Source organism: Lepisosteus oculatus, chromosome 11 (assembly GCF_040954835.1).
Source record: "Lepisosteus oculatus isolate fLepOcu1 chromosome 11, fLepOcu1.hap2, whole genome shotgun sequence".
NCBI classification, from domain to species: Eukaryota; Metazoa; Chordata; class Actinopteri; order Semionotiformes; family Lepisosteidae; genus Lepisosteus; species Lepisosteus oculatus.
This window is the reverse complement of record NC_090706.1, coordinates 26,472,403-26,533,350: the sequence shown is the minus strand read 5'-3', so window position 1 is coordinate 26,533,350 and position 60,948 is coordinate 26,472,403. Positions and strand designations below refer to the sequence as shown.

Genomic DNA, 60,948 nt, shown 5'->3' with positions numbered 1-60,948 from the left:
GGGGCTAATTAAGGAGCCTGGACACCAGGGTTTAGTCCCATCTACTGCTTCAGGAGCACAAAAGCCTTATAATGCCATTTATTTTTGTTAACTGCTGTAAATGTGACACTTTAGGGTAACCCCACTACAATGGCTCTCACTTAAAAATTAAAACTATTTCACACTGTCAACTTATAGTTATTTGATAACCTAGCATGATTTTTATGTTGGCATTTTAAGGTTTTAAGAAAAGCAAAAGAAATCCCTCAGATTATTCAGTTACCAAGTTTTATTCGTTTTCCATTCAACTCTGTACATGATGTACAGTCCTCCACTCAAGTGAAAGAAATAGAGTTTGATAAACAGTGCTGTAAGAAGTCAGATGAGCTCTTCAGCTCACCAATGCACCAGTGGCCCAGCAGTTCAAGAGAGTGAGCCGTCCTCAATTGCAGTTTAGCTTCTCTTTATTCTCATCTCACTTTGAGTAGCTGCAGTCCAGATAGTGGATCTACATAACTCACAAATAGATTCACTCTGGAGCTGGGCAGTTTGCATTATCAGTGAACTCCACTTCTCCATTACAGGGCTTAAACAATGATGAAATTCATGGAAACGCATGTTTAAAAAGCATAATGCCCTGAGGGTATCGTGAAATGCATAGAGAGCCACTCTCTGACATGTGCACTTACAAAACATCATGGCGATTGAAATATACCACCTTCGACAGACTACAGTCCACAAACAGCTTTAATAAATTGGAAAACATGCTGGAAGGCAAGCAGAATAAATCTGAAGTGGAAGCTTACTCCCTTCAGTACTTTAGTGTAATATCACTTATACCTGTAGAGGCTATGGAAAAACATTAGTTGTGAAATGGGACCACACCACAGCCTTCAAACCAGTTAAACTACAGTATTTGAATAACTTAAGATCCTTGGAAACAGTAAACAGAAGTCAAGACTACTTCGAGATTTGCTAGATGAGAGAGACTGAAAAAATCAAGATGACAAGATGATTAATAACAATATATAATCAAGTTATCATTAATGGTTTTTAAGACCAAAATGCATTTTATGTATTGAAATGAGCAATTTTTGGCTTTTGTTGGCCATCCTAATATGGTATACATAGTTGCACAGTGCTGCACAGTTTATTTATTGAGCAATTGTTTTTGTACTTGAATCGTTTTGAACGTTTCTTGCCTTTAGTAAAGAATGATGATATTACGTGAGGTCTGGCACCTTGTCTCTCCTTTATGGCTTAATTCACAGCAGATTAAAGGACCATTGAAAGCTGTTTGACATGAAATTATTACTTGGCTCGCTAACACCTTAAATTTGCTTCAACATCATTGTCTACCAAACGCAGCTCAAAGTCTGTAGTATTGATCATCTGTCTCACAAATCAGATTAAGAGAAGACTGGCATATGTCTATCCTGGTTCCAAAGCATATAAATGAATAATGATTTAAAATGGACAAGGTTGACTTGCATGCATGGAGGACGGCAAGACTGAACCCCACAAACTGCTATTGATCTACTGTATATGAAACATGTTAATGACATGCATAATTAAAGCTGACAGCTCAGTTACTACGCCAAACTTAATACCATACCAAAATCAATGCACAAGAACAAAATAACCTTTGCAATCCACATTTTTAAAATGTTTTTACAGATGTACGTCCACAAATCCAGATTAGAACGTTTATTTATATTATAGTAGTTAAGCTTGTGACCTTTCTGCAAACTTAATGAAATCTCTATAGCTTCATATTATTTAATAGAGAAAGGTTATTAAATTTGATTCTTTGCTGGCCCCATTCACTTTATTTACAAAAACAAGTAAAGATGTAAAGTACATTTTCAGTGCTTTTAAAAACTCAATTACCAACAAAAATCACATTACTAAATTATCAAAAGGCTTCAGTAAAGGGGCATTGAAATAAATATTGGAAAAATATTTAGTACTTTTTAACTGGTTAAAAGTATTTTTATGTCTTTACATTGCTCCCTTACAAATATTACAAATTGTCTCAGAAAATTATATAATGTTTCCTCTCCCTTTCCTCAACCTACAGCTCAAAAAAGAATTGTGAGTTGAACATAAAAGGGTACTATCTATTGAGAAGTAACTAGTAAAATAGGGAGCACTGGGGGAAAAAGAGGTATTTTCAGTATTTGCCTAGTAAAAAGATTAAAGCCTACGAAAAAACAATTTGCACAATCTAAATTATATATCTTTTGGACACTGAAGAAAATTTAAAATAAGCATTTATTTAACAAAAATGTCTAATATCTTACTGTCTTAGTGGTGTATATAATTACATACAACAGCAGCTCATTGTCTTGTATAGTATGCATTAACAGACTGTAAAGTACAAGTGTAGTGTATACATAACATCCTCTAACTATTATTATTTTATTAACAATCTTTATGGAAGGTAGATAAAAAGGACTTTCTGAAGTTCAAGTTGTCATTTCTGGTCCTAATTCTACAAAATGCACCATGTGATGTTCTGCAGAGTAAACCGACTACACCTTGATACCACTTCAAGACAATTATTAGTCTGAAAGCCCAGGCACGTAGTTTGTAGATATTAGTGCTGTGGAGAAATGATACGCTTTCAGCATGTTGCTACAGTACGTGTGATAAACAGATTTTTCTTTCCTGAAGAGTTGCCCGGTTTCACTAAGAAAAAATCAGAACATGTGTTAGTGTATATTTATAGCTTGACATCATCTGTGGATAAACACACTTTATAAAAACGGCTGGTGAAAATATTTAGATTTTATGCAATACTCTGCAAAGGTCTTAGAGCAAAAAGATTAGAACAATGCAAAGTATCTGTGTTTAACTCTTTATGGTGATTTTCAATGACATTTATGCGTAAAGTTAATTTTGATAGACCTGCATTGTGTAGTACATTAAATAGTCTTTTACCTTTATGGATAAATAGAAAGAAACAACTTCTGTTAAAACAAGGGACATCTGACAGTGAGTCAATAAGATTTGATTAGAAAGTTTAATATTTTACTTCAATACTTCATATTTGCTGTTCATGTTTTAACCTTGAGTTACTGTGATCAAGTTTTTGAGAATCATGATCAATGTAAATGAAAGATGATTAAATGGCAATCTTGTTTTCTTCTCTCCCAGTCTAAGCCGTTTCAATAATGAAGTTATTATAAAATATATGCATAGCTTAAAACACTGGTGGACGTGATGTTCTATCATACGTCCTGGTATTGTCTACATTTCTAAGACTTTTGCATAGCAGTGCATATTGATCTGTTGTAGCATGACACTGAAAAAATTATACAATTCTATGCAGTTTATAGGTTTTTAAAAAATTGAAACAATTTCTTTTTATTTGATTAAATTTGATTAAACTGCAAATAAATTAAATTAGTATGTCCCAAATGAGATGAAAAAACAAAATGATAGTTCTTTGAACCCCCCAAAAAAAGACAAAACAAAAAAACCTTTCCCAAAAAGTAATTTAACTTAAGGGGGGAATTACTCTCTTGTAAACTGTACACAAAGGGATATCTCCAGTACGTGCTCCCATAAACATTAAGATCACTACCACAAAACAATAAAAAAACATCATCCTCATTTCTAAAGTGCCTTAATAATATACTGTGCCATGTATTACAAAGTTTCAAAGTAGCACAATTCATCATGCAAGACAAAAATATATCTTTAAAGTACAGTATTTGTTCACTTAATAAAACTGTAACCAACAACTAAGAACAATGTTGGAAAAATACTGTAAGTCTTCAATTTTTGGTGATACATATAATTATAATTTTAAATAAAAACACATTATACCATTAGACTACTTTTCTCTCATTAAGTGGGGAATAACATAATACAAGTATATCAATTATACTGTAATTACTTTAGTTATATATTTATAAGTATAAACATATAAATGTATAACTACAAACTCTTACACAGGTTTTATAACATAATCCCAGGACTTGAAAAACAATATTAAATGATTACTGTTAATGAAAGTGCCATTTCACAGAATATGAACTACAGTACATACAAATGAGGTAAATGTGTATTGCATTTTGAAACAAATCAATTTGGCAGATAAGAAAAAATATAACCAAACATTTAACATGGTTCTGACTAGAGAAGTATGTTAAAACATTTGAATGGAGAATACTCAGGTAACGTAACTTTACGAGTTCTGCTGGTAATTGGACTAGATATTTTCTAGAGATAGCTATGTACAGTATGTCAAAACTGTGAATGCCAGAAATAAACCTTATTTTGGTTTAACTATGTCTTCATTTCAGCAATATTTTAATGAGATTTCTTCCTGGCTTTGTATGCATGAGACAAACAAATATTTCTTCACTCAAGCACTCAAAAAAAGAAGCAAAGTGTGATACAAAATGTAAACATTCACCTCATTCTCTTACTAATAACGTTGGTTAATGCACTAATAAATATTGTACTTTCAGTTGAGTTTTAAAAACATCAATAAATGAACATAATACTCATTATTTTTGAGACTCCCAATATGGGATTAAAAAGAAAGAAAGTAACAGACTTTGTGTAGATTGTGACTATTAAATGGCAAAATAAATGGCAATCCCTAAATCCCTGTTTCCCTTTCCTCCTGTGTTCTCACTAAATTGTCATGGTGCTGATGGATCGCTGGTGACCTGGGTTGAAAGGGTCAGGGCTGTCATTCCTGCATGCGCTGCTGTTTTCAGTATCATTCCGTGGATCAGAGACGAACGTGGGAAAGTTTGAGGTTCTGTGCTGCAGAACTTGCTGGTTGCCAGAAACAACCTCTGTCCCACTTGACATCCCCTTCCCTGGATTCCTCTGACTAAGTGTGGCCCCAGAGTGAGATTCTGCAGTGTAAAAAGAAGCCTCAGCGCAGCCTTCTCTTGGCAGCTCGCCACCATTATAAACTGGGGAGGATGGAGAAGGCAGATCAGTTTGTGAGGCAATGCACTGTCTTGTACTGCTGCTATCCCTCCATTCCTTAATCAAAATTTCCCTTGTAGTTTTGTCCAGCTGGTCAAGCTGTCGTGCCCGATGAAGAGGTGAGAAGGCAAAGCTACCTTGCAAAATGCGAATCAGGTATCTGGAAAAGATGACAAACAGTGAGCTCCTTGTGATCTCTTAGAATGTCCCCCGTTTTCCTTTACTATATCCTGCAAACTTTCAGAACACTGAAAATAAACTTTTGCATGCCTCAAGATGCTATGGGAATGTCTTTCCATTGTTTCAATATTCATCACGTATTGACATTTCTATGGCTTGTTCAGTGGCAGGGCTATGCTTTTCATTTCTTCAGCTATCAATTTTCAACAAGCCAAATTAATGTCGCAAACTAATTACTTCTAGGATGTGTGCAGCACAAATCGAAGGCCAAGCAGTTAAGATGGATTACCTTGGTAACAGCGCAATTATAGGAGTTATGATGCAAACCAGGTAGAAACGTGGATCTGCCATTTGCCCCTCCATGATCCAGAAGGGATTAGAGGGTGGGTTGCAGGTAATGCAGCAAGCACTGAAGGCAAGAGCCACAATGAAATATAATAGGACACTACCTATCATTGTAGCCCAGTGAACCACTGTCTGGAAAAAAATGACAAAGCATGCAATCACAATGATGGAAGACAGTGTGCAGTTTCCAGATGGCTTTTCTGGAATACATGAATGTCCAGTGGTCTATAAAGGATTTGCTTGCATAGCAGGGGGTAGAAAAAATGCTTTTGTTGTCTATTCGACTTGGAGTACTTTCCGAAACTTTAAAAAACGATGAAAAACGGCATCAGAGAATTTATACGTTTTTTTTTACATTTACTTTTTCTGCTTTTGCAACACCTTGGAGGTGCAGATCACTTGTCACTTGTCCTCTAGAGTATGACAAGGAAACACCAGAACAAAAGAAACCACTCCATCTTTCCGAGGCTTAAATATATGTTTTCAGACATCTTAATCCCAGAAAAGGAAAAACACTTCCTGTCTTTGTTCTTCAGAATAATATTCTCATCAAAAAGGCCTTGTTCTTCAGGATAATAATCTCCTCAAAAAGGCCCTTTTTCCTTAAATACTTTTTTTTGCCGATTTTCATTGCAACTACCCGGTCGGTCTCAAATGACATAATTCTCACTCCAACCTGCCATACTATTAAGTACATTAGAAGATCTCTTTCTATTACAAACACAAAATGGGGAAATGTTACAGGGGTTAGAGACTATGCAATATCCTAGGCCCATATGAGGGCGGAGCGGTTGCACTGTGGCTCAGGATCTGCGTCTGTGGCTGGAAGGTTGCCGGTGACCGGCTGAGGAATCTTACTCCATTGGACCCCTGAGCAAGGCCCTTAACCCCAGCTGCTCCAGGGGCACCAAATATAAAGGGCTGACCCTGCACTCTGACCCCATATAAAAACCCCCATAGAACTTTACCCCCTCTTCTGTCAAACACTGCAGCTCAACATGTAGGTCAACATTTTATAACATGAGTCAAATATGGTTTTCTTATTTTCTATGAGCAGTACAAGGTAGAAATAGAGACACTGTCCTTTGCAATAGCTTGTAGTCACATTCCTACTCTGCAAATTGGAGAAATGCTGTAAAGACACAAATAAAGATGAACAATTTTTCATCAACTACAGTGCAAACTAAAAAAACAGAGTGCTTACCCAGTTTTTTATCTCTATGGCCAGGTGTAAAAGAATAATAAATAATGCCACAGTGTTCATGGGAGTTCCAAAGGAATATATGTCAATATCAGAACCCTCATATGTCTACCAAAGAAAAACAAGAAAAAATACATGAAATGACCAAAAGTACAAAAAATATTGATCCAAAATATAACTGAAGTATTATACTTACGAGGTAAGGGACAAAAAAACAGATAAGACTTTGGTAAAAGGCATCCAACATTGCAATCCAAAAAGTATGCCACTTATATCCCTGAAATCAAAAGCAGTATATAAATATTTATGAAAGTAATTGAAAGAATATTGAATACACAATGACTGCAATGTATCAATATTCATGGCTTGTTTTTAACAAAAAACTTAATCTTTCATAACAATGTTGATTTAGTGGCTACTGAAACAATTCCCTCAAAACAAACAGAAGTTAAACTTCTGGCATAGAAGAATGCAATCTTTATGAGCTTTATGTTGTCAATTAAGAAAATTAAGAAATGTGCTATGTTTACTTACATATTTGGAACTTGGTTTTTACAATATTACATAAATATATTGTGTACAAAGCATCCTGTACAAACATCTCTATAAAATACGTGATTATTTTATATATGAACTTCCAGACATACAATTAAAATACTTTTACTTAACCATGCTACAATAACATCCTGCAACCCAGGATAAACAGCATCCATTAAAATGTAAGACTCAAGTGAATTATTATTCATATAACAGGCTAATGGCTTCTGTGAGAATTCCTATTGAACTAGATCTGTCGTACTCTACTACTAATAAATTACCAATCTCCACAAAATGACTAATTTATCTCTGTGTTGTGCCTCAAGACAGTATAAATTTTCACTTACAAGAGTAAATACTCTGCATCGCAAATACATACAGCACTTGTAATGGCATGCAGAATTTTTAGCACTGTTGCAACAGTCCTTGAGGCAGATGTTGTTAATAAGGCCTTTATTAATTGAAGTCACAAGTAAGTCTCAAGGAAGCAATAACACTCAGAGGTTCCTGGTTTATTGTTCTGCTATATATCATATAATACTTTAGAAATTCAGAGGAAGCTATTACTGGTGCTGAATATGTCCATTATATGCATTCAGCCACCCTTGAAATGCCTCACCAGAGATGTCTTTACTGACAATCAGGACTTATTCTCCAGGGTTCTTTTGTTTCATAGGTCAACACAATGAGAAAAGGAGCCTTTTCTGGTTTTACAGACCATTTGTGGCCAAGATTACAACAATACTAACCTCAGATTTTTGGCCACTCTTGTATAGCTCTGGTAAACCTAGAAGTGTTTCAGCAGAGATGTCTTTTTCCATAATGCCAAAAATGATGGGGGGTAGTGAAGTGAAAAGCAGGTTGAAAAATATCATCAGCCAGTAATCAATCATCGCAGCTCCCGAAAATCCACAGTAAAATTGGTACCAGAACAAGAGGTTCACATATGTCTGGTTTCAAATAAAAAAAACTTCAGTTATTTCATGTGTAAATTGAGAAATTAGTCTTCAATGCTGTTAAATATATTTTTGGAAAAAATAAATAAACCTTATTATATGTTAATTCATTATGGGATAATGAATAGTTAAAATCTTTCATTAAAATCGCTAACTGCCAAAAGTTAAGTAAGTAGTAATTCACTTTCTTAAAGGATGAACAGCTCAGTTTTGACAAGACCTAATAACATAAATGAAGGCAAACAAGTAGAAAAATCCTTTGATAGAACATTCCATTCTAGCATGACCCAGTGGATACTTACCACATTCTTGTAGAAAAAGTAGATAATCATGTTTGCCAGTCTGCTGTAGCACCAATGGCCATGAACTAGCAACAGCTTTTTAAGGTACTTAAAACGGGATATGGCAAAATCACTGGCCATCACTGCCTACAAAATGAATGCATTGACATGTTCATTAGAAGAGTGATCCTTGTACAAATTTAGAAGTACAATGAGGTTAAAATGATTTGCATAAATTAGAAAGTCCTTAAGAGAAATAATAAAATAAAAAGTGCATAATATGCCTTATTATGCTTACGACTGCTATGCGACTGAAATCAGAAGTGTTTCTCGGGGAATGATTGTTTTGCATTTGTATGAGAATGAAGTCCTAAACCCAATTTAAGAGCAAGCAGTGAAAGAACATTTTTTTAGAGCAATCTGTCCATGTATGTAAAACACTATATCAACATAAAACTAGTAACTAAACAATGAAACCTGACCTTACGTTTTACTTAGAAAGTAAGATGTTTCAGAGTTAATGTGGTAATGGAAACACACTAAAATTAATTTTGCTTCATACACCAAAGAGAATATTGGTGTTTCAGATCCAATCTTATTTTCTTTCAAATTGTTTGAAAACATGACCAAATCCTATTACATAAAAATTTGGAAAGGCAGGAAATAAAATTGACTTTTTGCATGGAACCTCTTCCTGAAGATCTCAATTCTGTCTCTTACGTTTTAGCATTTATCTCTTAAGATATGCTTTTCTTTTGAAATTTTAGTTAAGCTTCCTTTTTTATTTTAACATTTTTTTGTATATCCCTTAGCAAGTGAACTGCTAAATCGCAACTTGCTAATTTTGGTTTTTGAAAAAAGAAACCTAAACATCAGGTATATGTTTCACACACCTGCATTCCTTCCTGTCCAGAAATTCCAATTCCAATGTCTGCTGCCTGAATCATGTTTACATCATTAGCACCATCCCCTAAAATTACAGAAGGAAATAAAAATAATAGATCAGTCATCAGTGGCAATTCCTGCCTTACAATTTCACTGTGACAACAAATGCTTATACATGGTAATGGGACATACAATGACAGAAAAATGGCTAATTTAACATGAAATCTTTCAGCATTGGCATGTTTGTGGTGCTGCATCAATGCACAGGAAAAGCTATGAAAGAGAAGGCAGTATAAGCAGGGAGACTAAGACACCATTTTTTTCACACAGAAAAAAAGCTACTTACAGTGCAGTCCATAAGTATTTGGACAATGACACAATTTTGTTTTGGCTCTGTACACCAGCATATTGGATTTGAAATCAATCAATGACAATGAGGTTAAAGTGCAGAATGTCATCTTTAATTCGAGGGTATTTATGTCTATATTGGGTGAACCATATAGGTCATTCCTTATATAGGAATCACAGCCCTTTTTAAACTTAGTACATAGTTCATTTCATGAGATCTAAAGTAGTTGGACACATTAACATAATCTTAAATAAAATTTGCAGTTGATGACTGCCTGAAGTCTGCAACCCATAGACATCACCAGACATTGGGTATCTTTCCTGGTGATGCTCTGCCAGGCCTGTAATTCAGCCATTTTCAGATCCCGTTTGTTTAGGGAGCTTTTTGCTTTCAGTCTTGTCTGCAGTAAGTGAAATGCATGCTCAATTGGATTCAGGTCAGGTCATTGACTTGGCCAATCAAAGACATTCCATTTTTTGGCCCTGAAAAATGCCATAGTTGCTTTAGAAGTATGTTTGGGGTCATTGTCCTGCTGCAAGGTGAAGCACCATCCAATGATTTTTGAAGCATTTGGTTGGATCTAAGCAGATAAGATGCTTCTACACTTCAGAATTCATCCTGCTGCTGCTGTCTGCAGTCACATCATCAATAAAGACAAGTGAGCCAGTTCCACTGGCAGCCATACATGCCCAAGCCCTGACACTACCTTCACAATGTTTCACAGATGAGGTGGTATGCTTTGGATCATGAGCAGTTCTATTTTTTCTCCATATGTTTCTCTTTCCATCATTCTGGTACAGGTTATTCTTCGTCTCATCTGTCCATAAGGCTTTGTCCCAGAATTCTTTAGGCTTTATGTACTTTTTAGAAAACCGTAACCTGGCCTTTCTGCAGCCTTTCTTAGCAGTGGTTTGTGGTGAACCTTCCGAGATTATGCTGGTGTAATTTTCTCTTTATGGTCTTTAGTCTTTGACACATCTACTTTATGCCTACATCCTGGAGAGTGTTCCTGATATGTTCAACAGTTAAAAAGGTTTTTTTTTGTCACAATTGAAAGTATTCTTCAGTCATCCACTAGTGTGGTCTTCCGTGGTCCACCAGGTCATTTGCTATTGCTAAGCTTACCAGTGCATTCTTGCTTCTTAACAACGTACCAAACAGTTGATTTTGACACACCTAATGTTTTGGCTAAGGTCTCTGATTGATTTATTCTGATTTTTCAGCCTCATGATGGCCTGCTTCACTGGCATTGAAAATTCTTTGGTCCTCATGTTGAGAGACAACAGCAACAGGCCCCAGATGCAAATGCCACATCTAGAATTAACTCTAGACCTTTTGTTAGCTCTCTTGTCCATGAAATAATGATGCAACAACACACAGCCGGCCAAGAAACAACTGAGTAGCAAATTGTACAATTACTTTTGGTCCCCTATAATGGGAGGACTATGTATAAAAAGGGCTGTGATTCCTATATGGTTCACCCAATATACAGTAGATGTAAATACCCTTAAATTAAAGCTGACATTCTCCACTTTAACCTCATAGTCATTGTTTCATTTCAAATCCAATGTGCTGGAGTACAGAGCCAAAACAACAACAATTGTGTCACTATCCAAATACTTACGGACTGCATTGTACAAGAGGCTACTGAATCTCATTGTCTCTGATGGTACATTGTGATCCTTATAAGTTAAACTGGAAAGCTAATGTGGACTAAGCTCGATGCAGAAGAAGTTGGTTCCCTATAGTTCATCTCAACATAAATCTCCCTAAAGTTCATCTCAACATAAAGATCTCCATATCAACTTAAGCTTATAAATATAGGTATATGAACTTGATGGACTATGAGGACATTAATTGTTAGTAATAAATATTTTTATAGTCAGGCATAAAAGTATAGAGCAATTAGTTTAGTACCTATGGCGAGGGTCATGACTTTCAACTGTTCTCTTGCCAGCTTGACCACAGAGCTCTTCTGCAGAGGAGTGGCACGACAGCAGAGCACAGAGCGGCAGCGCCGAGCCAGTTCGAGGAACTTCGTTTTGAGGTCCTCCTCAAAAACAAAGCTGAGTGTCCTTCCATCAATCACCAGGCCAAACGTGGGGTACACCTCAGCCGCAGGCCTGACTGAGGTCATACCTACTCTAAATAACTCAGACTGGGAAACAGGATCATATTTCTTTACTTCCTCAATGGTGCAGTCAAGTATGGACTCACAGGCCTCCTATAGATATAAAAACAAGACAGAAAATGTCAGCATACCTTTTTATTAGACTGATACTAGAATACACACATCTTATTACTGCAAAACAAAAGCCACACCATTAGCATTATAACCTACAAAATCTATAAGATGTGTATAAAATCACTGCCATCTTGCATCATCATGATTGTGTCCATAACTAGACAATCAATAATCAATAAACACAATCATCATGAACCATTCTGGTACAGCACAAACTGTGGAGATACTCCAAAAAAGGCAAGAGAAATGACTAAAAAAATGTAATTTTTGGTAACAGGCAAAATTTTGAAATGTTATCACACCTATGAGTGTAGCTTACTGACAAAGTGTTTCTTCACATTTTTATTTAGGCAAACTACAACGTGTGATGCCTTTTTGCAAAGTGGTTTTGATCATGGATATGACAGAACTTATGGGCCCATGTGGAACGTGTTTTCTAGTAGTTAATGACATGCTCCACCTGTCCTTTTATGCCTGCTGAATACAAGCTCGTTTTAAAATTTATTTCAATCACAAATGTGTGCACAGCAGTTTAAGGAGAGTATACTGTAGCTTTTTGACAAAACACAACCCGAATAAGCTTTCATGAGTCCAGGGGACACCTGGAAATTGTGTTGTAGATATTATTGATGCCTTTTGCCCCTAACTGAATAAAATGGTAATGCTGTAAATCAAGATAACCAGCAGCTGGACAAACATCTGTTCCACGTGTCCATTATATGAACTGAAATACATGAAATAGTAACTTACAGAAATAAAAAAGTTAAAATTCTATGAATATCCACATCTAAAATAATGACCAAATGTCAACTAATTACTGCATTGTGGGCCGAGTTTGTAAGCTACAGAAATGCAGCACACTGCGACGTGCTCATAATACTTCAAGTCACAGGGACTTTGTTCAAAAGCCAGATATACATTCCAGAAAACAATGAAAAACTAGTCATGAATTGCTGGCTATTCAGAAATTCAAGTGCACAACTGTATCTCTTCATTATAATTATAATGGAAGTATGTGGTCTTATGGAATTTAATTGTGACAGTTTGTAAAAATGATTTCTAAAAAAACACACATAAAAGTCATAAAGGACAATGAGTATATCATGTGTCGCTTGACCTTTACTAATATGTAATTTTTTTCTAATGACTAAGCTTTTGGCCACATTGCAAATTTCAATTAAAAGGAAACTAGCTGAAGGCATGCAATGACTTAATGCATGCATTTTACATTTGAAAAGAGCTGGGGGGGGGCAATTAAGTGCTCACTAACGAACAGTCAAGATTGCAAAAAATCAATGGAGGTCTGTCAAGAAAAGAAGCCAAGAGGGAAATGCACCAATTAGAATGGAAGTTTGTTCCCCCCACCTCTGCTATCAAGAAAAACAACATTTCTGCAATACCTAGGTGCTATGCTCATCATCAGCCCCATCCTGTTCTTGGCAAGATTTGTTGATATTATGGGTCTATGAAAAAATCATTAGCTTTAAAATATAAATACAAACATCAGAAAACATCAAGGTAAAAACTGGGGCCTCGTGGTTGTTAGCACTGCTCAACAGCTTACAGTTCTTCAGCCAGTTTCATCCTGGGTGCCTTCTTCGTGGAGTTTGCATGTTCTCCCACTATCTACATGGATTCTAACTGGGTACTCTGGTTTTCTTCCACTTCCCACTAATATGCTGGCTAGGTCAATTGGAGTCTCAAATCTGTCCCTGTGTGCATGCGTGCACACGCCTAATTTTTTTAATTTGGAATAGGTCCCAACAAGATTTTTATAGTGTTGTAAAAATTGACTCTGGAAAGCTGGAAAGTTGAGCTGGAAAGTGAATGCAAAAAAAGAGCACACCTCACTTTCCAGCTGGCACAGCAACTTAAGAACGACTTCCACATTAAACAAAAATCCTATCTCTTACAATCAGGTCACCCTGATGACGTGAAACTCTACAATTATCTTTGAAGAATCACTAAATTTAGGGTTAAAGGGCAATGCTTGGAATGCTGTTGTAGTGCTTGATTCCTATTCTGGTACTGAACCATACAGGAAAAATAAAGTGCATTATTTGCGACTATATTACATGAAGGACAAATGATGTCCTTGAATATTGAAGGAGAATCATCAGCATTTTTGACAAAACATTTTAAATAAGACATTAAGAAAATATTTTTTCTAAAAATACTTGCCACTAAACAGGAGGACACATTGATATTTTGTAGAATGTTCTTTTAGAACAGAATGCTTTCAAGCAGGCATTCAGATGTACTGTATATGTCTCAGTTATGTGATGGTTAAAGAACAGAATGACTGAACTGGATTTAATCTGCTACTTAAATAAGACAAAAACTGCACTTGAAAATCCCTATATTTTTCTGTTAATTCTAGGTGTGGGAGGGCAATAAGAAAGAAGGTGTTCGAGAAATGTAATGACACGTAACTGGCTCCTTTGTTTTACATATCTTAAGAGTGAAAAAAATCTCCTCTATGAAACAACAAGCACAGAGAAATCTTGACAGCATCTCTTGAGAGTATTTGCTCATCTTGAGATGAGACTGATAAACCTGTGCTTTCTACAGAAACAGATGTAAGAATGAAAATACATCAAGCTGCTCATTTTTAACAAGAGGAGGGGGAACATTCTTAGCTATGTATAAGATGCCTTGTGATTCAAGGAGACAGTCATCTTTGAATCAGTTCATAAAAGCTTCTAAAAGTATTATTGAAATCTGCCTCCTACTTCCACAGAATCATTTCTTCACCTTTCTTAGCATGGGTCAGAAACCAGTTGGTCCTTTCTGTTTCTGACCAACTGAAATCAGAGCTTTACAGAGAATAATGAAGTTGTCTTCTTTATGCCCTCTGTAAAGTATATCATGAGCTCAATAGATGGCAATACATTTTCACAGTAGAGCATGAAAGCTTATCTGTCTGTTTTTATTATGACTCTCTGCATTGCAGATGGAATTCAGCTTCCAAGTCTCTGAAGGTCTAGTACTATTGTAATGCTAATAACTGCAGTGTTGTAATTTCAGTTTCTGTCTCCTCACATGTCAATCTCTTTTATCAAATGCACAACATATTACCTGGAGGAGTTAAGTATAAAGGTGTATGTCTAAGGGCCTGCTGTGTCTTGCCTAAAGCCTGAGTTGAAAGTTATTAATATTTGATAAATTCATACTCAATGAACTAATTTAAATTTTAATGATAGTTTCTTTTTTCTCTTTTGTGTACAGAACAAACTTCTTTGGCATTTTTGTAGGTTGTATTAGCATATCCATGAGCACATAGATTTTGACAGCAAATAAAAAATACATGTATGATGTCTATTAATATACTGCTGCAAAATGTTATTCTTCACTTAGAAAACAAGTTTACTACATGAAAGCTGTACTATAAAATATCAAGGAGATGAAATGCTACTTGTTATTCCCTGTGGCTCATACTCTTGAAAAATCCTATTGAACACACTGCTGGTTGGACTGGAGAGCAAAAAAGTGCTAATGGTTCTTGTTATCGCTGTTTTTATTCTTTAAAATTGTGTGAATTAAGAAAAAGGAGAGTGAAATTGATCGTTTTCTTTTGAAGTGTACCTTGCTATCTGTATTTATAGTGAAGACAATGTCCGTCTGGTCCAGTAGTTTGCAGGAATAGGCAATATTTACTGCAGTCTCCTGTTTGTCTCCTGTCAGCACCCAAATCTGTATGCCAGCTTCACGGAGGGCTTCAATAGTGTCTGGCACTCCTTCTTGTAGCCGGTCTTCAATGCCAGTGGCCCCTACAAAATGAATAGATAAAGATAATTTAGTTTAGAAACTGATCAAGGAAAAAATAACTTCCCATTTTCTCTGGTAAAAGAATGTGAAATTCAGAATAACTTCTACATTTTCCAAAATCTTCTCACCTCTGCCCTCAGTGAACAGAACTGTTTTTTACTAGACACAAATAGAAGATTTGGTGTAGTACAGGCAATTAGCATAACACCTGGCAAAGGATTACTGGAGGCCCATGTGTTATAACCCCCAAAATGTCTATGACAGAAAGAAATCATATACTGAAGGCAAATAAATTATCACAACTCTATATGGATATGGAGTGAAGAAATGCACTGCACAGGATCCTTTAACTTGCAGATTGTCAGCCTTACCAAGCAATGTAAGGTTAGTTTCCAAGTGGAGAGCAGTCTCCATTAGCAGTTCATCCTTGTTATCAATTGCTGCCTCAGCTTCCATTCTCACACTGGACCAGTCTTCGTAAGCTCTCTCGCTCAGAACCTGGGGAAGCAGAGGGAGCTTTTTCCAAAGGCACCACTTAATATAATAATAATAATAATAACAATAATAATAATAATAATAATAATAATCATACAGTATCTTGTTGCTAGAGGAACTTCCCCTTCTGGGTATAGCTGATCAAATACATAATTTTAATAGGTGTGGAAAGGAAAAAAGGATGTGGAAGTAATCAACCCTGACAACCAGTGCTTCTGATCCAGACAAGCCGTAAATAATCATATTTCACCCACTGATAGAGAAATAAATTTGACACTAAGGCATTGGCTTTGTATACTGTGTTGTCTGCAGTGAGCAAAAACACCTCATGTAGTAGGAGACATAGTGATGGCTACATTGATGTTTAGCAAGAGTACTGCCATCAAAAGACCTTGAGAAAGTATGGTAGCTACGGTAGCTGAAATTAGACTAAAACTATACAATAAACACAAAATAAAAGCATGCATGGAAAAACATTGAACAGCAAAAACAATCACTGTGTTCAACATCTCTCACGTTCACTGTGGTGCTGAGGAAGATGATATTTCCCTGTGGACTACACAACTATAATTATAAATAACTCTATAATTCCGAATTTTTACCTTTTTAGCTAAACAAAGAGTGCGTAACCCATCTTTGGCATACCAGTTGAGGTGCTTTTGTGTCTTTACAGCTATTTTTTTTAACTTCTTATGTCCATCCTGGTTTTCTGGAATAGAAAACATGAATCCATTAAACACATTCATCTTGTTTTGGGAAGACTCTGATTAATTTACAGTACACTAGCTAGTTTAAAATTATGTTTTCCTCCTGCATTAAATTATTAACCTTGTGTAAGTATAATTTGGTCAGTTCAATTCCATTCAGGCTTTTGCAGGATTTACTGTATTGCTGTGTGACCCCCACCTTCATGAAATAACGATATACCGCTATTAGTAAAAATAATAGTGCATTAGATAATAATAGAACATTGGAGAAACTGCCAATACATACAAATTTGTTTTCATCACTATGCTGTTTTTGACACAAGCCCTCTACTACGAACTGTATGAAATTTAAGTTTTATGTTGGATACAAAAAAACAATAGGCACTTTGGTAAAGAACTGTTTGCTTTAAGCTGTCAAAACCAATGGGTTTTGTGGGAAAAATTCACTGGATTTGATGTTGTATTGATCTGCAGTACAATTGAAGCAATGACGTCAGACAGATAACCAGAGAGAGATGTTTATAAGTATGCCAATGATTGGGAATCTTGTGTTTTTCGACAAAATAGCTAATCTAGAGAGGATGAACAGTAAACCAGATGAAAAGCATTTTTAAATACAATATACACTCTATTTTTCAGTCAAATGCTTTCTATAAAGCTAAAATGGTGACATCTCTTTCAAACTTTCAGCATGGTAAGAAAATGCTCTTACTGGTATCCATGGCAATCAATTCCTATTTTTAAAAAGAAAATTACAGCAGGTTTGTTTCAGATCATGTTTTGACATAATGTTATCCAAGGTAGAATGGTTTTTTGATGTAAAGTTTACTGAAAACTTCATCTCTGCTTATGGACAGATCTCTTCTGTATGTCTGACTGTGATTTATTTCACTATTAGAATATAAAAATTGAGTAAAACACTAACACTACATATACTGCTTGTTATTTAATTCAGAGATCTAAACTGAACCGACTGTCCTACCTTTGAAGTTACAGTACATTCAGTGAATTCTGATTTCAAAACCTGCTTTTCATAATTGATTCATGTTAGGGAGAAGTAGCAGCCCACCACAGCAGTAATGAAACTTAATTTAGTGCTTTTGCAAACCATGTAGCCTGTAAAAAACAATATCACTATGCAAGAAAAGTTCCCTGTACCCATTAGCACAGAGCACACACAACCCCAAGTAGACTTGAAACCACTGACTGAATATAGAAGCTGTCACATGGGCAAAGGTCTAGAATTTCATTGATTGAATGGAGGTGCTATATTTAATGGAAAGGCTGTCAAACCCATCTTGATTTTCTTTTATCAGTTCCCTGAAAAAACAATATGTTGCTGGACCGCAGAAGTTTCATTTCATATCAGCCTGGGGGAAAAAAAAATAGCAGATACCCTATTGAAGGCTATCATCAAGGGCAATTTTAACACAGTCTAGACATTTACCTCTGGATGTGCAGTCCAGCAAATCCATGATGACAGAGTCCGCGCCTTTAGTATACAAAACTACCTCCTCGGTGACTGGGTGCCTGACCAGCACAGACATCCTCTTTCTGGTGGAGTCGAAGGCCAGCGTATGCAGGACTTCAAAAGTGAGGATGGTGCCCTGAGGCAGTTTGACGATCACCTGGTCAGGGGTCCGAGAAAGCAAGGTGAAGCCATAGGCCTTGGCGGCGTACACTAACGCTGCTTCATCTGGGCTCTCGGCCTCGTAGCACAGGTCTCCTACGTCTCTCTCCGCAGGTCTGTCTCTTGCCATCACTGCATCCACTTCTCCCCTGCCGTCTTCGCTAGCTCTGCTGCTCAGGCCACTGTCTCTCGAGCTGGCAGAGCCGCTAGAGCTTCTGTCTTCAACCCCGATGTCCTCATTCACTGAAGCCCCAGAACTCGAGGGACTGACCTTGTTCGTCCCACTGCTTTTTCCTGACAGGGACTGGAGGGAGGCTATGACTTGACTTAACCGCTCTGATTTTAGTTTCTTCAGGAAGCTTTGCAATGCCTCGAGGGAGCTCAGGGAAGGTGTTTTTTTGAGTGGACCATTTACCTGCAGATATAAAGGTGCTCATATTATTCCAAATTAAAGGAGAATTAGAAAAGGATGACTAATACTGACAATGTGGCACTGGATAAATATAATGTGTTCTCTGAGGCTTAGAAAAAATCCTCAGTTATGAAGCATTTTTAAGTTTCAGTGTAGTTTTATGTACCAACACCTGGAAAATAAAGTAAATTGGGTGAAAGAGCAGATGCAGATAATTCATCCATCAACTTTCTAACCACTTAGACAAGTGTTTCTTAACACACAGTATAGACACAGACATACACACACACTAGGACCAATTTTTACTGAAGTCAATCAACATACTGTACCACTATGTTTGTAGACTGTAGGAGGAAACCAGAGAACTCAGAGGATAACCACGAGAATACAGGGAGAACATACAAACTCCATACAAACGCACCCCAGGGCCCCAGAGCTGCAAGGTTAACCACTGAACCACAGTGCTGCTCGGTGCAGATCTTCATATAAACTAACTGCATTTTATAAAGTTAAACAATCAATATTTAACCTGTCTATAAATTAGAGTGATTGTACCATCAATATGGAGATTTGCTAATCACCTTTCATAAAGAAGTTTTTAAAGTTGTGAAATTTGGAGATTTAATGAAGAAATAGCAAAAAGGTGTGCAGGTTACTGGACAGGACAAAAACTTTTAATAATGTTACCACAAAACTAAAGAATATTAATAAGAGTGGCCCCTCAAGGATCCTAGGTCCAGTGATGCTTTCAATTTGTCTAAACTGCCGGGAAAGCAGTGTGATGTGCACAGGTATGAAGTATACATACTGTAAATGTATACAACATTTACCATCCTTGTGAGTTTTTGGGTTATAATAATTTGACACAATTTAAACAAATAAAAATAAAGTTGACACAAAAATTAGGATGAAACTCAGAAAAGATGAAAGTATCCTTTTTCGCTTCTTTTCATAATTAGACAGCACTGAACCACTTGCAATAAAGACAGTGATATATCATTACAACAGATGAATGAATTTACCTAACTAAGGCTGTGATTAAGTCCTTACTTATCATGTAGCAATCATAGTAATTATATATTGGCTAAAGTTGGATTTATATTTAGGGTGTTGCACTTCATTCTTAGATTTAGGGCTGGGATTAGAAAGAAAGTTCTGAAATGGTATGTCTTTTGAATTATAGGAATGTAGTATATAATTTGATTATATATAGAAAGTTATGCAAATACGTTTTAACCTGTGATTATCATCATTCTAATCTATATAAAATGTTGAATTGCCTGAAACACAGGTTATTGGTAATATATAATTTATTTTTACATTTTAAATATGTACATGAAAATGCTGCAGATTAATCTTGTTTTTTAAGATTTAGTTATGCATATGGCCTACATTATTAAAACATGAAGCAGAAAAGTGACTATGGAAATTCTGCCCAGAGTTAATTAAATAGGTTACCAAACTTTATCTAAAATCTTTTGATGTACGTGTTATATTTATATAATCTGTGAAAGACTAAAGTGCCTACATTTTCACATTTTGTAACATATGTATGCTGTCAATCCTCAGGACTTTGATGAAAATCAATAAATTGCATAAATCCCGTTCTAGTAAAATTTGCAAAACTATGCAATTGGTAAGAAACTTAAAATCCACTCTTTGGAGATGTTTTCTGCTGGCAACTGTGACTGCACAAATTTGCTTGAAGATTCTCACCTTAAGTCCTGATATACTCCGGCTACTTACAGTATTTATCACTTTAAATTTCTCTACTCAGTAAGAATAAACAGAAGAAAGCTCCACATATGTATGTTTAATTTTTTCTTTCTACATTTCAGCATTGGCTCAACCTCTGCTTGTTCCCTTGCAGTTTGCATGCTGACACAGCACCCTTTTCAAAGCTTATGAAATAAATCATGCAAGAGACTTAAAACAATCTGGCACTAGTAATATAATTTAATAAACTAAATGGTTTGTGTGGTTAGGAGAAGAAGTTTATTTAATACCAACTCTAATCATCTACTGTCTTGGAATGATCTAATGTCATTGCCTTGTGATTGGTAGGCAACTATTTTAAAATCTTAAATGGACTCATATTCATGTCAGTGACTTTTTCTTTAAACTGCAGCTCTTTCTGAAATGCCAAATGCCTTTTATTACAGCAATTTATAAATTAAATAACAAAACAATTTTCTGTCTTTTTCTTCCCTATGACTCCAATAAATGATACACAATCATCGTGGTCTCTGTCTTCATTAACATTTCAGACATGACCTGAATACACTTGCTGATAGCACAAGTACTGAACTTCAACGAAGATATGAAGATGAGCTCATTATATGATCGCTAATTTTTTTTTTAAATGTAGCAGCTAGACTTAAGGTGAAAAAACTCAACTCAGGTCTCTCATCTGACAGAATCGACATTATTAGTTCTCGACGGCGATAGCCACAAATTTTTATCAGTTAGTGTATAGTCAGTCAGTTTTTGACTGGGTAGATAATTCAAGTGAAAACTGAAAACACTGTTATTATACTGTAGCTCTGCAACAGCCTACCAAAGCATGAACCAAACTGGAAGATATACTATACAGTATGTCACTGTTCTGTACACATAAAGTCAAAGTAAGGTATTGATAAAAATATGGTTCTGTGTTTTTTACAAGGGAAAATAATTTTTGAAATCTTAAGCCTGATCAGAACTTGAGCAGTGCAATTCTGATTATCTTAATTTTAGATTTGATTAAACTGATGCAATGCAATCATGAATGAACTATAATCAAAGTAATAAGATTGACTGTAATTATTTCCTAAGCTTTGGACGCTGTCAGAATTAAGTGGATGGGATCAAATGATCCTTGGCATTAATTAATTTCATGTACAACCTAGATAAGTGTAATCAGTGAACATTAGCTAGGACCTACACTGGGTCATCAATTGCCTGGCAAAGCTTTCTGCATATGCATTTGAAAATTAATAATAATATGTGTTTGACAAGTATTTGTCCCACTTAAAACTGAGCCAAATAAAAACATTAAAAGGTAGAAGAGCTCTCAAAATGTTTATCATAATAAAATATACGAATGGCCTGTTGCTATTTTCCTAGATAAAGGTGTTTATATGATTTGCTTTTATGTATCATTTTTTAACATTGTTCTTTGACTCCTTCAGCAAGGCAGCCTGCATATCTGAATTTTTCTCTTCAATGCAGCCATACAGCCCTGAATCATGAAGTATGTCTTAGTATGTCTCATCATAAGCACATGGTGGGGGGTGAACACTCACAAAAAAAATAATTTCTGAAGAAATGATCTGATGATTGTACTGGGATCAACTTGGAATGAGCTGTACTCACAAAAGCAATTTCTTAGGATTACCACAATTCTTTAGTGCAAAGTAAAGCCCACAGCCCATACTCAATCCTTGAGGCTCATGAGGTCAGAGCTTATCCTGGTTTCTGTAGCATTAAGTAGACTGAGAGTACGTGACTCCCCCTTGAATAAGACGCTAGGATGTTGAAGGATAAGCCCAGGCAATGCTGGTTTATGTTTGTGTAGCAGAGTGGACTTGAGAGTTGCTCAAGATCTATTCTCAGGGATACACCAGCCTTCAGCAGGGACTCCAACCCACAACCTTCAAGTCGACAGTGATAATCATTACTCTACAGCGTATGTGTTAAATTGATCTGACTAATTCTCAAGTTCAAGAAAAGAGGGGCTTGTTGTTGCATACAGAAGCTCTCCTATGGAATTTGGATTGGAAGGGCTGCAAGATGAGTAGCTGTGTTTAGGGTGTGCATGAGTAATTACTCACCCTGCGTCTTGGTACTGTTCCTGTAGAAACCACCACTGTGTTACAGATGGCCAATGCCAGGAAAAAGTCAAAGTAGGAGGCGCTGTCAGAGCTGTGACCATGTTTGCACCATGCCTCCATTTGGCTGTCTGTCTCCCATACAATCTTCAACAGCTTCCTGTCAGGGATGACATCCTTTTCCTGTAGGGAAAAAGCTATCAGAAGTGAATGTGTGCTCTCAGTGTGGAATGTGTAACGTACTGTATGCACAGTATAAACCAAAACAGTTTTATTTTGATTTTGTGGAATCATCAAAATAGGTCCTATAAGGACATTGTCTTAATGTGATGTTTTAATGAAGGCATTACAATTAAAAACAACCAGGTAAAAATGATGCAAGAAAACCATAAACATTTCATAGTCACAGTCACCTAGTCAGCATGAGGGCAAAAAGTCATAGGTCAATTTTCAGGATAAATAGACTCTATTCTAAAGGCAGTTTTAAAGGGATGAGAGGCGAGATTTTTCATCATGTTGTTTTTTACTTTAAAAGATATAAGACAGTGACATAATAGATAAACAGAATTATAGATTAAACTGAGCCAGAGAATCAAAACAGTGATAAATGGGTCTTTCAATTATATGAAATGGGATTTTTTTTCTAAGTTTGCCATTCACCCACAAAGATTTTAATACCACCTTCCTCATCAACATTTCTTCCTAACACCCTTCCAATAATTGTCTCCTTTCAAATTACATACCGTAATTCTTAACAAAGCCATTATGGATTTTTTTTAAGACGAAGGATTACGAAAGTAAAAGAGGGCTGCAATTTTTCTTTAGGTCAACATTTTTTTTTACTTTTCTCCATTGTAACAAGACTGCCCTCGGACTGACAGATAAAATTCCACCGGGTCTAGTTTTCTTATTATTTGCTCCATTAATCTGTTGAGTACAGATGTTGGCAATTTATTTTATTCATGTTGCCTCCTGCTGTCACAGCTGTTTGATAAATTGTGCCAAGGCGACATCACATGGGATTAGAGAACAGGTGGAATGGAGTGCAGTACAATGGAGAGCAAGCCAGAGTACAAACCCTTTTGAGCAGACGCTTACAGACAGAAGATGCCCCCAAATCAAAAACTGCACTGTGTGACACGTGTACTAGGTTTTATTCAGTGATACTGGATTGCTCCCTTTGCTCAAGTACAGCCCAGTGATAATTGGAATTTAAGGCGTATTACTCACACTATGAACAAACCAAGTTAGAAGGGTCACCAACATACTTTTGTGGAATTACAGTTAATTAAGATACAGATTGTGTCTTAGAAAAACAAAGCTTCGAAGATGGCAATTCAACATGTTATCACACTGAAAAACACAGTAAAAGAGTGCACTTTATCAGGCGCATGCCATTTTTATATTTCTTCTACATCTTCAAGAAACTGTGGTACTATTATGATGTGCTATCGAAGAAAAAACAACAAAGTAATTAAATTTAGAGGGTTATGAAGAACTACTGTTTACTTGCCAGACTAAATGATTAATTACATTGTTTAACACGAAATTGTCTACAGACACCGACAGTGATGAAGAAGAAAATGAGAGAGACAAGACGCATTGTTTGATGTGTACTGAATTTCTAGTCAGATTTTTGAATTAATTGAATTCAACTTTATTGCCTCTAAGGGAATTTGTCTTGCACATCCAGAGCACATAATATATATTACAATAATACGATAAACGAACCTCAAGAACTTCCTATTTATTTTCAGAAGCTTTCAGCTAAAACAGCAGAGGGAGACCATATAAAGCCATATAAAGCCAATGTGAACATAAAATGGTACTAAATACAGTAGACCACAACATTTTTTACTTTAGATACAGCACTTTAAGAAACAGATTTGAATGTACTGCAACTATTTTGTTTTGTCTTTACACCCTAGAAATAATAACTAGGGTACCAGTGAACTAAAGAACTAAATACCAGTGAACTGGATGTTAAACCCTTTATGGGAAGTTGGGCATTTAAAGTCCTGCCAGTTGCAAAAGTCTATGAACTCTGGGCTTCAAAGAGCAGGAAGGGAAGGTTTGTCAGTGAACAATGACATTAGACTGCATAATAGAGGTGGGCACATGCCCTAGCTAATCTCCCAAAGAGCTAGATGTGAATAGTGGCCAACCATATATGAGCACTTCTTATGTTACTATACACACAAACATAACTTCAGGGCATATAAGCTTAAGTGAAATAGCTCTTTCCTTGGGAACTAGAACACAGTTGCACAACTGCACAGATTTGTTTCTATCACAGTCACAAGGTTGCATTCAGAGTTTCTTTAGCACCTACCCTCAGACACATGCATATAGAAAGATGACTATTCATAGCAGAGAAGCTGCCATGACAATAACACATTTGTTATCTTTGTGGTAACTGACTGTAATGACGGATCAATGGAATGCGTTTTGTTTCCTCAGCATGCCCATATGGCAAACAAAAGCTTGCAGCCATCTTTATTGGTGGCAGAAAAAGTGCTAGACCATATGGAGGCCAGTCTGAATGGATCAGTATCAGGAAGAGTGCTCCACTGTCAGCACACCCAGGACATTGTTACTCTGGCACAGGCTAGTTGTTTTGACAAACCCTGGACAGAACAGAAGCTCGGCAGGCTGGGTAGCAGTTGTCTGCAGTGCTTTAAATGGCCAGAATGTGGAAATGGTACACTTTTCCTCTCCTGCTGGACAGTGACAACATCAAGCTGTCACCCCCTAGCACTCAAAGCCTCTTTTTTCAGCCTTTCAAACAGGTGCTCTGCCTGTCTCAAAAAACAAAAACGGCACAACGCAGCCTAGGCAGCACCGATCCAACCTGGAGATCAAATCTGTGCAGCATTTTCTTTCCAACAGTTTCCACAGTTACAAGGAGTATTTTAATGTTGCAAAAAACCTTTGACATTTTTTACTTGTGAGACATACTGCGATCAGAAAAACTGTATGTACCAATAATTTGTAGAGAACAGATGGGCGTTTTCACCTGATGCTGCCTGGGCCTGATTTGCTGTTTTGTTCTCATAATTACATTAAATACACTCTCTGCTTTATATGAATAAGAAATAATTTTACTGATTTCACCTCTGACCAGTGCAAATCCATCAGAAATATGCACCTTATAGTTTGAATGACAGAAGGATAGAAAAATGTGGGGCAGTCCTGTTAGAATCAATATACTGTGTCTCAAACCCCCCCAAAATCCTACAAATCTTTATTGTTTTTGAATAAAATTGAGGTTAATGATCATAAAGTTCAAGCTTGCTTTCTGCCTTGCCAGAAGACATAACGTTTCCAAAAACTAAACAAAGACCCATATACAGTGCATAGGGAATCTTTTGGTTTGTGTAACCGAACTTATCCCTGTAGCCAAATGTCATTGCAATCAGTCAGTGTTTTCTGCTTCATAGCCACAATGTAATCAGCTTAGCCAGATAAATGCCCAACAGCCAGGGCATCCCACCAGACAGATACAAACAGCATTTTCCTGTTTCCCTGCTCTCCTGTCAGACTAACCTCGTGCATTTTTTTAATCCATTTTCCAACACTGCAATTTTCAAAAAGAAAACAGAAGAAGACAAGGTTGCCATTTCAGTGCCCTGTAGAAGAAAGTAACATCTCTGTTCTACAAGTACAATTTGAATCACAGCAACAAGCTAAGGGCATGGAAAGATTGTAAATTTTGCCTCCTACTGTAGAACAAAAATTAAACACTTTTCTTAAAATTACTTACTGTGTGAGTTACTTGTATCACTGATGAACTAAAATTACTTGGTTAGACATTGTGATGCTTAATGCAACACACCCTCCTTGATCCAATTGTGAACAGTACAAAACATCTAATATTGATTGTGGCAACATGACACTGGTCTCTTATACCGTTTTATTAAGAGCTCTGGGTTTTAGGCAACTTTTGGTGACAAAGATATAGAACAATATGCATGTAATGGCTCATATTTTCTTGGATAGCTGCAAAAAGCATGACTTCCATTTTCCATTATTTACCTCTTAAAATGCTTAGGCTTCACTCATAAGATCTGTCAGTGTAACTTAAGATAAAGGAACATTCATATCAGCACAATCTCAGTTGAAGTGACTGTCAGAACAGTGAACACAAGTCATCAGGTCATTACAAAAACAAAAACCATTTCACAAACTATACAACAGCTTGTGTCACTTAAAACATATGTAGGCCACTTCTATCTAGAATATGCTAATATGTCCATCCATCCACTTTCTAACAGCCTTATCCAATACAGGGTTAGGGTTGGGGGGGTTCTGGAGCCTATCCTGGAAAGCAATTGGAATGAGTACGTCCTAGATAAGATGCCAGCTCATCGCAGGGCACACTCACACCAGGGCCAGTTTTCTCAGAAGTCAATTAACCTACCAGTATGTCTTTGGATTATGGGAGGAAACTGGAATTCCAGGAGGAAACCCATGCAAACATGGGCAGAACATCCAAATTCCACATAGTGTAGATAAGACCCCGGGAAATGAAACCAGGGCCCCAGCCAGCTCTGCGAGGCACCAAAGCTAACCACTGTGCTACCATGCCATCCATATGCTGATATTTTTCCTTGCTAAAATATAAGGAATCCCCAGTCAAATGAATAGAACCTTAGCATCATGCAACCTCAATGCCAATAGGTCTCTATAGAATTGAAAACCAGTAGAATTGGAGGAACATGCAACTTAGTGTTACACACCTTGATCCCTCATTACTACTTCAGCAGAAGGCGATTCTATCAGAAGAATGGGATATACATCAACTGCAATGGACTGTCAAAACCTTGTGTAATGCATGCCCACATTTTGTTCAAGGTGTTCTTTATCACAGAGGTGTAATATGTCATTCATAGGGGCATATTTTGTTCAAGTGCATAGATTTGCAAATATATAGAAGAATCACAAACTTTGCATATAGCATATACTCACAAGTGGACTGCTGAAAGCCACTTCACTGTCCATGCGCCCTGCTGACTTCCTTTTAGTTTGACCACCATAACAGGCCTTGGCACTATGCCATCTTCTAAGCCCTTTGGTGCCCTGGCTCCTGAGGTTAGGCCTGAGTCGAGACCTGACTTGTCTGTGGACATAAGACAAGTCTTCCTCATCTGAATCCAGTTCTCCATGGGCTGCAAGGCGTATTGCTATTTAAAACATAAGAAAAATTACAAATGAGAGGTCATTCAGTCTTGCTATGTCATAACTGGGGAGCACACAGACACATAAATACAATTTCTGTGTGTATTCTGGTTTGAGCTGCTGACTTCAGCATGGCTTTCAGTGGGTAACACAGTGGAAGAAATAAGAGAATTCATAAGAGGACTTTTAGTAACTGCACTACAGAGCAGTATATTGAGCTGCTTTTACTTGCATATCCCATACTAAAGAGGGGAACTATTCAAATATGATATGTTCATTGCATTTTACAAAATACTAAATAAAAGTTAGAACAAATGTTTCAAAGATCCATTTATCATAGAACTGTGATGAAAAGGCATACTAAGGGTTCTACTTTAAGATTACATGTAAAATTTGTATAGCCTCAGTACATGATTACTTGCAATGAAAAGACAAAAAAAACAATTCTGACTTTTATTTTCTAACGTGTCTGATGAGTCATGAGTTAAAAATAAACACATGATCCATCCATTTTCTATCCACTCCTTCCAATTCAGGGGAGCTAGGGCTTATTCTGCAAGCAACAGGTGCAAAGCAGGGTACAAAGTAGACGGGATATCTGTCTGTTGCAAGGAAGAAACACAGACACAGAATTTTTCCAGGAGCCAATTTACCTACCAGTATGTCTTTGCACTGTAGGAAGAAACCAGAGGATCTGGAAAAAAAACCATGGGAACACAAGGAGAAGACCCACACTCCCCACATATAGTACCCCATGACTGGAATTGAACCCAGAACCCCAAAGCTGCAAGGCAGCAAAGCTAACCACTGTGCCTTATTCAAATAATGAAGTATTCACCATTTTCCTGATGGCAGTACTCTGTGCCCATAATGCTGCAGCGCCTGAAAACCATCTTGTTCTCCGTGAGTGTCCCTGTCTTGTCCGAGAAGAGGTATTGTATCTGCCCCAGGTCTTCGGTGATGTTGAGGGCCCGACACTGCAGGCGCTGGTCCAACTCCTCATCATAGAGGTCAATATCATTGCTAAGAAAGAAGATTTGACCCACTTTCACAAGTTCAATAGACACGTAGAGAGAGATTGGAATCAACACCTGGAATGTTAGATGGAAAAAACAGGAAAAAGCACTTAAAATACATTCAGCTGACCATGAGAATTTTGTTTACCTCTGTTGTTTCCTATTCTCTGTGAAATCGGAAGACATTTCTTCAGGAAAGCAAGAAAAGATGTACTCTGAGACTAATAAGACTTTCCCATTCATAGCCCAAAATGTAAAACATTTGATGACAATAAGTTTTGAAAAATAAGATTTTCTATACATTTCAGCTCCTCTTGTTTGAATACTTGTGTGAATACTTTGCACAAGCAGACTAAAATGTCACAATGTGCATGAATCCTCCAGTATGCTCAGAATTTCAGAACAGAGCTGAAATGGTGATTTCATTTCAAAATAAAAATATAAATATATAAATACCATTTCCCAACAGAACTTACTTGCAGCAAAATGATCATTGTGAAGAAAATGTAGAATCCTGCCAAAGATGGTGAGATGTACTCCCCATTTATGTCTGGAATATCAAATGGAGGCTGGATCTGAAAATTCTGCAGCCACTTTGTGTGACCTGAGGATGGAGAAAAAGGCAAGATTAACTCCTGTTTCTACTTTGTTATTAAAAAACAGGTTGAGATGGGGATGAGTTAAAATGTCATATAATTGCAATAAAGCTCTGTACTCTCTTGTGTATAGGTTATAGGTCATTAATCATAATTCAGTAACACTGTGTCAGTGCCTTACCTATTGCTCCTGTAAGGCACATAAAAAACAGAAGTCCAACACTGCACAGCACATCAGTGTTCAGTCTTCTCTCCAGCTTGCTGCGTTTGTATCTGGGACCATTGTTATTTAGCATGGCCTTGGTTTCATGACCTACAGCACCAATTAACATCATTAATCAATGATTGCGACTGTTTTTTGTTAATTGAATACTCATATAGCATTGTGTCTTTCTCTTATTTATTGTACAACAATTAATGGAATACTGTATATATTATTTAACACTTAAGTTATAATGTATACAATACAATCATATGACAATCTAGCCATCAAATGTAATCTAGAATGGCAGTAAGATGAGGCTACACACCATTATTTTCCTATATAGTGCTTTTCTGCACCTGCATCCTAGTAATTGAGTAATTTATAACAGAGTTTCTCCTGCTTCCCTTTAATGACAGCGTGGAATGAAAGTCAATCAAGGTTAATCTCATACGGCAGGTCGGAAAACTCTATTAATGATCTCAGGTGTTCAAGCAAACTCATTTTTCATGTAAATTTGAGTTAAAATCAGGATGTGCTAATTCATGAGGTGTGCTATGTTTTTGTTTTGAAATCTATATCTATAGGAAACAAAGAAAATAAATCTCGGCTTGATTTTCTTGAGAGCAGTCATGATGATTATTAAAGCCTGCAAAACTGAATAATCTTAAATGAAGGCTCTCCAATGTAGTGGTTTCTTGTTTGGTTTTCTGCCAGCGTTCACATTGAAATTTAACATTTTCACTGCAGCCCAGGTGTGAGGGAATGAGACTAAAGGCCAATGAGCATGCCTTTGATCTGAATGCCTAGTTGCATTCCGGTGTAACTGGGCGAATGTAATTGAAGAAGAGTGACAATCAACTTGAGCCCAGGAGGAGTGGTGTAAACCTTGCGCCTGACCTCACCAGGCACAGGCAGAGCGTCAACAGCTGAGGCATAGCAGTGATATGCCTCCCTTTCCATCAACAAAGCTGAAACCAACACATGGAGCCACTCACTTGACACAACTTGATTTGTCAAGAATCTCTCACCTCAAATGTTTATCAAAGCTGAGTCTTTTTCAGTGGATACAGATGAAAAGCAAGCCATCAGATTAAGCCAGGTTAAGTGGAGATCTCTTTTTGTTACACTTGTGAGGTGGGGGGGAGGGGGAGCAATAAAAGGCTGAAGAAAGGTATATTAATGATGATAACAATAATAACTTAAAATACCGGCATAGACCACGATTCCTGCAGCTTCCTCTGTGTTTCTAACGGTGCACCCACGCAACAGCAGGTTTTGCCTGCCAAAGCCAATCTTCTTCTTGTCAGGCTCATCCCTACAAATGAAAAACAACACAGCCTTTCAAAAAAAGATCTGTACTCACTCTTTATCTAAACATTAGTCACTTGTGGCCCCAGGGACCAGGTCTACAACAAAAGGCAAGTATAGCCGTAGCTGTTATATGACCCATTTCGCATGGCAACACTGTGACTAAGCCAATCTGAAATGGCAAGTAGCTGGGCACACAGTGACACATTCGCTTAAGTTCAAGCTGGACAAAATTAAAGTGGTTAAGCACCGGCAATGGTGTGCTGATGCAGTTTTACCCTAATATGACATTACACCCTCTGCAAAGCAATAAAAAAAATGAAATCTGACGCAAATGATTCTCATTTTCCTTTTGAGACAGAGTGGTACAGCAGTGAGGGCTGAAGAACACAAAAGCAGATGGAACAATAGCCATGTCAAGTGCTCTTTTTTTACTTCATATTTCTCCAGTCCTGAAAACAAGCAGTAATATACTGTATATTAAAGCAAAACACAGCTGAATTTTCCAGCAGTAGGCTGGTATTTGCTGGCTCTCATTGGAACTACTATCTATTCTCACTGCACTTTTTTGTGGTATCAAACTCTGAATTATGGATAATCTCAATCATAATATTTTTCACTGCATATGCCCAAGGGTTCTGTACCAACATGTATAGTGCTTCATACAAAGTGCAAAAATACTCATAGTGTACTATGGAGTATCCCAGAGCATTGCTCTTCCGCAGGCATTTACAGTACTCTTAAAGGTTTTAATGATAGGGTTGGTGATGAAGCCTGGGAACTGCAGCAGCACTGTGAGCCGAGTCTGAGGATTTTCCATGTCTTGTCTGTGTCATATTCACCACAGGACTGTACAGAGTAACACTTGGAAACAGAAAGGTCTATAAAAGCCTTCACACCATTACCATTAATTGGATATGGATCTCATTTGCCTATTAATTGCAAAAAGGCTTGAGATTTTTAATTTGATTCCTAATCTCATTACTACTGTTATCAGCATTCATTTATTTTCTCAATGAAAATTCACTGAATGTCAGACCAATTACAGACACAGCCCACCTTTACATACTTCTAGTTATGTTAGAAAATTCACATCTAAAGAGGTTAATTGGTATCAAATGAATTTGATTTAATGCGCATTCAAAAATTTTACATTTGGTAAAGTCAGGACCCATTAAAACACCCTAATAACCAATAACCAAACATTCCATCCTTATACTCCACTGACAAGATTTTTTTTTAACACACATAAATGCCAATATTATGCAGATACAACCTTGGGGACCAAACAGCAGTATAGCGTTTTACAATATACTTCCAAGGATTAACTGGCAAAATAATGAAAGCTGGTGGGGAGTTCCAATGGAAAAATCAACAACAAGTAAAAGAAAATATTTACAAAAACAGGGATAGGTGGTAACGAAGACCACTAATTGCGCTTCCCCCACCAACCCCCAACCCCCAACCCCCAACCCCCAAATAATTTACAAAGTCATTAACTAACGGATGCATCAAACCGCTTTGCGCATTGCATCTTCAAGGCTTTTCCTCATTAAGCTGACTCAACAGCAAAGTGCAATCCCTCCAAGGTCAAGATGCTTTTCTGAAGAAAGTTAATGCAAATCGAAATTCAAAGACAAATAATTGGAATTCAGATCGCAGAAGGAGAGCTTGGGGAAATGGAGCACTTTGCAGTGGCATGCTACTACAAATTCCATCCGCAGTTCATTGCGGGCTACTTGTTGAGACTGCTCACGGGCAGTGCAGCAAATGGGAAAATGTCCTCCCCCCCAAGTGCAAAAACAGATATTCAGATAATTTGCATATTTTCCATTGATCTCAATCTGCTCCTTCCTTCCTGATGTTTTGTGCCCTTCAAGGTTTTTTTTTCCGTCAGTCAGTAGCTTTATCTACTGTACATTTACCATTCATAACCACCTCCCCTCTAAAAAACCAGCTTTGCAAAGATAAAACATGAGCAAAATTATCATTTGCATATGCATTACAAACATAGAATGGACTCATTAATCTCATGTTAACAGACTGATGATGGCACAAGTATCCATTTTAAATCCCTATATATAGATCAGACAATATGAAGAGGGCCACTCATTTATCCTTTTGGACAGCTGCTGCATTTTATAGAGATCTGTTTTATCTAAACTGTTATTAGTTTGATTACAAAAGCAGATAGTATGTGAAACCTGCAAATGTTGTCCCTGAATCACAGAGAGAGAGCAAATCAAAACTAAATTAAAAAAGGACTGACAGTACTTAAGCCTAATTTAAAAACAGGTGGTGATTGAAAGGTTGCTGCATCCTGTTTAAAAAGGTTTTTTTTTGTGTGTTAAATCTGATATATTGCTGAATCTTCTTGAAGATACAGTGCCTTAGTAATCCCACCCATCCATCACACCTGGGAGGGTGTGAGAAAAACAGAACACCCAGAAAAAAAACAAGAGAGGGTGGGGAGATTCCGCAAACTCCTCACAGAAGATTCAAGAATCCAATACATGTCAGCAACTCTAGCACTTCTGCCCACTTTTGTTTCAGTTTCTGTTCAAAGGCTATTTGGGCAATAATGAGAAGCTGATCTCAAGTTCAAAGTAAATTACTTTGTTGTTTGTTGTCATGGGCACGGAGCCCTGAAGGTGTAAGAGAGAACTGTTTGATGACAATTGCTGATTATGTGTAGCTCTTTGGTTAATGTTCGTATATTGTTATGGTTGCTTGTTTGTCTTCCCCAGCCCCTTCTGTATTTCTGTGTGCTTGGATGTGTGAGAGTAGGTGATGGTGCCAGATCAGGTAGCAGTGCTGTCTAGGAGTGTAGGCAATTGTCTAGAGCCTGAACTACACCCATATAGGGTTAGGGGATTCTGGTTGCACAGAGTTTTCAGGACTTGGCCTGGCAGAAACTAACAGGTTCAGTTCCTCCTGGTGTGAAAAGACCCTCTCCACCAGATGTCAGTGGCGGGGGTAAATAATAAGCTACAAATAAAATAGAAGGGCACTGTACAGTATACAGTGATACTAGACTGTACTATATATAGAGAGATACAAGCCCCTTTTGGCACTTCTGGAGATAACAAGGCTAGGTCTTTGCAGACAATGGTTATTTTGATTACTTGTGTTTGAATTTAATTAGTTCAAGGGGCACATCTAATGGGAAAGCAAATGTTTGAATTATTCTTCACAATCAATTAGTAAAACAGTATTCTTCTAAAGTGGAGTCCTTATCAAGAAAACATACAGCCCCTGTGAGTGAGATGAAATGTAAAGGGTATTTTTCACCATGCCATCTACTTACAGATAACCTTTGAAGCAGTTGAGTTTACTGTTGGGCTTCTCACAGATGACAATGCTGGCGAAATGTTCAGGTTCAAATCTAGAGTTCTGAAACACAAACATCCATAGTCAAAATGGCATCTTTTTAAAATATTAGGAAACCAGTCTCTGTTTAAAAGTAAATTGTTAGTCTGCTCATGTATATATTTTTAAAACATATATCTAATCCATAGGAAGTGAAACATCTTAAATTTAAAGTTTTCAAAGATTAATTTATCATTTAACTAGTAGTTACTATTTAGGCACAATATTTGCACTTCAAAAAAGAGTTACATTTTTTCTCAAAATCAAAATAAGCTTTTACCTCACTCAGTAACCAAATATGCAGAAAAACAGGATAGACAGAACACCAGACGTGCTTTAAAAATGTATTGAGCAAAAAACATTCCTCAGCTTACAAGAATCCATCAGGCCACTTGAACAAAATCAAAAGCCATACATAGCAATAGGTCATGTGATCGGCCTTCTGCTGGGTATCACATAAATAATTTGACATTTTAATATACTTCTCTTCCAGAAAACTGAACATAGTCGTAACAGCAGAAAATGGGAAAAAGAATATTTCAAGCCATATATACTGTAGAATGCAGATGACAAACAAATTTGAGCTATTCAGACAGAAATCAATGTATAAAGTGATCTCCTTTGTTTTTTTGTTTTGTCATTATTACAACAACGGAAATGTACTGAGGCATGCCTGCATATGGCATATGTATACCTCATCAAACTCTCAAGACACTCTGAAGTGTTTATTGTCAGTCCAAAATATCACAGAATGTTGTGCTTTTAAACTGCTTAAAAGCCTTTTTCATTTGTTTAGGAAAATCTTAAATGTCAAGATTGTTCACTAAAATCATAATGTCAAGTGAATTGCAACCATAGACACTGTGAGAAGAACACAAATTATGGAATAATTTTCATATGTCACGTATGTCCGAAAGGACGAACCGTGGAATGACAGGAGAGCAATAAAGACCCTTTGCGTAGCGGCGAGACGGGGGTTAGCCCGGGCTCAGCTGTTCAGGAGTAGCCGTATAGAAACCTATGCCCTCAGGCCAAGGACAGGAGTGACCTGGTGCTAGGCGTGTCTCAGGGTCACTGAACATCAATGCTGAGCAAGTAGCAGAGCAGAAGCAGGAAATAAATAGGCTACACAACAAGACACACCAGAAAGACATGAATAATCACAGGGAACTAGGAACAGGAGGAAAGTAGAGCGCCCTCTTGGTATACCGGGCATGACAATAATACTAGAATTTTGGGGTTATAGTAACCTATAATTAACCTAGCACATCTTCCCTGAAATCTCACACAAGTAGATGAAAAGGGGAAATGTGCTGAGGTTTGTTTACAGAGCAGTTCTGCTTCATAGAGAACAAAAGTCCTTGTCTGCTTCATAGAGAACAAAAGTCCTTGTTAGATAAATAAGTCAATGTCAGATTGTACAGTTCCATTGCAAAGTAATTAAAATGGCTGCATTAAGGAACTTAGCATCTTATTGACATCAGTGACAATCTTTTCAAGATGAATTAGTAGAGATTTATTTTCAGTTATAAGGCCAATTACAGCTGCTCAAAGTAATTTGTATGTGTCTGACTCGATCATTATTTCTCTATTCTTTGCTCTTCTAATCAAAGATGTGTCTGCAATTTGCTGATGACATCACTAGGCTGTAGGTATGGATGCATTAATGTGGGAGTCTTACAGTCTCATTTGTAATGCAACAGCACAGTTTACAGTCAAGACATAACATCAACCTTAAGTACTTTTATGAAGTTTTGAGAAAACATATAATTTGTACCAAAACACTAAATTAAAATTAAAATTTTAAACACTAAATTAAAATTAAAATTTTAAACTATTACTGCAAAGTAAGTACAGCACAGGCACTCTGTCCATGTAAGTCATATCTGCATTAAAATTTTAGAGACAACATTAGAATTGTCTTTTTAAGACAGCACACTAAGCATCGTAGGCGTCTTCAGTGGCTAGAATGTGAACACAAGTCAAGCTAATGTACTCCTTCATGATGACTGACCAGACACGGTATTGTCTTCATACTGATGTGATTCTACCAACTGAGTAACTGAAAACACCAGCAATGCCTAGTGTGTTGTCTTACAAATACATTAAAAAATTCACCTATAATTCTTAAATATTTCTAGCTGGGGTGATTTGTTTTCTGAGAAGGTATGTAGTTTTGCCAGATGAGCAAGGTCTCATTTCTGTCAGCAAATGTCAGTTTTCTCAACCTTGACTGGCTGGGTTAAGAAAATGGAAAAAGTATTTGGTCATATAATAAGGCTTTAGATAAGGATTTATTTTTGCCCTTATGAACATCAAGAGTGTTTGGAGCACAAGGCAAAACCAAACAAGCAAAAAAGAGAAAAAAAATAGTAGAAATAATTAAATAAAGACAGAGATAAAAACATGGAAAAAAAAAGCAAATACTAATTAAAAGCCCGACTAAACAGATAAGATTTTAGTCTAGGTTTAAAACCTGTAATTTTTCAAATTAGCAGGGGGTAAGTTGATGCTAAACTAAGAACTCAATATTGTTGCAAGCTTGTACAAGCCTAGAGTGGAATTTACCCTGGACATTTCCCTGGAGTAGTTGTAACTCATACTGTGACTGTCAAACAGTGCCATGGGATCTGTAATGACCAGGTGGTCAAGACCACAGTTTAATATCACATCTCAAGGATGGCATTTCTTACAGCACAGTGACCCCTATCATCATATTGAGGAACTTTGGAAATTCTAGTGTGGAGGGAAGAACACCTTATAGCAAGCAACCTGATATTCCCTAGAGGTCTATGATCCCAGTACTGAGCAGCCAAGCCTTGCTTAGCATTCTGAGATTCAACTAGATTAGGCTAGAAGATCTAGTAATGCTGCTGTCAAATTAATATTACATTTAGCCATCACTGACATTTGGGTTGTGGGAGTATGTAACAAGCTTTCCAGCCATGTTGACTTATTGGTCCTCAGTTTAAAATTCTGCAGTGTTCTGATAGACTGAGTAGAACTTGGTTCTGGACTAAATTCATTCTTAAATATTTATGTATCACAAAGAAAATACTTGTCACTAACTACTGAATTAGTGTCCCTTTTTGTGTTTCTTTTCAGTAAGACATCATTAAAGTGAGGGAATCACTTAATTCAATAAGGATTATTCAAACAGGAATTAGAAAATAGAAGCCATTTATGAAAGAAATACAGACAGAATGTATTTCAACTTATAAATGTTAAACAACCAATCTTAATATATATTTTTTCATTTTTATGAAAAACAACTTCATAACCAGAGTGCTTATGATCTAGAGCCTCATGTAAAGACAAATGTCTGATCTAAATCTCAAACCTCACATAACAAGGCACTACAACATATTTCTAAGTAACACTGATACACACAAATGTAAAAATAAATAAAAGACACAAGGCATCTTTTCTGCATTAATTTTTAGGACTTTATGCTCGTGTTGCTAGGTGACTGACAACCCTTTGAGAACTCAATATCTTTATGTAACAGCATAAAGTCAATAGCATAAAAACAGATGATAAGCATGTCCTGAAGGTAAAGAATAAAGCATCTACATAGCAACAGACTAAAAATATAATTTTTCTTTGTTTGGTGTGATGTTTTCATGATCTCAAAAAAGTGAAGCACAAAGCAATAGTAGAGAGTCTTGATAAAAGATTTACTTAAAAAATCTTAATCTGAAAATACAGAAACATTGAGAAATTGTTAGTGCAATACATTTGTATTGACCAAAACCATAGGGCGTGAACTGAAAGCCCTTCATTAAGGGGTCATGCATTTTTAAAAGAATGATTTGTGATTTTTAATAAATATATATTTTTTGTTTTATCACAAAAGATCACAAAACACTGGATATCAGTTATTATATGGCACTGATTTATAAGCATTAGCATTTTCTGAACTGTTTGCAATTTACAGATTTCAATATATTGTATGCATTTGTTAATGTTGCTTAAAAAAGTGAATGTACAGCATTCAAGGTGAAATACATGCCTTTTGCACTATAGTTTGCTGCAAAACCTTCTATTTATAAAAGCGACTGAACCTAGTAATCTGACTGAACACAGGAAACATAAGAAAGGCTAAAAGGTTTGGCTGATCTTTGTTCATAGTTTTGTCAATAGCTTATTGACTATATACATTTCTATTTAATTTCCTTAAGTTTTTTTTCCCTTCAGAACACTTTCTAAATGTTATGGCAATGTACGCCTGAAGCATTTTCTTTTTTACATTCCTCAAGTTTGCAATATGGTAAAACTAAAACAACAGGATGACAGAGGAAAAGAATTTTGTGACGTACACCTATGCCAACAGTGTCAGTGTATTTATTTAGTCTTATAATTACAAACAAGGATTATGAGAACTCCATAAGTAAAAAGCATGCCAAAAGAATTACTGTTGTGGTAAGAAATATGAATGGGATGCTAGTTTACAAAGGTGTGCTCATATTTTGCACCTGAAAACTAAAACTGGATCTGCAGGAATATCAGCATTTTCTCATGTCATATAAACAGCACATACTTTACATACTGAACACACAGGTATATTAGATATAAACAGGACTAAAGCTGACTTTTCACATGAAGATAAAATAAGTCCATATACATACAATGATGAGTAAAGCTGGCTGGTAGTTGAAAATGTGTTGACTCTTTGTTTATGTATTAGGTTGCCAAAAAATTGAGAAAAAATGGTTTGGGTGATTTCACATTTCTTTATAGATATTGAATCTATATGTAGTTATTTTGTATGGCTTAAATTAAACTTGAATTAAATAGCTTGTTTTTTAAAAAATAGGGTCTTACTAACATTTTACTGATAAGATGTTAACTTAAAAAAATAAAGCACAAGAGATATTTTCAAGCTATTCAGAATGAAGGGCTGAAGGTGTGAAGGAGTTCTCTACTTTTTTGTATCACTATACTTACTGGCATCCAGAAACCTTTCACGGCCTGCCTCTGTTTCAGGTTAGTTTCTCCATCCAGACTGGCTGTCTCAATGTGGCAGATACCATTTGGGTCCGAGGTGTACAGGAGAAGAATGTCTGCAGGGATGATCTCATTGCAAACAACCTTTACAAAATCGCCAACTCGAACGTTTTTCCAGCATTTTTCAACATAATCTTTCTGTTTCCTTGAGCAAGAAAAGAAAGCACATCAAGATCAACATCAAAACTGGAAACTTTGTTTGGCACATTTAAACATAGGAGGAGAATACATTCTTTGGAATAGAGAAGCCCTTTGCATCAGTATTTATTCCTGTCTTTTTTTTCCCCTTGATGCATGTAAGCACGTACCACTGGAAATACTAAAATGCTGGCTTTGAAGTTGTAAACCTGAAATTCAAATTGGAATTTCAAGATGGAATGATTTCATTTTGAAAACTTAAATCTTTTTAACTTTCTTATGCATTATTTGTACATATCAGATTCATATCTGTTATAGCTTTAGCTGACTGAGAAGTGTCTCTTGGATTTTAGATAACGTTTGTGACACTTCCAACTTCAAAGCAGAGAGGATGTTTGATGAGGTCTGAGGGGTTCCCTTGAGTAGAAAAAAACTGTAAGGTTTACTGTAGTTCTGTACACCTAGGCAAGTTGTGGGTTAATGATTGTAAAGGAGCAGTACAGACACATGCAATATAAGATCACATTAAGACAGGGAGAAACAAGGAGGAGCAGGGCACAGGGAGAAGAGAGAAGAGTCCAGAGGAGGTAGGACTTGAACTTGCGCCAGGGGAGAGCCCCTACTTCATGATCGTCCAAACCAAACCTGACTGGAGCTAAGTATTTGAACCTTGTTAGAGAGAGCATGCTATTCTGTGTTTTAGGAAACTTGGGTTTCCTGGGTAAAAGATAAATCAGTAACATCTTTCCTGCTTAGGGTGCATTTGTATGGATAGTGATATAGGCTCCCATTTATTTGGTGGCATCCGGGGTGCAGAGAGAGAGATTTTCATTGTATTTAGTTAGAAGGCAGCTCTTGTGTGGCATCTGTAGGCGTATTAAGAGTTATCTTAGTATCAGTCTGGGGTTTTCTGGGTGACCAGAATGTTAGGCCTCTGGAATGCCTTGTTTGTAAATACTGTACATACAGTAACTTGTCTGTTGTATGTTTTGTAGTGTGTAGTGTAGTTTGTGTCATTGTAACAAATATTTGTTTAATCAAGTGTGTCTGGTCAGGGGTTATGAATAATTATTTCACTGATTAAACTGCTCAGTCCATTCCTGATTTTTACCATTTTTCATAACCCCATTTGTAACAATATCATTATATATAAAATATACATACAGACCCTGTGTGTAATGGGCATCAGGAAAACAATAATCTTGGATTTCACCATAAATGAGATCACTTTATTGGCCATATACAATATCTTGCATTAGGAATTTGTCTTTTTGCATACCCTAGCTTGCTCTCCATGAGACACACAGGCAGGGAGAGAGAAGCTTGGGGTCAGAGCACAGTGTCTGCCATTTATACGGTGCCCCTTGAGCAGTTGGGGTTAAGGGCCTTGCTCAGGGGCACAATGGAATAGGATTCCTCTGCCAGCCACAGAATTTGAACAAGCAACCTGCCAGCCATAGGCACAGATCCTCAGCTACAGTGCCACCAATCCACCCTTTATTTACAATAAATAGATTGTAAATCAAAAGACTCTTTGGAAACAGTTTCTGAGGTGTATTTGCTGACCTCCTTTTGTCAGCTGTAGTTAGCTATATTTGTATTTTTAGTATTTTTGACTTCAGCCAAACATTTATTTGATCTTCAGTTTATATGAGCTCTAAAATGTAAGTTTCCCATAGTGAACTGATCCCTTTTAAGGGGTTCTGAACAATCACTGAAGACCAGGATATGCAAAAACAAAACTATTGCAACAGTCTGATGTGCCCCTGTACTGAGCTGAATAACAATTTAAATAGAGCAATCACAAAAAAGCGCCTTAATTTTACTTAGATATAAAACATGAATGAGGCAATATAAAGAAGACCAGGAATATGGAGGTGGAAAACTGTGTAACACAAGTTACTGTATTAACAAAACAAAGGAATTAACTTACTAGGTCAGATATCTACAGTGTAACACAGCAGCTACTACACATATTGTTACCTTTGGTGTTTCAGATAGCATGCTCTTTAAGTTGAATTATTTGATATGCATAACTTAGAGAATCCCTTTAGCAAGTGTGCTTTTTTTAAAAAAAAATAGAGAATGCCACAATATCTAAATAAAGCAATCAATCTCTTAGGAATCATCTGATAAATAGTCTGGTGTTGATATTCCCTAATGATATATCACTCATCAAAGAGGTCACTGTCACATCAGATACAAAAGAAATCTAGACTTCCTTAAAGCTTCCTAAGCCTACTTTTGTTATTAAAATGACCTCCTGGATATTGAACACACAAAGGCTGACATATGAACCTTGCTGCACAATCTAGAAGGAACTGATTAGTTGACAAGAAGGGCCATACTGCATTCTGCTCATGTGGCTTTCTCAAGCACAAACCACCTCATTATACAAGACTGCCTCGGGCAGCATCTCTGTAGTAGAGAGAGACTGTTCCCCTTTTCTGTGATTTTGGCACTGTTTTGTTGCAGCCTATTAGTTCCAATTAATTTTCATTTTAATGAAGCCTCACAGCTTGCAAACCATTATTCAACACTTACACAAGTAGCGGGTTCAATCATAGTTTTTTTTCTTCAAAATTTAAGTAAGAGAATTTATATAAACCATCTGTCCCTCTGATCACTTTGGTGGACTTACAGTGCTGACAGCCAGATTCCTTTCATTTGCAGCCTGACAAATGGAAAAAAGTACCAATTTAACTAATGCAAAATGAAACACTCACAAGTATTTTCATTATGTGCCCCTTTCTAGAGTACAATTGTGAAAAAACAAAAAATAAAATGGAAATATAATTGAAGCACAATGAAGAACACTTTTCCAGGGAAAATGTGCAAAAAATACTGAGTAGAATCATTTCTGTTTTAAAAGGAACAATGTTATACAAACAGATTAAAGTTTGATGAGGGGGTTGACACAGGTACCCTCGAACGTAATAAACAAGCTCATTAAAAAAGGAGAATACCTAAACATAGTAAAACAAGGGTCCAGGATAAGAAGTCAAATTAGGAAGTACATCTTTACACAGTTGTGTGCTGCTCAATTGACAGAAAATTAAAGATGAATAGTTTCAATATTTAATTCTGTTGCATGCTGGTCTCTGGATAAGCACAATCCAAGTCTGTTACAAAAAGAATCTGACCTTTTGCCAGGAAGACAAGTCACTCACAATTCCCAGAGAAGTTAATTTTTGATACAGAAAAAAACAACTTTAGAAGGTCCTTAAATTCAAATTGATTTAACTTGCATATTTACAAATCCCTAAATGGCTAAGCTGACCATGCCTTGTCAATGGATTCTTCAAGTGTGTTTTTAGGTTCTCTGCTCAATAGCCCCTATGGGTAAGGTGCATCAAGACACATGGCTGAAAACCGCTGACCTCTCACAAGCAATAGACGGTACAGTTTCTACCCAGAATACAACTCAGAAAGATTAAGAGATGGAGGAGTTTAGAAAGTTAATGTTCTTCATTTTTGCATTGGTCCCCAAACACTAGGCATTTAAGATGTGCAAAAAAATAAAACACTTCTCAGAAACTGCAAATGGAATTTTGAAGCAGAACTGAAAGCCAGCAGCACTTGTAGTCATACATGTAAAACCTGAAAGGGTGGATAGTTCTTGACTCCAGAGTGTTCTTAACCATAGCTTCCATGAAACCTCATAATGACAACTGTTTTAGCATTGCGCATTGAGAAACTACAGTATCCTGAGGCACCAGCACGTTCTTTGGGTTTTCCTGTAGAATGTTTTATGAAATTCTTACGCCAATAAATAAGACTAAATTATTTAAAAATGCATAGCATAGATGACTTAGGTAAAACTTGTTATAACTCTGTGTCAATGAATAATGTATTTAAATCACATGAAATTTCCCCATAATAGCAATTACTATTATAGGAATGACTTGCAAGAATAAGACAGTATAGGCAGAATTCTGCACCGTTTATCATTTATTCATATTGTTGTACAATTATAGAAGAAGAAAGTGGTTACCAACATTTATTTTAGAAGCATTGCAATTAACCTAATTCTTTACTCATCACTTTGGAAGGCAGAAATAATATATGCTTCAATTTTATTACAAATAAGACAACACTTTCTGAAACTGCAGTTTCAGTAAGTCCAAATACATATTATACACCACTTGTTTACTCTTCTATATGGATATTTATATTAATTGAATTTTTAAATCATACTTTACTCATCTATTTACCATAAACAATGACATTTACAAAAACAGCATTTTAGTTAAAAGGCTTCCATGATATAGCCAATTAGGATTTATCCTTCATAACTGACAATGTGATAACCTTTCAAATACATTCCAACACGTCTGTCAAGTGCCCAGTGAATTATGCTATACAGTACATACTGTAGATTACTGTTTATTTGGCAATGAAGCACCTCTCATTTTTTTTATTTGAAAGTCTATCCATTTGTCACAATATGTGCACTATATGTGCAAGGTTCAGGTGATTTGTAATCAGATTAAGGGGTCACCTTCTCCACTACGGACACAGGCAATGACATACCAATGCAGAGAGATTAATATGGACCTGTGTGATTCAACAGCAGTAGACGCCAAAGAGGTTTATATGGCTTTATAAGAACAAGTGGATTACAGACCTACAGTATGTGGGCAATTTGAGGCTACAGAAAACGGCGAACTGCTCACACTTCACTGAGTCAGAAGGTGAGAAAATGAATTATTTCATAGGTTATCATTTCAAAATAATGATATCAGGGCAAAATCGCCTTTGCCAGCCAGTTGAGCAGATGGGCAAAGGAATACAATTATATCCAGCTTGAAATGGCTTCTCATACATGTATCAAAGTATTTTGAATATGACTAATGACTCATCTTGTTAACAGACTAATAAAAAAAACAATAGCTGTGGTCTAATAAACAACCTGCCATTTAATTAGAAATCAGACTCCCAGAGAACATATTGTAACGTTTATGACCGACATTGCAGGTTGTGCGAGCCAGCTTACCAGCCCTGCGACGTCACCGCCCTTCCCTGTGAATAGCAGGGACTGCAGCCGTCGGGCTGACAGGAGACTTCACTTTAGGTCAACTGGCTGGGTCCCTGTTGAGAGGCCCGGGTTCGAGTCTCCAGTAGTGAAGAGGGCACATACCCACATGAACCCATGAGTGCTACAATATCTTCCATGTAAAACAGGGATAAAATATAATGTCACACTGTCACAGTGAGACGGATTGAAGTTGTACAGTCCTCACTATGGGAGAAGTGTAAGCTACAACCATTTGATCCACCATGCCAACTTACTGGTGTGATGAAATGTCTAGTAATTGATTGAAATGAGGTGACAGGTGACTTTTAAACATGGGATAAAAAAAAACAACTCTCTGAGTACTTATTGTACAACATCTAACAAATGCATTCTGTGAACCACTGTGAGTACTATGTCTAGGAATTCCATATTCATTTAAATAATCATCATCATAATCATACGAATATTTTTTATAATTATTTTAATCTCCAAAGGCTCCCAAAGCACTAGTCATAGTGGAAAACTCTTAATCCAACACCGAAGCACAAAGACTCTCAATAAGACTTACTACACAACAGATCACATGATGAAGGGAGAAACAACTTATTTAATTCATTGATAGAATTATTGGAGAATTTAGGATAGGCCACACCGTGCAAGCCCAAAGTGGAATTTAGCCAGAACACCAGGATTAACACCTCTAGTTTTGGGATCTTTAATCACCAAACAGTCAGTTTAATTTCACATTTCAAGTATTAGTGTACATAAGCAAAACAAAAAAAGAATAATTTGTAACATTAAATTCATACTCCAAGTACTGTTTATTAATTATGAGAAATTGTTTGATAGGAAACAAATACAGTGCTAAATGGCAGCATAAACAGTAAATCAAATGCCAAGCCATAGAGCCAAATCAGATTACAGATTTAGATTTTGGCATGTTCCCAAATGGGCTTGGCTATAAAAAATTCAAATAAAGTATGCAAACATTTTGAAATAAGCTTATATTTAATAAAGTAACAACCTGCTGGATTGTCATTCTCTTTGTTGTGAAGCAGTTGCTAGGTATCATCTTAATTTATAGATTTTTCATCTTACCCTTCCCCCCATTTTTCTAACAGAACTATTTTATTACCCTTTTCTAACCACTGCTTCCAATTCAGGGTCATGGAGGAGCCAGAACTTATGCCAGCAAGCAATGGGCCCAAGGCAGAATACACCCTTGATAGGACGACAGTCCATCACAGGGCACATACAGACACAAACCCACACATACTTACACCACGGCTGGTGTTCCTAGAAACCAATTAACCTACCAGTTTGTTTTTGGACTTTGGGAGGAAGCCGGAGCATAAAGAGGTAACCTACATAGAACATACAGGACAAACTGCATGCAGATAGCACCCCAGGTCCAGAATTGAACCCAGGGCCCAATCACTGCGACGCAGCCATGCCACCCCTATTTTATTATATGAGCAATGAGACAAATGATCTACATGTTTATGATGGGACTGCTAAAAAAAGAAAAAAAGAAACATGGTTATTTCCTGTTACAGAGCAAGTTATGGAAAACAGACTCTCCTGGTTATAAATTTTTACAAGGCTTATAGTTGACAGACTTGCCAGGCCCTTGAGTGAATCAGCATATTGCAACATTTTAAATTTAATGTGTCTGTCTTAAATTAATCTTCTAGATCTCACGGAACTTAATTTTTTGCCATGAATTTTAAAAATCCAATGTCTAAGGAAGGAGCACATTATCATTCTTTAGTCATTTCATAAGCGCAGCTGTAAACTCCTGAGATTATGGTTATAGTAAATACTTAAACAGAGCTACAAGTAACAAAGTACTTTGACCTTTTCTGAAGTAAAATGAGGAAATTCATGTCTGGTTTTCAATGAGAAACAGCTCAAGTAATTACTTTTATCTATGTACTGTACAGTAGAATTTATCCCACTGTGAAAGGAAATGTTTTAATAAAACTCATTAGGAAATGAGGACAGGTATCCAAAGTCTCCTCACACCAGCATACATTTTTATCTAAGAGATCTCTTTGTGATATTTACTGTATTTCTTCACATTTTTTAATTAAATTAAGGAATATAATATTATTATATAAATTTGATAACAAAAAAGTATGAATCTGACACTGCAAAATCCCCATTATAGCTTGTGGGGAAAAAAACAATTTTTAGCATTTATAAAGGCCACAAAAATGTTTTTAATCTCATAATATTCAAGAGTAAAAATGCACTAGAAATAATCGTTAAAAAAGGTCTAAACAAAACATCCAGGTCAAGGAATAGATTCTTTGCTAAGAGTGGATTGAAAGAATGATGATTATCACATTTTGTAGGATATAGCTTGAGGTTTGAGATTTATTCTTCCTAACTTCCCCCATCCTCCCCCCCTCCCCCCATCCACACAAAAAAATACTGCGGTTTACATGCCTGATTCTTACCCAAGAGAAAATATATGCAATACGTATACTATATTTCCATTTTTATTGCAGTTTAGCATCTGAGAATAAAGGGCTGTGCACTGGATGTTCTTCCATTTTTAGATATCTACCTCAATGTAGCATCCACCTTAAATCTGATCTGTTAAAGTAACAAGATATTACTGTTATGCTCAATACTGTACTTTCTACATTCCTGGTGACTTAATTCAGGAACAAGAAACAAACAAGTATTTTTTTTCTGACAGGTGTTCAATGGAAAGTAAGACAAAAGGCTTTGTAAGAACTTGTTAAAACTTCATTGAATTACTATGATTAAGATACTAGGATGTTTCCATTTCAGTACTGAAAGTCCTACTACCCGATTCATACACAATACTGTATAGTACACTTTCAGTTTCCAGCTGGCAAACCATGTCCACAGGAATGTAAATACTGCAGGCACTTGAACAGTACTCATTTATTAATGTTTGGGAATGAGAAATAATTAGAACAAAGTCATTTAAAAATAATTAACAGTTGTGCCTCATATTTCTTATTTATTTTTTACTTCAGATGATGGTTTAATTCTTAGGAAACTCCGTCTGGAGTCTGAAGAGCTTTTTATACACCTCATTATTTTGCTGCATTTCTCTCCTACTTGTATGAATTTTCCATTGTGAATGTGCTGTGATATGACTAAGTTGAACAGGTAAAGGAGGAGTACACTGATTTAAAAGTCTGTATCAGAAGCACGAGGTCACTCTGCCACTTCAACAGTTACTGTGTTTACCTGCTGTAGATGAGACACGCTGTATTGTTCAACTCTTTGTCAGTTTGATATCTCCTGAAGTCTTCCCAGGCATCCTTTATGGCGGTGAGAGCCAATATGACGCATATAGGAATAAGTGCAATTCCTGGTTGAAATGCATTCACTACAGGCACAAAATTCAAGAAAGCAATTCCTATAAAGTACACATTGGCGACACGGTGAAACTGCTCAAAAAGGTTCTTGGGTATGAAAGACCACAAAGTGTATTTAGTGGTCTTGATGGCATTGCCAGCATATTGGCAGTTAGGTTGGTGCCTTTTCTTGCAATCTTCATATGGCAAGTTGGATACCAAAACTCGAACCTTTTCTTCATTCCTTTTATTCTTCCTCCATCCCCTTATTCGAAGGCTGTCAGGAAGCAATGAAGCCATAGCCACCCTGTCTCTTCAAAAGCTAGTCCTTTTGGTGACAGCTCACATAGCCTGTCAAGTCAATAGTACTGCAGCAGCCCAGCGTGGGTGACAACCAGCTCCAAAAACTTCTTTCTGAAGTAACTATGTAAAGAGGAAATCACAACTGTCTCCCGCACCTGTCTGTGACTGAAATGTGAAACCAGGTATGATCCAATTAGCTTACTCCGTCTTACACCTGTGATCGGTTGTCACTGGGTCCTAGCTCCTTACCGGTTATAGGGTGGAACTGTACTACACTACCTGTAACCCTCAAGGGAAAAATCCTTTAGGATATAGAGGGGGAAAAAGCAGAGATGTAATAGAAAATATTTCAGCAACATTTCCTTCCAATTTCACTCATACACCACAGTGCTTTGTTTAAATAATTATTGACTGTAACTTAATCTGTTTCAGACCCATCTTGACCTGAAGTCATTGATTGTTTAAAGCCAACCCCCCAGAGAGCTTCATGTAAAGCATACAATAACAACACGCATGTACATTCCCAGGGTCTTTAAAATAGTACTAATCCATCCATCCATTTTCTCACTGTTTCGTCCAATTCAGGTTTGCAAGGGAACGAAAACCTATTTTGGCAAACAACAAGCACAAGGTGGGGTACATCCTGGACAGTCTAATACAACTTACATGTTACAATACATGTTTCTATTTTCTTGGATGTTAAAAAGTAAAATTCTATATGATGTGAGGAACTGGACGGTAAAAAAATCAGTAGCACAACCACAACCATTCATGGTGTAAACAGAATTCACAAATTTACTTTGTAGTCCGAACCCTGAGCGCTACCTACCAGGTTATTTGTTCGTATTAAAAATGAGATTATGGTCAAGGTTGATGTAAGGATTATTTTTAGGGTTAAGATGAAGGCTATGGTCAGATTTAAGGTTGAATTTAATATAATTTTAAACATTGTCAAGTAAACCAGGAAGGAAGGCAGGAAGCTTTTTAAACAAGGCAATCTTTCACAAAATCTCAATCATGATGGTTCTGTCACTTTAAACATGTATCTACTGTAGGAATAGTGTATAAAACATCATATCTTACAGTAGCAAAATTCAAAATTGATGGAAATCACAGTGAATAAGATCACCAAGCACATACTTGTAGTATGGATTCTGATGTTGTTCTTAGCTCCCACTTGGAAACTATTTAAATACTGTGCCCAGTACAGATGACCATATCATATAACTAAGATTTTAAACACTTTAATTAAACAAAAGCAAGCTCATTGCAAAAAAATAAATAAATCTCAAACCTAAGAGCTCATCACTTTCATTCTTTTTCTTGGGTATCTGCAATACATATTTCAAAAACAGTTTCATTTTTATCATTAAGATTACAAAAAATGTATAAAGGAGATTGTTTATTTTCTTAAATGGCAAGCAAAAAATATTACATTGATCAGCTGTGTTAATATTTGAGAAATGTATCCAGTATTTTAGAATATATATTTTATGACTCACAACAAATGTCAAGATGAGATTTAATTAAATAAATAAAGATTTTCTACAAGAAAAGTCACAAATGTGTGTATGGTAAATGCCAAATGTTGAATTAGCATCAATGAGTGTTACTGTCTTACCAATGAAGCACAATGTGCCAGTGTTATCCTCCATTAGTCCAATAAAAACATTTATCTTCTCTGACACTGATCTCTGTCTGAAATGCACAGTTTTATCCATACTGTAATACTCAAATTAATTTCACCATATTGTCTCAACAGTGCCCCATTGCACACCCATACTCACAAAGATATATATAAATGAAAGTCAAGAGTGATCTAAATGTGCTATATATCAAACAAATGAACATTTGTTTTCTGCTAGATTGTTTTGAAGACACACATAAATCAACAGATGGCTTGGCAGATGCTCAAAGAGGTTTTATGGGCCTCTTTGCAGTTACATACTAAGCTGTTTTGTTAGCTAAAACCTAGGTAAAAATGGAGTTTTACATTTAAGTGTTTCATGAATTTTAGATTAATTAATAGATAAAATTGCTTATACAGTGCCTTGCGAAAGTATTCGGCCCCCTTGAACTTTTCAACCTTTTGCCACATTTCAGGCTTCAAACATAAAGATATAAATTTTTTATTTTATGTGAAGAATCACCAACAAGTGGGACACAATTGTGAAGTGGAACGAAATCTATTGGATTTTTGAAACTTTTTTAACTAATAAAAAAATGAAAAGTGGGGCGTGCAAAATTATTCGGCCCCCTTGCGTTAATACTTTGTAGAGCCACCTTTTGCTGCGATTACAGCTGCAAGTCGCTTGGGGTATGTCTCTATCAGTTTTGCACATCGAGAGACTGAAATTCTTGCCCATTCTTCCTTGCAAAACAGCTCGAGCTCAGTGAGGTTGGATGGAGAGCGTTTGTGAACAGCAGTTTTCAGCTCTTTCCACAGATTCTCGATTGGATTCAGGTCTGGACTTTGACTTGGCCATTAAACACCTGGATACGTTTATTTGTGAACCATTCCTTTGTAGATTTTGCTGTATGTTTGGGATCATTGTCTTGTTGGAAGATAAATCTCCGTCCCAGTTTCAGGTCTTTTGCAGACTCCAACAGGTTTTCATCCAGAATGGTCCTGTATTTGGCTGCATCCATCTTCCCCTCAATTTTAACCATCTTCCCTGTCCCTGCTGAAGAAAAGCAGGCCCAAACCATGATGCTGCCACCACCATGTTTGACAGTGGGGATGGTGTGTTGAGGGTGATGAGCTGTGTTGCTTTCACGCCAAACATATCGTTTTGCATTGTGGCCAAAAAGTTCGATTTTGGTTTCATCTGACCAGAGCACCTTCTTCCACATGTTTGGGGTGTCTCCCAGGTGGCTTGTGGCAAACTTTAGACGAGACTTTTTATGGATCTTTGAGAAATGGCTTTCTTCTTGCCACTCTTCCATAAAGGCCAGATTTGTGCAGTGTAAGACTGATTGTTGTCCTATGGACAGACTCTCCCACCTCAGCTGTAGTTCTCTGCAGTTCATCCAGAGTGATCATGGGCCTCTTGGCTGCATCTCTGATCAGTCTTCTCCTTGTCTGAGCTGAAAGTTTAGAGGGACGGCCAGGTCTTGGTAGATTTGCAGTGGTCTGATACTCCTTCCATTTCAAGATGATCGCTTGCACAGTGCTCCTTGGGATGTTTGAAGCTTGGGAAATCTTTTTGTATCCAAATCCGGCTTTAAACTTCTCCACAACAGTATTACGGACCTGCCTGGTGTGTTCCTTGGTCTTCATGATGCTCTCTGCGCTTTCAACAGAACCTTGAGACTATCACAGAGCAGGTGCATTTATACAGAGACTTGATTACACACAGGTGGATTCTATTTATCACCATCAGTCATTTAGGACAACATTGGATCATTCAGAGATCCTCGCTGAACTTCTGGAGTGAGTTTGCTGCACTGAAAGTAAAGGGGCCGAATAATTTTGCACGCCCCACTTTTCATTTTTTTATTAGTTAAAAAAGTTTCAAAAATCCAATAGATTTCGTTCCACTTCACAATTGTGTCCCACTTGTTGGTGATTCTTCACATAAAATAAAAAATTTATATCTTTATGTTTGAAGCCTGAAATGTGGCAAAAGGTTGAAAAGTTCAAGGGGGCCGAATACTTTCGCAAGGCACTGTACATCCTATTAGATCCAGTTAGTTCACAAAAAAGACAAAAACAAGCTTTATGGTGTTTATAATAGACATTAGTGAGGAAGGTCCAAACTTTGCACATTTCTGCTCGCCTGCACACTTTGTATATCTCTCTCATATCCCTCCTGTCTTCTCAAACATAGGCTGCCATTCGCTCAGTTATCTGTCACATTAAATTCTCTCGACATTTTTCGTCTCTTTATTTTATAACGCAACGAGGTTCAGGTGGGTGCCCTCGCCTGCTGCCTACACAGGTTGGCCCCGCACCGTCGGGGATGCGAACCTGGCCTCCGGCGTCACTCAACAGGGACCCAGCCTGGTGAGCTAAAGAGAGATCCACTGCTTAAAGGGCACCCGCCAGAACCCCGAAGCGTTACAATTGCATTCTGTAGCGCCCTGGTCGGGTGCCTAAGCAGAAGGGCTCCCAGATAATATATGCGTCACAGTGCATCGCTGACGGGGGATGGACTGATCTGGCTGGCCACTCGATGACCCTGGCCATGTAAATAGTTGTGTAGGAAAGTATGTGAATAGCGTGTTGTTGTTGGCCCCCTTTTTCCCGAGAGTTGCCGGTTCCCATTGCTGGCCACATGTAATCAAGCATTTCTTGGAGTTAATATTGGTACTGCAGTCTTGCTGCGGCCTGAGTTCCGGGAATAAAGATGGTATATATCGCTCCAAAGTTGGTCTTGGTTCTATTTTTCCCAGCGTGAACATCGTGGCCACTACAATTCATTAGGATCTACGGAAGGGCATTGCTACCACCAAGGAAAACAACTCCTCGCCTTTATCTTGTAATTACGAAATAACTTTGTCATAATAGTAATTTCCACGTAGTTTATGTGATCACGTGATAGCACAATTGTAAAATAATACCTACTGTGTATTGCTACGTGCGGACTTACAGTTTTAAGCAGTGGAACTGATTGCATATACTGTATAACTGTTCATGACGGAAACATCATTGCTTTGATCTCTAAATCCCACAAAACTGGTCCTCATGCTTGTAATGATTCTGTTCATATTTGCTACAAATTGCAAGATTTCATTATGACTAAACCCCAGTCGAAAGTAAATCCGTACAAATTCTGTGGCGTTGGACATCGACAAAATCATTAAACCAAAAGTGCCAGCCAAGTTCATGGTAGCTTCTAGATACTTACAGTGCACAGTACACTGAAGTAATCATTGCTGTCTTTAATTAATCATTATCTAATTATGAGATAATGGGGCAAAACATTTTTTCCTTTCGTGGCAGCAATGCGCTTCTGTAAGGATTGAACTGAACTACTACAATAAATTTAACTAATAACTAACTGTTGTGTCAAGGAGCTGGTGAGAGATAAATGATCACTGAGAAGTACAGAAATGCTACACTTCTGTAACGGGTAAAGCAAGAACAGGACAGATTTATATGACTAAAAAACATGTATACAGTTGTATTTTAAATGGGTTTTTAAATTCACTTAAATTTTTTGTCCCCTGGGGGAAACCTGTTACTTGGCAGAGATAAATATAACAATACAACAAGAGACACATGTCACCAACAAAGAATACACTAGCTGTCATAACATTCCTTCATTAATTCAACTTCTACAGCAATAAACTAACAATGATTAAACTTCTGTATTACAAAACAGCTTCTTGAAAGTTATGTAGATATGTGTATTTTCTCAGTTGTAGATAATGCAATTTCCTGATAAGACATATTTGTGAAAAAAGAGGTTTGTGGAGCTTGTTTTAAATTAAATATCCAGTCACTGAGAGTAATTAATGATGTTGAGAGGAACAGAGATTGAGCACAATATTGATAAGTCTTCTTGACTCTGAGCAGTGAATGGGTAACTCCATAACCAGATAACCTGCTCATTAATGGAGTTTGATTTTTAAAGTAGCACAGGTTGTATCAGAAATGTTATGGCACCTCTTTTAGTAGGAAACCTGTACATCCAAGTAAATGTGTGGCATTTGGACAAAAGAAATATGAAAACTTTATATGAAATTCATTAAAAGTGCAAGAAATTCTGATAACAGCAACTTGTTGTGTAAACAACAACTTTATGCATTAACTGAGGTTCATAAAATATGTGGTACAGATCATAAGAATGAAAACAATGTCAGAATGAATTGTGCTATGCTCATTTGTTCTTTCACATACAGGTACAGACAATGAACGATAAATGGTGTATTATGCCTACCAGTCAAAAACAGTTGCTTTTCCATGGTTCACTTTCTGGTCCAACCTGTATCTTCTGCAGTCTTCCACAGCATCCTTGAACCCAGTTACGGTCATCACAATAGCGAGGGGTAGCACTGTAATCTCTCTGTGGAATACTTCCAGATGTGGGATCAAATTTAATATGACCAGGAATAGGAAGTAAAGATTTGCAAGTCTGGGAAAAGAAGAAGCAACATTATATAATTTTATTGATATTATACAGTATATTATGACATGTATTACATAATAGACTCTATACTAAAGGTAGGGAATGGGTTCTGGATTTCTGTCGGTTTAAGGGGCTACTTTTAGTTATAACATGATTCAAGCCTGGATTCACAGCTGATAGTCATTAAGATTTGAGATGGAATGCGAAGCAGAAATAAATAGCAAACACACTAGGACCATGGTTGTCTACACCTAAAGTATTATAAATACCAGTGGAAAACCACTAGATTAAAATATTTCTTAAAAATAAAATGACGATTAAGGTCATTTTATTTTAGCAGTCTTACATACAGTATGATAATGCTAGATTTTAGTCTAGCAAGAACCATCTTTGTTTTTTTTTAAACAAAATGACAGCAGGTTAAAAGACTGATCTTTATTTTAATTAAAACAGACTTCTTCTGCGAAACAACTTATTGTTATTTCTTCTGCCAAACAACTTTAACTGTGCTAGCCTTAGACACAGGGGATATCCAAAACTAGCCCACAAGAAAGGACTGACAGTTTCACCAGGGCTGTTATTTAATTCCTCAATTAGACATATTCCGTCATCTTTAGCAGCTGTTAAGGTATCTGGTATGAAATCCCTGCTTTATAAGGAAACGTAGTGTCATTCATAGGAGGACTGGACGCCCTTGAAATATGTGACCTTTTAAGCAGAGTGCTCCCGTGAGATGTGCGATTACACCGGAGATTAATCGACAGTGTTTGCTGGTAAGCAAATCGCATTAACTCTGTTTATCCATTTCAAAACCATGTGATGACCCAATCCCTCTGGGAAGCAACCTTAACAGAGTTAAGGAACTCAATTAGGACCATCTTCATTAAATACTATCTTGATCTTCATCATTCACCCCAACTTTTAAATCCCTCAAAACTCAAAGTTAAACAATTATAGAAACATAATCAGTTTTTGTGTTTAATACCACTCACAATCAGCCTTGGCTGTATAATCGTCACACACAAGCAGACTAATATTTCTGTGTTTTTGCTGCATTTTCAAAGGGAACACAGTCAAGCACACAAATAAAATATAGTCAGATAAATATATTACATATAAATACATAATGTTTTATATATACCAAAAATACCAATGTTAATAACAGGTTGGAGGGGTTTAGGTTTCACATTTTCCTGTGCATGTTGACAATTTTAAATAAGACATTAAAGAATGTTTCCATGCTCTAATGTACCAGATCACAGTGTACATGATGGTCTAGATGCTTTGTTTTTATTACCTATATAAAGGTTATCTGAGCTTGTATTCACATTTATAAAGGAATGAAAAAAAAAGGCAAATCACCTGTAGAACTGCTCAAACAGATTTCTTGGCAGAAAGCTCAGAACACTATACTTTGTTGTCTGGATTTTGTTTCCAGAATATTTGTTCACAACCTTTGTACGGTCTTTGATAAAAGTTCCATTGCTGGGAAAGATGACACGGTGCTTCCTTAGACACAGTTTATCTATTTCCTGGCTGTTTGACGTCAACAGGGGAGCTGTTTCTGGGCACCTGCCAACAGGATTAGGTGAGGAAAATGTCCCAAAGCGATATCTGACCCAGTCTATTGACAGTGCCATTTTCTGCCACAGTCCACATCAACTGAAAAAAGAGAGGTTGGAGAAGAAATTTGTTATAGAATTAAGGGAGATTGAACGACAAGTGGAGTAAATAGAGGTTATAGTTGTGAATAATAATAATTGCTTACACTTATATAGCGCTTTTCTGGACACTCCACTCAAAGCTCTTTACAGGTAATCGGGACTCCCTTCCACCACCACCAATGTGCAGCATCCACCTGGATGATGCGACGGCAGCCATAGTGCGCCAGAACGCTCAGCACACATCAGCTATCAGTAGGGAGGAGAGCAGATTAATGAAGCCAATTCATAGATGGGGATTATTAGGGAGGCGATGATTGGTAAGGGCCAATGGGAAATTTGGCGAGGACGCCGGGGTTACACCCCTACTCTTTTCGAGAAATGCCCAGGGATTTTTAATGACCACAGAGAGTCAGGACCTCGGTTTTATATCTCATCTGAAGGATGGCGCCTGTTTATAGTATAGTGTCCCCGTCAGCATACTGGGGCATTAGGACCCACATGGACTGCAGGGTGAGCGCCCCCTGCTGGCCCAACTAACAACTCTTCCAGCAGCAACCTTAGTTTTTCCCAGGAGGTCTCTCATCCAGGTACTGACCAGGCTCATACCTGCTTAGTTTCAGTGGGTAGTCAGTTGTGAGTTGCAGAGTGATATGGCTGCTGGAGTAGCAAATAGATATGCTAATTAGTTTCAAAGATGGTGTGTGTTTAACCCAGTCATTCTTTTAGAGAACAACTGTGTTTTTTGTTCTTAACAGCTATTGAAGCTTTTAAATGATCTGCTTGTTTATCAGTTTTTGCACATTTCTATTCCAAACCACAAATATATTATTTCTGGTAACTTCACTAAACCACTGATTTGGGACCAACTGGTTATACTACATGCTTCATGCTTCTGAATGAGGGGGAGTTCTTAGATTCAGCAATTGGTACAGGGATGATACCAACTGTATTGTACCAATTGTATACAATACAAATCTCAATCCACAGCTGGAAGCAAATTTAAAAAATATGCGTCAAAAAGACAACAGAAATCCACAGGACTGTGATTAAGAACCCGGATGGAGAATAATCCGGAATATATCTGTCCTCCAGACACAGAAATGAGTTTTAACAGGTTTGAAAAGAGTACATTTAAATCACAATATTAAAATTAAACTCCATGTTAAAATCTTACCACATCTGTACAGCACAGTGTGACCAAGCACTTTGCTATGTTACATCAACTATTATGACATTGCACATAAGATAGGAAGGTGTTTAGTTAACATCTATGGACCATTCAGATGTTACATTTGAACATCTGAAAATTAATTAATAGAATTGTATTAATAGAAATTTAATTTATTTTTTTAATACTAACTCATTAGGACATGGAAAACTATCTTCTGTAATCCTAGAGAACCCTCACCCTTATTTACTTATCTTTGTTTTATATGCTTGAGGAATATCTACGGCCATGACACTCTTGCTATCAAACAGGAAGCTGAAAATATAATACAACTGCAGCCTTGATAGACGGGTAAGCAGGTAAGTCGCTGGTTTTGAGTGAACAGAACAATTAGGCTCAAACAGAACAAATAGGTTCACATTTGACCTACAAGTGTTTGGAAATCAAATTAAAAGTGAAAAGCTTTTAAGTGACGTAATTTAGCTATGACAACACCCTGAAAAGTCCAGAATTATCTGTACTGTTGAAATAATGACTATGATTTCCATGCCTTTTGTAACTTGGAGTCAGGATTGCTGTCCCCAGCAATTCAGTGCAAAAAAACACATACTGTACAGTAACAGTGAAACATGTTGAGCAGGCATGGTATAGAAAGACATTTTAAAGGATATACAACTCATTTATACTCCTTCAATTCAAAGGACAATCACTGAAACAGTTATGTCTGTATTTTGTTCAGGTAAGTGAATGCCTTTTATACAAGTCTATTTATATATCGGCGAACACTTGATTGAATAGTGAGCATTCCGAATACTGGAATATCTGAACAACACAATGCATTTACCACATTGTAGTTAAGAAGGAACATATATGTCAATGATATTGACTATTTTAAGATGAGTTTGCAAAACCAGGTAGTAGAAATACATTTTTTCTATCGTGAAATAAAGTATATTAGTCAAGAGTCAAAAGTTAATCTGTACTAAGGAACAGGTAAGTCAAACTCTGGAATTCAGACAGTAACTTATATCGATACACAATGCACTGAAACTGCAGAATAATTGTTTTAAACTGTCAGCAGTAAAAAATAGGAGAATGTTTTCTATTAGCCACACAACATGTTCATAACCCAAAATAAGGCAAAATAGCACTTATATTTAATCAATTCAGTTTTTCAAAAATACCATTAAAGCATAATAAAATATTTCAAATATATTCAAATTAAGTGGCTATAAAAAGTATTCACCCCACGTGGACATTTTCACAATTTATTGTGTAACAGCATGGAACCATGATGTATTTAACTGAGAATTTTTGCCACTCACCAACACAAAGTACTCTATAGTACTTTTTACAGACATTTTACTAAATTAAAAATAAAAAACAGAAAATAATTGAATAGATAAGTATTCATCCCCCCAGAGTTAATACTTGGTAGGACCACCTTTGGCAGCAATGATGGCTGTGAGTCTCTTTCGGTAGGTCTCTATCAGCATTGCACATCTTGACACTGGAATTTTTGCCCTTTCTTCTTGGCAAAATTGCTCAAGCTCCACCAAGTTGAATGGGGCCTGTAAGTGGTTCCAGTCATCCATTCCTGAATGAATTTGTAAGATATGGAACTCACATGAAGCTAAGGTACCGACATAAGGTTTATTTTTAGACTCATAATTGTGTAGTGGACTGACATTGTGAGTGATGCCGGACATTGAAATCCTTGGGTTTCTCTCCCTTCATTCTAGATATTTACATATTTACTGTTACTTCTGTTATAATTAGCTTTAGGTTGGTTGGAATATTAATTGGAGAAAACAAAGTCAAGTCTCTTTTTAAAAAAGAGAAAGCTCTGAAAATCTTACAGAGGCTAACAAGAGCTCTCTACTGGGAAAACCTGCATGAAGTACAAACAAGCAATAAGAGATACATTGTTTGCAACAGAACTTCTCACAGCCACTGAAAAAAGGTTACTGTCATTACTGCATTATCCTTAAAGGGTTGTGTGAGCTGGAGGCTAACCCAGCAGTCAATGGCCACAAGATCTACACCCTGGATGGGATGCCACTCTGTTGCAGGCCACACCATACAAAATGCACTAACATATGCATAAGAAGATCAGTTGAGATGAGTCAGCATATACAGCACCTCTTTGAACTGTACATGAAAACAAGAGTATCTAGAGAAAACTGCAAACAAGGAAAGAACATGCAAGCTCCACACAGCAAAATACAAATCAGGAACTTGGCAGTGCAACTCACTCTGCCATCATATTGCCCTGAAATGAAAATCATGCCTTATATAAGGCACACATATAAAGAAACTACAAGATACATGAAGGGACAAAAAAACATCTACAGATCTTATAATCTTACAATGGCCTGAAGTCTCATCCAGGGTGTATCCTCCTCTGGGCCTAATGCTTCCCAAGAACTAGGGACCCTGAATTGGATGATCTGTTATTGAAAGTGATGTGATACCAAATTGTATTATATTTTGCTCTAGTATAATAATGCATATTAGACAACAACACACAAACAGAAAAATAGCTGAATCAATATAAGTCCCAGGCAGACATTTTAAGGAAAGAGGCTCATCTCTTTGCTTTGCAATGTCAGTGTAAGGCATTTCCTGAGCCAGGTATATCTGTTGGTTATACAGAGAGCACAAGGTGGAGACATAACCCTACAGATACCGATGCTGAACCCCAATAAAAATGTTTGAGTATTGGGGTATTAAAATCCACTGATAATGACTGTAGTTCCCAATGTCTAGAAAAATATTTTTAAGGATTTGCTTCCTGTTCTATCTAACCCTGCACTATTCTACAAAATAAAATGTAATCTTCAAAGTGAGATTATATTATTAAGTTACAAGAAAGATAGCTAAATAGATAACATTGAACTGATACAATACCAAAACAACAATATGGAGTGATGTCCCTTTTCTGCACATTAAAGTAGAAAAATAAAGTTTACAATACATTCCTATTTACATAATCTCTTATACTTACTCACATTACTGAGCTCCTACCATACGTGGACCACAATGTAAAAGATTGTCATTCAGTCTGACATTTTGCAGTACATTAATCTTTTACTGTGCCTCAAGCATCCATGTGAAAATTTGACAGTCCTTCATTATTGGTGTATAATGATGGCCTTTTGCAAAAAATAAACACCTGGTCAACTGTCAGCTGTCTAAAGTTTGCATGCGGATGGTCTTGTGAAAGTGTGTGAAAGCAGCACAGATTTATACACAAGGCACCTGGGTTCAAATTTCCCTATTTTTAATTACAACAATTTAATTAATAATCACTAAATCATTAATTCCTCATTAATACGTATGATACAAATAATCACAATATCACAAGAAATCCAGAATTGTATGGTTTGCTTTTAACATTGTACCTGGTTAATTGCAAATCTTGTTTACACCAATTGAAACTTGTAGCTTATTTTAAAATAAATGTTATTTTACTCATATTTCCACTTTTAATGGCCGGGGAGACTTCTGGACTTTTTATCTATTTTTAGTTGTGCGATTTAGTTGAAAAGGGAAAAATTGGATTTGCATTGAAGTCTGTCGAATCTCTGTGTGAAATTCCTCTCTTGGTGTACACAATCCACTCTACTTAAAGGTATCCCTTAATTGGAGGTGCAATTTCTCAGTTCTCCACTTGAACTAATGTGTAGCACCAGAATGGCTGCCACACATCAGCCAGGTTGGTGCAGCACTTCAGTGGTGCAATCTCAGTGGGGGATGAAGTGCGTTTTTTCCTATATGTGAAGAGTTTTGTTTCTATATGTAAAATCTTTCAGGATAAAAAGAGACA

General features: G+C 36.8%; 1 protein-coding gene across 3 annotated transcripts; it reads right to left on the bottom strand.

Moving 5' to 3' along the window:
• Positions 1-425: 425 nt before the first annotated feature.
• atp10b (ATPase phospholipid transporting 10B) lies at positions 426-48,344 on the bottom strand. Of its 3 annotated transcripts, XM_006631876.3 has the most exons (21): positions 47,801-48,344; positions 39,355-39,559; positions 34,346-34,431; positions 30,939-31,045; positions 29,707-29,838; positions 29,406-29,533; positions 28,752-29,004; positions 27,704-27,918; positions 22,739-22,918; positions 18,332-18,929; positions 16,780-16,886; positions 16,054-16,180; positions 15,500-15,684; positions 11,587-11,893; positions 9,329-9,405; positions 8,457-8,582; positions 7,948-8,148; positions 6,858-6,938; positions 6,665-6,769; positions 5,405-5,592; positions 426-5,095 (listed from the first exon to the last, which is right to left on the bottom strand). In XM_006631876.3, exons 1-21 carry the CDS (start codon positions 48,208-48,210, stop codon positions 4,630-4,632), a joined length of 4,284 nt encoding a protein of 1,427 aa, XP_006631939.2. In that variant the 5' UTR covers positions 48,211-48,344; the 3' UTR covers positions 426-4,629. The 3 variants fall into 3 exon arrangements, with proteins under 3 accessions (XP_006631939.2, XP_015204914.2, XP_015204915.1); XM_015349428.2 differs by lacking the exon at positions 29,707-29,838; XM_015349429.2 differs by lacking the exon at positions 426-5,095 and having other exon boundaries at positions 5,476-5,588.
• Between the last annotated feature and the right edge of the window lie 12,604 nt (positions 48,345-60,948).

Excerpts from the sequence above, each read along its gene's own strand:
- atp10b (XM_006631876.3), bottom strand. The coding sequence starts at position 48,210 with ATGGCTTCATTGCTTCCTGACAGCCTTCGAATAAGGGGATGGAGGAAG. Across the intron at positions 29,839-30,938 it reads AGGAATCGTGGTCTATGCCG|GTCATGAAACCAAGGCCATG; the intron begins GTATTTTAAGTT and ends TTGGTGCTGTAG. Across the intron at positions 16,887-18,331 it reads GCTGGACTGCACATCCAGAG|AAAACCAGGATGGACATAAG; the intron begins GTAAATGTCTAG and ends TTTCTATTCCAG.